Source organism: Ochlerotatus camptorhynchus, unplaced genomic scaffold (assembly GCF_037179485.1).
Source record: "Ochlerotatus camptorhynchus isolate MF236.1 unplaced genomic scaffold, CSIRO-AGI_Acam_v1.1 ptg000556l, whole genome shotgun sequence".
Taxonomy (NCBI): Eukaryota; Metazoa; Arthropoda; class Insecta; order Diptera; family Culicidae; genus Ochlerotatus; species Ochlerotatus camptorhynchus.
The window spans coordinates 1,826,433-1,898,521 of NW_027041039.1; the positions used below are offsets into that span (position 1 = coordinate 1,826,433).

At 39.6% G+C, this 72,089-nt stretch overlaps 3 protein-coding genes across 3 annotated transcripts; 1 reads left to right on the forward strand and 2 right to left on the reverse strand.

The window, feature by feature from the left end:
• Positions 1-16,858: 16,858 nt before the first annotated feature.
• LOC135713453 (uncharacterized) lies at positions 16,859-17,380 on the reverse strand. The gene has a single exon (XM_065236567.1). The coding sequence runs from the start codon at positions 17,378-17,380 to the stop codon at positions 16,859-16,861; it is 522 nt and encodes a 173-aa protein (XP_065092639.1).
• A 3,318-nt stretch (positions 17,381-20,698) lies between these two features.
• LOC135713455 (uncharacterized) lies at positions 20,699-47,193 on the reverse strand. Its single transcript, XM_065236569.1, has 4 exons — positions 46,853-47,193; positions 46,705-46,775; positions 21,214-21,367; positions 20,699-21,157 (listed from the first exon to the last, which is right to left on the reverse strand). Exons 1-4 carry the CDS (start codon positions 46,992-46,994, stop codon positions 21,063-21,065), a joined length of 462 nt encoding a protein of 153 aa, XP_065092641.1. The 5' UTR covers positions 46,995-47,193; the 3' UTR covers positions 20,699-21,062.
• An 8,403-nt stretch (positions 47,194-55,596) lies between these two features.
• LOC135713422 (uncharacterized) lies at positions 55,597-56,557 on the forward strand. The gene is made up of 2 exons (XM_065236534.1): positions 55,597-56,244; positions 56,310-56,557. Exons 1-2 carry the CDS (start codon positions 55,597-55,599, stop codon positions 56,487-56,489), a joined length of 828 nt encoding a protein of 275 aa, XP_065092606.1. The 3' UTR covers positions 56,490-56,557.
• The last annotated feature ends 15,532 nt before the right edge of the window (positions 56,558-72,089 follow it).

Sequence of the window (72,089 nt, forward strand, 5' to 3'; positions counted from 1 at the left end):
GACACTTTTAGAATAGTGGCATGATGCCAAATCTGGCCAAAATAGCGGAGCTTCGTCGTGCTGCTGCAAGAACGGCAAAAGGCGCTTCTCGAGGCACTCAGACTGGTAGATCTCGCCATTTACTGTGCCCTTTGTCACGAAAGGCTCACTCCTCAGTCCGCAAGAGCAGATGGCCTGCCAAATGAGATATTTGGAGGCGAACTTCGACATTTTCTTCTTCTTAAATTTGTCGTCCACATCGAACTTGCTCTTGCCGGTGAAAAACTCCTACCCCGGAATTTGCTTAAAATCGGCTTTTATATACGTTTCGTCGTCCATCACACAGCAGCCATATTTTGTCAGCATCTTCTCGTAGAGCTTCCGTGCCCGAGTTTTAGCCGTCGATTGTTGCCGCTCATCGCGGTTTGGGAAGTTCTGTACCTTGTATGTATGTAGTCCAGCTCTCTTCTTTGCATTCTGGACGTAGCTCTGCGACATGCCGATCTTTTTAGCCAAATCACGGCTTGAGACGTTGGGATTTGCTTTAATCATCCGCTTCACCTTTCCCTCCGTCTTTTTGTTCTCCGGTCCCGGTTTTCTTCCAGCTCCTTTGCCGTGGTCCAACGTCAACCGCTCCTGGAACCGCTTCAACACTCTGGAGACGGTTGAATGGTGAAAGTTCAACATTTTTCCCAACTGCCGGTGCGACAGGTCAGGAAATTCCAGGTGTTTGGAAAGAATTTGTTCTCTCAACTCGCGTTGGTTCACCTCCATTTTCGTTGAATCGAAAAACACGACTTCGAGTTTGACAGCATGTACACAATACACATCAATGAGAAAGTGTGCAAAATTTGGTTGATTTTTACCCAATGGTAAAAAAGTTATGCCCTGTTGAATGTGTCGCAATAATTTCGTGTTCGCCCTTTATGGCGAACAAAGTAGTGTTTTTGTTGAGTTGTGCTGTGAAAATAAATTCATAATTTCGTGTGAAATAGTGCCGTGTACCGCGAAAGGACTATATCAACGCGTGCCCGTTGTGTGTGTGTTTTTTAACAGGATAAGTACCTAGAGGAAATGTTGCCTAGCAACTCGTTTTTGTTTAATTTTGTATTTCCCCCCCGGCCAGCTATTGCTTCTGTATAGTGAGCTGTGGCGGTAAAATTTTATTTTGTGTTCTCCTCCCCTGTATATGTCTGCTGCTAACAGTGTTAGCGTTTAATTTGTTAAAATGGATGCGTGTAAAGCGCCCATTACACATATCAATATATTGACAATAAATTGACATACTGACAATATTATTGAAAAGGTGATATTGAAGACGATGATTGATGACAAGTATTGACGAAAAGCTGATTTTATTTTCACTTTATCAATACTCAGAATGTATTGACAAAAAACCGTCAATTTCGCCATCATATCATCGATATACAAATATCGACAACATTAATGGCAATACGTTAGAAGTCTTTTTTACCTCAATGTATTGAAGTCAATATTACTTGTCTCAATTTCCCCACACAAGAAACATGGATCAGCGAAAGAAAGTGTGTTTAGAGTTCATGTTTGCATTTGGGTCCAAACAGAAACGATTGCTCAACCTGTATGTATTGAAAATCCTAGCTATACACTGAAGTCGGTAAATTTTGCCGGGTTTTTGAACAGCTGAAAAAATTGAAATTTTTTCAAATGACCGTTACTCGAAGGAAATCAATAAAATCGACAAATTGGTTTTGTATCGTTCAAAAGGGGTTAACTAGGTCCGAAGATTTCGGTTTAAATTTCCATTTTTTTAAATTTTTCACTGATTTGTAAACTTTTACCGAACAGTTCCGTAGTTCAAAAATTACCAAACAGTGGAGTCCTAGTTTATTTTTTTTTTTTTTTTATTAATTACTTTATTTGTACAGGCTCAATCGAATAAACTTTACAGAGCCGAGTTATCATTTTTGTTATACATTATCGATTTCTTATACTTAAAGTTAAAGGAGCTGGACCGGATACTCGCGGTTGTCTCGAGGTTAGTGGGGATTTACAATTTTTTTTGGATGGGAAAGGGAGAGGGAGGTTTGAAATGTGGTTTACGATACAAATATTTAATTAATCCTAAAACATGAACGAATTTCTATTCATCTTGAAAACAAACATAAAAAAAACCCACACGTACAAAGAGTCCTAGTTTAGTGGATATACATTAGACTGTTTCAAAATAGGTCAAATCTGGGATTTCAAACGCTACCCTCTGGAATGGTAGTTTTGGGGGTCAGAAACACCCTGCCAAAATTTGAAGTCATTTGGTTCACGGGAACCCCTCGCTCAAACGGCTTGAAGTTTGTATGGGGAAAATCGACAAAATGTATGGGGGAGCGAGCCACTTTCACATTCGCGGCTCAGGGTGGCGCTGTAGTGGGTCGATTTTCTTCGTGTAGCACCTTTGAAGTATTGGGAACATCTTGGATGAAGACCGGATGTGAATCCGAGTTACCTCCGAAAAGTTATTAGCGTTTCAAACGAACACCACCTGCTTCACTTCTGGGGAGGGCCTAACGCGCTTGTGCAGTTTTTATTTTTACGAACAGGTATACGAATAGCAATGTTTGCATAGGTATAACTTTTTTGTTTAACCATGAAATTGGTTGAAATTTTCACAGTGAGTAGAAAAATGTTCGAAATTTTGGTCTACTAAAAATTGGAACAGATTGGCCAAGTGGTTCCGGTTTTATTCCGGGTTTCCGAGAGGCCATCGGGGGGAGAAAAGGTACCAGTCGTCTACAAGAAGGTGGTGCTGAAAATCCACAGCAACAGGCATCTATGGGTAGTGCTGATTAATATTTTAACAAAATCAACCCATAACCTGGTTCTAAATACTGAGCGTCCACCGGAAGGCCTTCCGATGACCTGGATCAACCTTAATCTGGATTATTATGTATTTTTGATCAAAGTAGGCCTTGATTATTCTCTGCAACTATTTGAAATGTAGTAAATTAATGATTTTAGATATATAAGCGTTTCAATGGCTCCAAATGGTCACCAGATGATCCGCCGGAAGATCCGAAACATCCGTAAAATTTAGTGCTACATAAATTCGATCAAAGTAGGCCTTGATTTTTCTCTGCAACAATGAGAAATGTTGTAAAATGGTGATTCTTCATATGTTAGCTGTTCAATGGCTCCGAGTTATCACCAGATGGTCCGCTGGTAGATACGGAACATCCGTAAAATTGATTGCTGTGTAAATTTGATCAAAGTAGGCCTTGATTTTCCTCCGCAATTATATGGAATACAGTAAAATGGTGATTTCTGAAATATTAGCTGGTCATTTGCTCCAAATGGTCACCAGATGACCCACCGAAAGATCTGGAACATCCGTAAAATTGTTTGCTAAGTAAATTTCATCAAAGTATGCCTTGATTTTTCATTGCAACTGTATATAATGTAGTAAAATTATGATTTTTTTATATATTAGCTGTTCACTGGCTCCAAGTGGCTCGCCGAAAGATCCGGAACATCCGTAAAATGTATTGCTGCGTAAATTTGATTAAAGTAGGCCTTGATTTTGCTCTGCAACTACGTGAAATGTAGTAAAATGGTGATTTTTGTTATATTAGCGGTTCAATTGTTCCGAGTGGTCACGACATAACCCGCTGGAAGATCCGGAAAATCTGATAAATTTATTGCTGTGTAAATTTGATCAAAGTAGGCCTTGATTTTACTCTGCAACTATGTGGAGTGTAGTTAAATGGTGATTTTAGATACATTAGCTGTTCAATGGCTTCTTCAATAGATGGTTTTGAATAGAAAAATGCCTTGGCAACAAGTCCTTCTTAAGTACCATTAAGTTTCGATGAGTTTATTTTATACCTGCATTATACAAAATATTGGTATTAGTATTATATAAAGAGCAATAGGCTGAAGTGTTTTTGCAAAACAAAGACTATTCCACGCAAATAAGGAAAAAGTATCCAAGTATTTTGTTGTTAAATGATGTTTAAATTTTGTTTGTTAAATTTTAAACAAAATATGCAAAGGACGGGTATACACTACTGCTGAAAAAACTCAGAGTACACTGGAAAAAATAAACTCATAATTTCATAAATATATTACTTTTGCTTTCCTTTTTGCTCGGGTATGCTCCTGGAGTTAAAAATTGTTTAAATTCGACTCCTAAAAAACAGCTATATTAAATTGCTTCTTGTAATCGTTACTTGTTTGTTGACTATTATATCTCCAATAAAACCTTTGAGGCCGTATTTCACTCAGCAACTCATTTTGCTTATTTCTTTCGGGGACTTTATTTTATGTATACTATCTGGTAGTGGGCAAATATTGTGGTTGAAGGGACTTTTATTTGGGGGATAACTTCGTGTCTCCGTCTCTAACCTGAAGCAGGCTAACGAGATTGCTGCCTCCCAGCTCTTCACGCTCGAGTACAGAGTTTACATCCCAGCTCGTGATGTGGAGATCGAAGGTGTGGTCACCGAAGCGAGTCTGACCCCCGAGATCTTGGAGAAGCAGGCGGTTGGCCGTTTCAAGAACCGTTTGCTTCCTCCGGTGAAAATACTGGATGTCCAAAAACTGGGCTCAGTATCTGTCAGCGAGGGTAAAAAGAGTTTTACCCCCACAGACTCGTTCCGTGTGACCTTTTCTGGTTCAGCCCTTCCTCACTACATCGAGCTGGGAAAACTTCGACTACCTGTGCGCTTGTTCGTTCCCCGGGTCATGAACTGCCAAAACTGTAAGCAGTTGGGACATACGGCCTCCCACTGTGGCAGCAAGGCACGCTGTTCCAAATGCGGAGAGAAGCATGGGGATGACACCTGTGCAGCTACCGCACCAAAATGCGTGTACTGTAAGGGAACTCCTCATGCTATCTCGTCATGCCCGGTGTACAAACTACGCGGGGAGAAATTACAACGCTCACTTAAGGAACGTTCCCGGCAGTCTTTTGCAGAAATGCTTAAGACGGCCACGCCATCGACCAACGACAAAAATCCCTTTTCTCTTTTGTCAGATGACGAGACTGACTCTGACTTGGCTGAGGAGGGAACTTCTTTCTGTTTTTCAGCACGGAAACGAAAACGCATCCGTTCGCGGAAAGTTGAGAATGAAGAACCCCAAATCAGCTTGCCCAAATCAAGGAGTGGTGGAAAAAAGGAAGTTTCTACTCCTCCTGGATTCAGAAGAACTGACTATACCCAGGATTTTCCACCTCTCCCGGGGACATCCAAAACCCCTGATGTCCCATTTTTAAGAACAGAAGCCCCTTCTTCATCTGGGTTGTTCTTATTTGATAAAATTGTGGACGATATTCTCAAGTACCTGAATATTTTTGATCCTCTCAAAAGCATTGTTCTGGCAATGCTTCCTACTGTGAAGACCCTCTTGAAGCAATTGACATTGAAGTGACCCCTCATTGCAGCAATCATTTCCTTCGATGGATAATTTTCCAAACGAGGTCGGGGATTTGATCACTATTCTACAGTGGAATTGTCGAAGTCTTATTCCTAAATTAGACTCTTTTAAGTTTTTAGTTCACAATAATGATTGTTATGCATTTGCTCTTTGTGAAACTTGGCTCTCTTCAAATATAGATCTTCCTTTTTATGATTTTAACATTATTCGACTGGATCGTGAGGATTCGCGTGGAGGAGGGGTACTTTTGGGGATCAAAAAGTGCCATTCTTTCTATAGAGTGAATCTTCCACAATTTACAGGTATTGAAGTTGTCGCATGTCAGGCTATTATTAAAGGTAAGAGCCTTTGTATTGCTTCTGTTTATATTCCTCCTAGAGCCGTTGTTAATCGAAAACAACTTTCAGATATATGTTCAGTACTTCCTGCTCCACGATTGATTATGGGAGATTTTAATTCCCACGGTACAGGCTGGGGGGAACTGTATGATGACAACCGTTCTACTTTTATATATGACCTCTGTGATAACTTCAATATGACAATTCTTAACAATGGAGAAGTAACACGTTTGGCTGGACCATCTTCGAATGGAAGTAAATTAGACTTCACACTTTGCTCTAACTCATTATCGTTGGATTGCACGTGGAATGTGATCCAGGATCCCCACGGTAGTGATCACTTGCCAATCAAAATTTCGATTGCCAGTGGGTTCAATCTGTCGGAATCCGTTAACGTCGCGTACGACCTCACCCGTAATATCGATTGGACAACGTTCAAGACCGCGATAGAGGAAGCCGTGTCGTCGGTAGAAGGGCTTCCACCGTTGGAGGAATATAACTTCCTCTCCAATCTGATCTTGGACAGCGCGCTTCGAGCTCAAACTCGGCCGGCTCCTGGAACGTCTTTGCGTAGGAAACCTCCTTCCCCTTGGTGGGACCACCAATGCACTGAGGTTTATCGTAAAAAGTCCGACGCGTTTAAGCTTTTCCGGAAACGTGGAACACCCGTGTATTTCGAAGCGTACTCGGCTCTTGAACGCGAACTCAAGAGCCACATCAAAGCCAAGAAACGCGGATACTGGTGGCAATTCGTGGACGGATTATCGCGCGAAACGTCGATGAATACGCTTTGGAACGCGGCGCGAAGGATGCGTAACCGGTCTTCGATCAACGAGGGCGAGGAGTACTCAGATCGTTGGATTCTCAAGTTCGCGCGAAAAGTATGTCCTGATTCCGTGCCGGCACAGATGATTCCTCGCGAAACGACGAATTCTGTAGACGAGATCAGCCAGCCTTTTTCAATGCTGGAGCTCTCACTCGCGCTCCTTTCGTGTGGCAATTCGGCTCCGGGGGCTGATAGAATCAAGTTCAACTTGTTGAAGAACCTCCCAGACGTCGCTAAGAGGCGCATGTTGAACTTGTTTTGTCAGTTCCTGGAGCTCAATATTGTTCCGGATGATTGGAGGCAAGTGAGAGTTATAGCCATTAAAAAGCCTGGAAAACCCGCTTCAGATCAAAACTCGTATCGTCCCATCGCGATGTTATCGTGCATTCGAAAATTGTTGGAGAAAATGATCCTTTTTCGCTTGGACAAATGGGTTGAGACGAACCACCTACTCTCAGATACTCAATTTGGATTCCGTAGGGGCAAGGGAACGAACGACTGTCTCGCGTTGCTTTCCACAGAAATTCAGTTGGCTTTTGCTAAAAAAGAGCAAATGGCTTCTGTATTCTTGGATATCAAGGGGGCTTTTGATTCAGTATCCGTTGAAGTCCTTTCAGACAAACTCCACGCTTGTGGCCTTTCTCCATTAATAAATAACTTTTTGTACAATTTGCTGTCAGAGAAACATATGAGCTTTTCTCATGGAAACTCTACAGCTTCTCGATTTAGTTACATGGGTCTCCCCAGGGCTCATGTTTAAGCCCCCTTTTGTATAATTTCTACGTCAGAGAAATTGACAATTGTCTAAGTGACAACTGCACGTTGAGACAACTTGCAGATGACGGCGTAGTGTCTATGACAGGGCCCAAAGGGGTCGACCTGCAAGGACCCTTACAGGATACCTTAGACAATTTGTCTACTTGGGCTATTCAGCTAGGTATCGAATTCTCCACGGAGAAAACTGAGTTGGTCGTTTTTTCTAGAGAGCATAGCCCAGCACAACCAAAGCTTCAACTTTTGGGTAAACCGATCACGCATTCTATGTCTTTTAAATATCTTGGGGTCTGGTTCGATTCAAAATGCATCTGGAGATCCCACATTGAGTATCTGAGACGAAAATGCCAACAAAGGATCAATTTTCTCCGAACAATTACCGGAACGTGGTGGGGAGCCCATCCGCAAGATCTTCTAACGTTGTACCGGACAACGATTTTATCGGTTTTAGAATACGGTAGTTTTTGTTTCCAGTCGGCGGCTAAAACTCACATCATCAAACTGGAACGTATCCAGTATCGTTGTCTTTGTATTGCGTTAGGATGCATGCACTCGACTCATACGATGAGTCTAGAAGTGTTGGCGGGCATGTTGCCACTATCGGATCGGTTCTCGGAATTGTCCCTCAGGCTCCTCACCCGTTGCGAAGTTATGAACCCACTGGTAATCGAAAACTTTGAAAAGCTTCTTGAGCTGAACCCTCAAACTCGTTTTATGTCATTGTACTACGTGTACATAACACAGGATGTCAGCCCTTCACAGCATAATCCTCATCGTGTATGCTTCTCCGACTTCGGCAATTCAGTTAGTTTTGATTTATCTATGACGCGGGAGATTCGTGGGATCCCAGAAAATCATCGTTCCATGATTGTTCCGTCAATTTACGCTGCAAAGTTTGGCCAAGTTGATTCCGCAAGATCGTTCTTCACAGATGGATCATTAATAGAGTCGTCCGCTGGTTTTGGTATTTTTAACGAATTTCATAGCGCCTCTCGAATGCTTCAAGCTCCTTGTTCCGTATATGTTGCTGAGCTGGTGGCAATACATTGTACGCTAGAAACGATCGCCTCACTTGCACCAGATCATTATTTTATTTTTACGGATAGTCTCAGTTCTGTCGAGGCTATTCGCTCTATGAGGCCGGTAAAGCACTCCTCGTATTTTTTCATGAAAATACGAGAGCTTTTAAGTGCTTTATCTTTAAGATCTTTTGTCATCACCTTTGCATGGGTCCCATCTCATTGCTCGATTCCGGGCAATGAGAAGGCTGACTCACTTGCTAAGGTGGGCGCTATGGAAGGCGATATTTACGATCGACAAATCGCCTACGATGAATTTTTCTTCATTTATCGTCAACAGTCACTCGTCAGCTGGCAGAATAAGTGGAGTGAAGGGAGTTTGGGACGATGGCTATATTCGATCATCCCTAAGGTGTCGAAGAGTTATTGGTTCAAGGGGTTGGATGTGGGTCGAGACTTCATTCGTATGATGTCTCGCCTCATGTCCAATCACTATTCGTTAAACGCTCACTTGTTCCGTGTTGGGCTGAAGGACAGCAATCTCTGTGAATGTGGACAAGGTTACCAGGACGCAGATCACATTATTTGGTCTTGTGCTGAGCATCGCGGAGTCAGATCTGAACTGTACGATTCCCTTCGGGCTCGAGGTAGACAACCTAATGTTCCAGTTCGGGATATTTTGGCTAGACGCGATCTGGAGTTTATGAAACTCATATATGTTTACTTTAAGAATATTAACATTAGATTGTAAGTTTTATTAACCTTGTGTTTAGTTTGTATTTTGTACGTGTGGGTTTTTTTTATGTTTGTTTTCAAGATGAATAGAAATTAGTTCATGTTTTAGGATTAATTAAATATTTGTATCGTCAACCACATTTCAAACCTCCCTCTCCCTTTTCCCATCCAAAAAAAATTGTAAATCCCCACTAACCTCGAGACAACCGCGAGTATCCGGTCCAGCTCCTTTAACTTTAAATATAAGAAATCAATAATGTAAAACAAAAATGATAACTCGGCTCTGTAAAGTTTATTCGATTGAGCCTGTACAAATAAAGTAATTAATAAAAAAAAAAAACACTGCATGCCTCGCTGCATGCGCGAAGGTGCTTTTGTGAGTCAGTCGATCTAAATGACGTACGTTCTCCCTCCTCTTGGGTAGGGGAAGAATATTGACAAAGTGAAATGAAAATCAGTTGTTCACCAATACTCGTCATCAATCCATCGTCATCAATATTACCTTTTCAATAATATTGTCAGTATGTCAATTTACTGTCAATATATTGACCCGTGTAACGAGCACTTTAGCGTATTGTCATTAATGTTGTCAAAATTAATGTATTGATAATATTGTAAGGAAAATTGACAATATGATGTTTGTCAATATATTGACATGTGTAATGGGCGCTTAATGTATACGAGCAGTCTATTGCTATGAGTGGGCTCCCAGTTACATGTGTAGGTCCGTGCAATGGAACGTTCCAGTTCGCTTGTGCGGCACTCACTAAGACTGCGGTGAGGCTTATAGCAGATAATGCAAATGTTCTGTTCAAGTGTGCTATTTGTCTATCAGATCAGAGTTGTGACGAGCAGAATGATCTGACCTCGCGCGTCAAAAGGATAGAGGAAGAGATGAAAAAGGTTTTTCAACTGTCGGACTCGATCACTGGCATGCGAGATCGATGTCAATCTTACAAGGTCTGGAACAACAGACAGCTTGCTGGTGTTAGAAGCAAAAATGTTGTAAACATTGCTGAGCAAGCGAATGAAGGCGTCACGGCAGCACAACATTCCATGCTGCGAACGGCAGACGTGTCATCACAGAAAACAGTTGTTTCGGGTAAAAAGATAAACATTGCGATGAAATACGAACACAACTAAACATTTCCACATTTTACTAATACTAATAAGCCGGTTGGGTCAGACCTTGTATAATTGACATCGATGCGAGATTACATTGCTGCTCAGGTTGACATCGCGGTTTACCGTGTACAAATCAATAATACGTTTGTTCCGATCCGTAGTGCATAAGCCACAACATATAGCCTATTACAACACATTGTATGAATATTTACACTCATTGTTTTTAAAACAAAAGAAGCGCTCCTAGCGAATCCACTTTCTCTACCATCATCCGTAGGACGAAGAAAATCTAATGGCGTTTCAATGCGTTAGGACGGAATTGAAACTCGTAGGACGACTTTAGAATTAAGAAGCAGTGTTAGATTTCTAATAACATCTCAAAAATGTTTGACTATTTATCAAATCCAACGGTACGTATGGAAAGGTGAATAAATTTAGAAGTTATCTTTGAGGGAAACATTCCATGTTTATTTTCAAACCCGTTCAAAAAAGAGAGGTAAAGTGCAGGATGTGCTTAGTAGGACGGAAATAAGAACAAACCCCCTATAAAATTTTTACACTGCCGTACTCTAACGGAACTATCAACTCTACTCAACTCTATACTCCTCATCTATCGTATAAAATGACCACTTTAAGTCTGTTATTTGAAACTAGACATCTTCAACTAAATATAAACTTATTTTATGTTAACAACCAAAGGACAAACTATGCCAAAAACGTACCATTAAATAAATGATGTCTTGCTATAATGCATGTTGCGAATCAATTGATTTAACAATCAGTAAAAGCTCTTTGAAGTGAGACTTTCTCTTCGAGGCTAGCCAGTCAATAACATTATTTTCTCATAATATACTTTATATATACGGATATATATATTTGAAAACTTAGTAAAATTATAAAATAGCACTTAAGGCAACTATTGTTAAACGGTCTACACTGATTGACTACAAATAATCAAACAAATAAACAAACAATCCCATATAAGTCAATGTGAACATTACAGTTGATTTTGATTTGAGATAAGCATAAACTGCAAAGTTATGATAAACTAACATTAAAATTTAATTTCATTAGTGGATGATCCACTTCCCATAATATGATTTTATCAGCTGTAGTCTCAATCGACATTTGTTTCCATGCAGCAGTCAAGTCACTGTGAAAATGTTCTTTCGAGTGGTCATTTCGGTTTCATTGGTTGCTCTCAGGTGCACTCCTTCGTGCTCGTTTGGTGGAAAACTTTCTAATCAAATAGAATGGCATATTCTGTCGGATACCTTCATCGATGAAACGACCCAGTTCATTGGATCAGTTTTGAAACCTGCCTGCAACTCGTTCGATATATACCAACTGAACTTTATCCAACTATTTTACGACCCCTACAGCAACGTTGTGATGAATGGTGTCCTGAAGTATATCTCCAGAGCAGCCTGCAGCCATAAGGTAATCACCAAGTACTCCAGGAGTCGAATGGGAACCACTAGCGGAGCTCAGTACTATGTTGTTTTCTGCAATACATTGCCTCAGGTAGGTGAATGCAGGTGTATGCAGAGATTTGAGGTTTGAACCAATCTAATGTGTGCTTTTAGAATATGCTATCCCTTCAGCAGTTTGTCTATGAGCGGCAGTACTACCACGGAGATGCCCGGTACCTTTTTGTAACGCTGCTGAACAATGGTTCGCGCTATGATTCCAGATTATTTGTACGCGGCAACGATCGATACCGTCTTCACAACCTGTTCATAATCAAATACGACGCATTTGGTTGGTATGCAGCGTCTTTCATTCATCCATTCACTCTGAAAGAGCACCAATATCAACCCGGTCAGGACATAGAGCGAACATTCCAAGCAAATCTTAGGAATACACATGGCTATCGTTTTATATTCTATTACTCAAGACTGTTGTCTCTAAACTCAAAGGATTACAGAAAGTACGGATATTTCTTCCAAACCATCGCAAGAGCTTGGGGCGGAAGGGCAACTATTTTATCTTACATGTCGAAAGAAGAGCTGATGCCCGATTTTATGCTTATCGAAGACCTTTATTATAACATGAAGAACATGACGCTCCAGAAACTGCTCCCTATGAATCAGTTCCGGTATTTGTGTGCAGTGACTCCAGCCCAAGAAAAAGAGGTTCCTTGGCTACGTATTTTCATCGATCCTTTCCACTGGACTGTTTGGACCACTTTCCTGATCGTAGTTGAGCTTTTCGCTGTATTCATCTATCTATTCGGTTACCGAGGTAGCATTCGGAGAGGTCTATTGACCATTCACTTCGATCTGTTCCAGATATTCATTGATGGACCGTCCGATCGACAACGGAGCCGCTCGGAGGACTTTGTTGTTGGAATGTTTGTACTGCTGAGTATGATTCTAATGGCAGTGTATGAATCGGCATTGGTTTCTTCGATGTCTGTAAAACGGTTCTATCCGGAAATCGACACCGTCGAAGAAGTGAACAACTCCAAATACCCAGTGGTGGTGTTCAAAAATGCTGTGGAGCAGTTTAATCTTAGCTTCAAAAATATGCTTTACTTCTTGGACGATGAGCGGTTCACCGATTATCGGGGGTTTAAATTTACCGATTATCAATTTGTGATTGCATGTGATACTGAAGTCTTGTATAATCAAAGACCTGAGGAGGGACGGATGCATACCGTTGAGGAGAAATTTGCCACTCAGACTGATACTTTTGCAGTCAGCAGTTTTTCGCCTTATGGAGAAATGGTCTACAATTACTGGAATGCCTTCATGGAGGCTGATCTGTTCAAGTACTGGTATCTGAGGGTATATGTTCCGAAATATTTCGAACAGAGAACTGAGCACAACATACGACCCTTCACTCTGCAGGACATGAACATTGCGTGGTTTGTAATTATGGTTGGTCTATCGGTGGGTGGTTCGGTTTTTGTGGCTGAGCTAACTGCTATATTTTGTACTCGAAACCAAGTGCTTAAGGTATTGCGTGCTTAGAAACTGCATCAGAACGTTATCTTTCAAACGAAAAGGGTACCGGTTAGTATTAAGTTGTCCAAAATGGTCCCACACTGGCCTTGAAGCGTTGTGTAAACTGCACCATTTGTGTATTCTTCGGTGCACGGATCAATAATATTTACCTTATTTGACAAATAACAGGTAATCATCAGTGTTGCCACATTTTTTTCGGTAATCGGTATTTTCTACCGTACAAAATCTGTTTAATCTGTATCTGCCAGATACAGAGGCTGACAAAAATCTGAAAAATAATCTGTACAATTTCTTAATTATGATAGTGCGGATTTTCGTATACCTCCTTTTCAAATTTCCGAAAGAGTTTTCCAAAGTTTAGAATCTTGCAAAATGATTTTAGTTTGTTAAGTTAATCTACTTAAATATCTCTGAATCCTAAATCATGATATTTTTTTTTAGGATTAGTATCTTTTCTACAAGTATAAAAATACAAAAAAAAAACCAAGTCCCAGTAGTGAGAACAATTCTCATACTTGTTTTTAATGAAGTAGCAATCACATTTCCCTAGAATTTGAATGTTTATGTCCGAGATTAAGAACATCTTTATCTAATCATTTATATTTTTCAGCTCAACAATTTAGCGGCGCCGGTGGTGTAGTGATAAGCGTGATTCCTCTCACTCCAGCAGGCGTGGGTTAAATCCCAGTCGGCACCGCCGGGATGTTCTGAAGTCATAACATCTCTGATCACACCTTCCTTCGGAAGGGAAGTAAAGCCGTTGGTCCCCGGTTCATGAGTTGATGGGTCGATAGGTAGGGTCCAGGAATAAGAGCTGCCTCCCTGGCGTCGGTAGCATTGGAGCTCAGCACGGAAAACAAGATCAATGGAAAAACAAATCAAGGGAAAAAAAACTCAACAATTTGAGAAAATGAAAAATTTGAACATTAAAAGTTTATGATTTATGTATTACTTATTAAATTTTAATGGAATGCAGTGTTGGGAAAATATCAAAAAATCAAATCTCACCAACGCTCAAGATCACGCTTGATTTTCGTAGACAAAAAACAACAAGCAAACTACTTCGGTTGATTTTGCAAGCTGTGATATCGCAGCTCGGAATATCAAGCTAACAAAACTCACCAACTGCAAATCTCACCAAACTGTGGTGAGATTGAGCTTAATGATTTTTGCTTCACACCCGAATGCAACCGAAACTTCCATAACGGCTTGCAGCAGTGCCTTCGCGTCTGCCATCGATGAAGATTAAAAAGAGATAGCAAACTATGCTTTCTCTTTCTAAAAAAAAAACGATGTGCAATGGAATCATTTTTGTGTCGAGTCAACTCTCCTCAGCTTGATTTTTGCACATTGTGAATAGTCTCGCAATATCAAAGGAGTTTGTAAAATCAATATCAAGTATGATATTTTGTTCCAATATCACGCGTGATATTGCGAGCGCATGAGAGCATAAAAATATCAATTGATTTCGGATATTGCCTACACTGTGCATAAATATAATCAAGAGTTATACTCCATTCTACATTTTATTCGGTTGATTTCAATAACAAATTTCTGAATTATTTCGTTTTTTGGATTGATTCGATTCGCAATGAATAATCGTAATCACATCCACTATTCATCGATAATGTTGAATGTGTTAGAATTATCGAGCATTGTGCTGATACAATTTTTAGTATGTATATGTTAACTCTCAATTTTTTGAGCATGTGAATCTGAACCGAGCATGGTTTGTGAATGTTTCATGTTTCAGTTATGGAAATAATATCTGAGCCACTGGGCAAATCTGTTGAGTAGGTGATTGAAGTGCTCAGTTATGTCCTGGAGATTTCCAAGAATTTAGACTGGCTAAAGAAGATTGGTTGCTCTTGGTTGCAAATTGTATCAAACAGATGGCATTAAGTGCAAATAATGTTTGCACAATGTTTTCCGAGAAGACTTTGCCATGTTCCTATCGTTCCTACACACTTAATCACGGTTTCCTTGTTCGGTAATTTTTTTACAGTTCTGTACTGTAAATCACAAAAAACTACCGAACATTTAGCTGTTCTCAATAACATTACTGACGTTCATCAGTTTTTGCAAGAAACTACTGAATGCGGTAATAGCAATTACTGAATTGACCGTAAAATAACAGTTTTACGGGAAATGACTAAAGCTCAGTGAAATTGAACACCGAGTTTTTAGTACCAATTATGTTTTACTGAAACAGTCATCAAACGAAATTCCAAAATTACTGGAGACTCTCTTACGTCATTCTCCTTCGTTCCACCTCGCGCACTTGACTTCAGAAATTTGTGTGTGAAAATAGCAACATGTTTGTGAAAATTAGTTAAATGACTGGAAGTCAACGCAAGAGTGCAGAATCATTCACGAAATCGGGCAGTTACTGCACTCCTACATCGACTTCCAGGTGTTCCATTGTATTTGCGGCAAAGAATTTCAATTGTATGTAGCAGTGCTCCAGACTTAGGCACGCAATCTGGCACTCCAAGAAAGCAACCAGCCGGCTGAACCACGAGGAAGTATTGAGCGCTTAAGCTGGACTATAGCTCAAGATAAGTTTAAACAGCATCATTGCTATTATGCCTCTAAACAAAATAAACCTGAGTCCCATAATAAAAATCTTAAAAAATCCGAAATAATTTATTTAATACTCATTGATATTTACCCAAGTAACATTGCAGGTTTTATCGCGGTTTTATATCATTCTACAAGTCTAAATCATGGCCTTCAAAACCCTCATAAAACTTAAAAATTTACTTGGGTTTTCATCAAAATACTGAAAAACTCAGCAAAAATAATGTTAACAAATAAATTACTGGCAAAGTCAGCAATTCTTTTACATAATTTTGACATTTCAGGGATTTTTCCACTCACCGAGTTTTCAGTTAAACCAACAACTACTGAGTTGATTGCAGAAAACTCAGCTGTTTAAAAACTCAGTAAAATTTTACCGACTTCAGTTATCTAAACTCTGTGTGTAGGGTTTTTGATCTAATTTCCGTCCTACTAAGCACATCCCGCGCTTTACCTCTCCTTTGTGAACGAGTTTAAACAAACAATGGACTATTTCTGTCAAAGATGGCTTCTAAATTTATTCACCTTTCCATAGGAACCGTTGGATTTGATAAAAAGTCACAAATTGTTGAGATATTGTTTAAAATCTAACACTGCTTCTTGATTCTAATTTCGTTCTACGAGTTTCAATTCCGTCCTTACGCATTGAAAGGCCATTAGATTTTCTTCGTCCTATGGAAAAACGTAGAAAAAGAGGATTCGCTAGGAGCGCTTCTTTTGTTTTGGGAACAATGAGCGTAAATATTCATATAATGCGCTCTAACTGGATTTATGATTCTGCTAATGAACTAACGCATCGGAACAAGCCTATTATTTATTTGTGCATGGTGAAATCATTGATATTATTGATCTTTTCTGATAGATAGATATGATAGATATCGAAAAAATCAGTCAAATTCTCCCAACACCACGCTTGGACGATATTCGCCGTGTGGGCCGGTGCGCCGTCCTATTGAAAGACGTAATGATCCTTCCCCTAGAGGTCCCGAAGTGCCGTGGCCACAACCTTCTCCAGAACCTCGGTCTTATAGTAAGTGGCTTTAATTTTTTCACGTTTTTCTCGATAAACACCAATAGGAGCTTCCCACGCCTGGATACGGCCCCTCAAGCCATTACCGACGCGGCGCTCTGGAATCGCGGGATGCTTATTTTCGACGGGGGGATGCTGGCCAACGTCGACGCCCACAGCCGATCATTTTGGACATTGTGCGGCTGTTGCAAGACAAAGAGCTTCTCATCAGAAAACACGAACTCCTGACCTGCGTGCCGCGAAAGTATCAGTTTGGTTCTGTCCAGCCTCTTCTTCGTTGTAGCCTCCGTTACCCCGTGAACCATGCGTTTCTTGTACGGCTTGTATCGCAGGTCCTTCGTCATGATGGTGTGGGCAGTCTCGATTGACACATCCAGGTCAGCAGCGGTCTTCCGGATTGAGCGGTTCATTTTTCGACGAACCCGCTCCCTCACCACCTTGAGGGCTGCTGGCGTCCTTGCCGAACGTGAGCGCCCAGATCTCGCACGGTCCTTGGCCGAACCCGTCTCCTGGTACCAACGGATGGTGGTATAGATGAAATTCCGCTTCACCCCTCTCGCAAACAACTTTACTACGACGTCGCGGTACTCCTTCATCGTGCGCGGTAAGCAAAAACCAAATGACAGCAAGTCGACACCGTGCGCCTCGGTTACCCTATATATGAGGCTAAATCGGACACCAATACCAATACACAAACTGCACATGGTGCGTACCTACACAACGATGAAAAGTTGTATTCCAACTTATTGAACACCCAGTAGGGTAGAGCGCTACTTCGTCGTAATCGCCCATTTCCGTTCTATCGATCAGAAAAGATCAATAATATCAATGATCTCACCGTGCAAAAATCAATAATAGGTTAGTTCATTAGCTACAACATAAATTCCATTAGAGCGCATTGTATGAATATTTACGCTCATTGTTCTCAAAACAAAAGAAGCACTCCAAGCGAATCTCCTTTTTCTACGTTTATCCGTAGGACGAAGAAAATCTAATGGCGTTCCAATGCGTTTGGACGGAATTGAAACTCGTAGGACGAATTTAGAATCAAGAAGCAGTAATAGATTTTAAACAATATCTCAACAATTTGCGGCTCTGTATCAAATCCAATGGTACGTATGAAAAGGTGAATAAATTTAGAAGTCATATTTGACAGAATTATTCCCCTTTTTTTTGTTTAAGCTCGTTCAGAAAAGAGAGATAAAGCGTGGGTTGTGCTTAGTACGACGGAAATTAGATCAAAAACCCTATAAGCCATTTTGAGAAAACACATGGAACAGCTTCTGGAGGCCCCAGAGGAAAAGGCCTTTTTCTAGATTCAGCAGAAACTAGTTATGCGAATATTCAAATTTTCAGAATTTTCTGGTCATGTCATTGTAGACCATGCCAGTTGACAAGAGTGACAATGACCCAATGTCCCTGGAACAGGTTCCGGATGCTCCGGAGGATGTGGCCAATCTATGATTTCAACAAAACCAGGCGTGCGGACCATGGAAATAAACTGGTTTTGTAATGACCACCCAATATCCCTGGAACAGGTTCCGGAAGCCCAGCAGGTTGTGGTCAACCTCTAAATTCAACAAAAACTAGTCATTCGACATATAAAAATATCTAGAAATTCATGGATAATTCATTAGAGACCATGATAATTTACTAGAGTAACAATGGGGGTCAATCATGGGCTTCTGGAACCTGTTCCGGGGTCATCGCTATGCCATTGTATTCTGCTTAGTTAGTATGGTCTTTAATGAATTGTCTACGAAATTATGAAAATTTTGATATGTCGCACGACTGTTTTGTTTTACAATATGAGACTGGCCTCTTCTCTGAGGCTTCCAGGATCTGTTCCAGGGCCATCGGATGGTTTTTGTCACTCTTGTCAGATGGCACACGGCGAATGAGAACGACCCAAATTTGAGTTTAGATCACTCATAATCGCCAAAAGTGCAGGAACTCAGCGATGAGTAAAATTTGTCTCACGTTTTCCCATGTTTTTCCTGGATTTTCCAGGGAAAAATTCCCGAATTTAAGAAAAGTAAAGATTGGATTCACTCAGTCTATTGGTACTACTCCGAGACTGAATATAATTTTCGTCAATTTCCTCATTTTCCGGCAGATTTTTTAGGTTTTCCACAGGAAACCATGAGACAAATTCACTCATCGCTGAGTTTCTGCACTTTTGGAGATTATGAGTGAACTAAACTCAAATTTGGGTCGTTCTCATTCGCCGTGCATGGTCTCTTATGACATGTCCATGAAATTATATAAATTTTGATATGTCGTACGACAGTTTTCTGTTGCAATGAGATACTGGTCACTTCCCCGGGGCTTCCGGAAACTTTTCCAGGGTCATCGGGTAGTCTTTGTCACTTTTGTCAGTTCACAAGGTCACTTTTGTCATTTGACAGGGTCTCTAATGACATGCCAATGAAATTCTAAAAAATTATACATACATGCCACATGACTAGTTTTTGATAAAATCAGAGTTTGACCACCCCCCAGGGCTTCCGAAACCTGTTCTGAGGACAATAAGCGGTCCATTCCAAAATTTAGTTAGTTTTAGAGCTTTCTTTACATTTTTTCCCTTGATTTGTTTTCCGTCGATCTTGTTTTCCGTGCTGAGAACCAATGCTGCCGACGCTAGGGAAGCATCTCCCACACCTGGACCCTACCTATCGACCCATCAACTCATGGACCGGGGACCAACGGCTTTACTTCCTTTCCGAAGAAAGGCGTGATCGGAGATGTTATGTCTCAAAAAATCCCGGCAGCGCCGACTGGGATTGAACCCAGGCCTGCTGGGATGAGAGGTAATCACGCTTACCACTACACCACCGGTGACGCTAAGGGCATCTAAGTTCATGACAACAGTCATTGATGCCCTATAAACGTTTGTTTGAATGATGATACTGTTAAGCTATGGAACATCACTAAAATTAAATTGAAATTTATGCACTTAAATATACCTTCTTGTTGTAAAGAACTTATCAGATCAATCATTAGAGTTCCTTGATGAAATCCTATCAAGATTTCTATTGAAATCTATGACCGGAGATTGTATACGAGACAGCTGAAAGACGATTAGACTGACTCAAAAATGAGTCGAGTTGCCTCAATTCCGTCAAAAATGGATTTACTTAAAAGTTAAGTGAATTTGAATATGATGAAAATCAGTGACAATTTTATTTATTCAAGGAGTATACTAATAGACCGAGTGAGACCTCTATCGGTTTTGCTCATATTAGAGAATTTTTTCCTGGAAAATCCCGGAATATTCAACTCACTTTTGACGAAATTGATTCGACTTGACTCAATTTTGAGACGGTCTGATCGACCATGTGGTACCGGTACCTACACGGAGAAAAAATACTACCCAAAATTTGAGTTCTTTTTACTTAATATTGAGTTCAGCCTCTCACTTGCACTCTTTATTGTTGTCAAAAAAGGAACGAGAGATTCGACCCAACGATATCGTTCAGCCCAATAAGTTACTTTTTGGTAAATTGCATATTCTCAAATTTACAAGAATTAAACTTAATTTTGGGTAGAAATACTTAAGATTAAGTTTTTTTGCTGGTGTTAAATGGAAACTACTATATGCGATTTACTCAAATTTATGTTATTGGGCTGAACCCCGGAAATGAGAGAAAAGTACTTAGATTTGGGTAGTTTTTCATCTCCGTGTATATTCTACGGAGTTTGAAGCTTTTTGAAAACTGGAACATGGATGTTAATCACTACTTTTATAAGCATTTGGTTGTTATGTTTGCTTAACTCTTTTAGAATGGGTGGCGAGCGTTGATGGTATTTCAGATGTTTAATCAAGGGAATAATCTTGGTTGGTTCCGCTTTGCCGGGCTTGTCATCAGTCTGTGATTGATCAACATACGCATAGCAATGTGTTTAATCGAATTCAAGCGTTCATTTCATCGAATTGGCAAAAAATGGTTGAGCTGTTACATCTACTATATAGGTATCACTCGCCTACGATACAATGTTTACAAATCCTAAATTGACTGGAAAGCGTTCTAATTTTGTTTGCGCGTATAACGGGGAAAAGGTGGTGAAACTCTTGTCGTGTAAATGCTTATGTAAATATCTGTATATATTGTCTGGACGAAAAAGGTTGATTATTTCAGGGAGTTCACTTCATTCAAGCCCCACCACTACGCTGCTGCCTAGCCGTCACGGATATCGTACAGGACTTTGACACAAACTGGATCACATCGAACCGATTTCCACCATGTAGGAAAACATACTGATAACGGCTGTATTCATTCAGACAACATCGACGTAGTACTGCGGTTCCTGTTGTTCACGACGGATTTTCCTACAGGCTCCGGCCACTACCAACGCTTCCAAGGTGAAGATTACTGAAAAGAAGGGAACATTTTTAGGAACCGTTTTCATTGCACACGTGTGGACTTACAAGTAAACATTATGATGATCTTCATCTCTGTAACTGTCTTTTCCATGTAATCTTCATTGTACTCTGTAGCCGACAGGACAACTCGTCGCACGATGGCGGATGCCTTCAAGGTTATGGTGCAGGTCTGGTAAATTTGTAGAAGTTTCTCCATCCGCTGAAATCGAAAAAGTGTTGAACTTATTTAAGTTTCAATTCCCAATCAAAATACGGACCAGTATTGGCAAAATAACCAATCAAATGATATTTTTCCGCTCCCATGCGCTCTCAACCAAAGAACACGCACTTTTTTAGTAATTTTAATACTTTGAAAATAGTAATAACTTTAATCTGAGTACTTTGAGAGATATTGAAAGTTATCAACAAATAATTCACGATACTTAAAATGATGAAAGGATTTTTAGATATATTTAAAATAATTCAAATATTAGTTTTTGTTAGTTATTAAAGTATTTAATGAATTGAAGAGTGTATTTGAAGTGATAAAAACAGTAACGATAAGTTTTAAAATATTTTTCCAGCACGCTGCGATGCATTGGAAGACTTTTGCGTGCCCCTCGCTCTCAATGTTACGCGTGATATTGGATCAAAATATCATGCTTGATATAGATTTAGCAAGCTACTTTCATATTGTGAGATTATTTACATGTAAAAATTAAGCTGAGGGTTGACTCGACGCAAACATGATTTCGTTGCACATCGTTTTCTTAGAAAGAGAAGGTATATAGTTTGCTATCTCTTCACCGAAGCTACTGCTGCCTGCAGTGACGGTAGTTTCGGGTCGCGTTTGGATGTAAAGCAAAAATTGTGAAACTCAAACTGACCATGCTCACAATTTTCCAATCACATTTTTTCATTTAGTTTTTAAAATTATTCCAAAAATTGTTGATCCGACATTGTTGAACACTCATTGTAGCACGTAAATCATACCATATGACCCGTAGTTCGTGTGACTCGGTGGAAGTATCATCATGAGATTGTTACGAAGCGGTTGGGGTTGAACATTTAGATCGCTTTGACCCAGGATAACAGACACGAAAGTCTATCACCTTGCCGTAACCCCATTCGAGATTCAAAAGGACTCGACTGTGTCCCCGATACTCTAACAACGCACACCACTCGATTCATTGTCGCCTTGACCAATCGCGTCAGTTTATCCGGAAATCCGTACTCGTGCATAATCTGCCATGGCAGATATCGATTGATTGTGTCGTATGTGGATTTGAAATCGATGAACAAATGATGTGTGGACACGTTGTATTCGCGGCAATTCTGGATACCTACCGAATTTGGTCCGTGGTAGCATGGGCACCCATGAATCCCACCTGGTATTTCCCCACGAACTCTCTTGCAAATGGTAAAAGACGGCGGCATATAATTTGGAAGAGTACCTTGTAGGTGGTGTTCAGCAGTGTGATTGCACGGTAGTTGCAGCAATCCAACTTGTCGCCCTTTTTGTAGATTGGGCATACGACACCTTCCATCCACTCCTCCGGCAATATATCCTCCTCCCAAATCTTGGCAATTACCCAGTGCAGCGCTCTTGCCAGTGCTTCACCACCGTATTTTAATAGCTCACTAGGTAGTTGATCTACACCAGTTGCTTTGTTGTTCTTCAGTCGACCGATCTCCTCCTCAACTTTTCGAAGATCAGGGGCCGGTAGCCTGTCGTCTTCTACGCGTAGTCTAAGGTCTGTTGCCGTGCCACCTTCGCTTTCTGCTGCATCACCGTTGAGGTGCTCGTCATAGTACTGCTCCCACATCTCAATCACCTCAAGTCCGTCCAAGTCTATGCACATATCGGCTTGCGGCACAAAGGCTACGCGAATTTTTAGCTTCTGGTAGAGCTTCCGTGTGTCATTTACGCGGTACAGATTTTCCATCACCGAGTCTTGTATGTTCCGCGCTTGTCTGTATCGCTCCACATTCAATCTCGTGCGGTGTTGCAGCATTCTTGCCCGTGCTGCATTCTTCTCCTCTACTAACAGTTTGCATTCGCCGTCAAACCAGTCATTTCTTCGGTTGGGGATCGCAGTGGCTAGTGCCACTGCAGCAGTACTACCTATGGCGGAACGGCCATCTTCAAGAGTAGCTGCGCCAAGCTGCTCTTCGTGGGTAGTGCAACTTCCAGGACCATCATGCACCGCTTTGGAACTAGGACGGTGATCAGCCGCTCCTAACATGGATAACAGACGCCGTTTTGAGCCGCACCTCCATGGTGAACAGACGGCCGGGTTTGGCGAAGCATTTCCTCTATCACCGTACTATGGTTACCGTGCCAGTGTTCGTGTCGCACCTCTTCACTTTGCTATTGCCGGACTGGCAACATTGCCCAGGCTACGCTTCCCAGCTGTGTCCATGTATTAGCAGGTAGTCTTTTGTTATCATATGACTGGGGGAGGCGTTAGGTAGGAACTTGTGAAGACCAGAGCTAGGTATTCCGCTCCTTCCAGGTTGTCAACTCACCATTTTGTAGTGCAAAATGGTAACAATAAGATAATAAATGCTCTCCAATCTATTTTGCAGCTAAGATCTTGAAGTTCTACAGGCTCAATATAGTCTTGAACAATGCCCTGACAATCTTTATGAATCCATGCAGCTCAAGAGAGCCTTTTGACAACATGCGCATCATAGAATGGTAGCAATAAGATATTCAAAGCTCTCCATACTATTCTGGAACTAAGATTTTGAAAGACGGAAAGTCGGAAGAAATTTTTGGGGGAATTTTTGAATTCGCTTCTTAAGCAAGCCAAAACATCTTCCAGAAAAAGAAACTCTTTTGGAGTAAGTTTAAAGAAAGTTCTATGAAAACTCGGAAAAACATCCGGAAAGCTTCCATCTTCTGGGTAACATTTCAAAAAACTTTTGGAAAAAATTGTAACATCCAGAGGAAGTCAGAAAGGTTTTGGATGAAAATTGGAAAAATCCACCGAATGAAGCTCATGGAGAAACATCTAAAGGATTCGATAGATACTTCCGGTAAAAGTTTGAAGGAACTTACTGGAGAAGATGGAAGAAATTTCCTTTCCTTCTGAAGAACATCAATAGCATCTTCTGGCGGAAGCCAGAGCCCTTTCGTGACAGGCGTAAGAAGCTTCTTGGTGAAGTTTGGGGAAAAATCTGGAAGAAAGAGTTGACTGCTGAATGTCGAAAGAAATTTCCGGTAGAAATCGGTAGAATCTTCTAGGAAAAGGGAGCACAATATTCCGGGGAAAGTTGAGAAAAACTGGCGGAAGAAGACGGAAGAACCCTTCGAGTGAAGCCAGAAGGAGCCTCCGGGAGGGATCGGAAAATAACTTACGGAAAATCATCTGTTTCTCGATTCCTGGGTAGCCGAAAACGGCGAGGAAATAGATACACTAGTTGAAAGAGTATCAAGCGTAATACGTTTTCAAATATGAATATTTGAGCATTTGAGCAAAACATTTTTCATATTCAAAAAGACTTACAATAGTTTTATTCTGATATTTGAGCGCAGGTTGGCAATAATCATTTTGATCATTTAAAAAAAAGGTATAAATCAGTATAGAATCTCTAAAATCGGTATTCTGAGGACCCTTATCTAAAAATCGGTACAAATACCGATGAATCGGTATATCTGGCAACGCTGGAGCCATCAAAATAAGAGGGGATTGATCATAGCTGAATACATTCGGTTGCTTTATTCGTGAGAATGTTATAGAAGACCCACAGGCGCAGCCTAGAGGGGGAGAGGGGGTAGGGTTCAATCATCTCCCCCAGAGCGTCGAGGAACATTTTAAATTGAAAACTCACCTTCGTTGCTCGATACCCTCCCTAGCTCGTTGTTTCATTATCAAGTTCGGGAGAGTTGACTATGCTGAAGACTGTATGACATTTGAGTCAATTTGAGCGTTTGTTGCTACTTGAAAAAACAAAATTCGATTTCATTTCGATTCTTCAGACTTCAGACAGATTTTTCCGAGAAGGCTCTTCCAATTTTTCCCCGGAAATTTTTCCATCTTTCGGTGTTTATTAGGGTATTTCTTACGACTTTAACCGGATGACTCTTCCCCGTTTTTCAGGAGACGGATTTCACGCCAACTCATCCAGTGGTTGGCAGCACCCTCTCAGAACCTTATGGAACTTTGTGGGTGTGGAGACTTAGCAATTTTAAGCAACTTTGCGTACTTATTTTTTTCAAAATTTATCTCGCCTAACATTTGATAAGGGTCAAAGTTTTTTGTCGATTTTTTTTCAAATCGATATAGCTTAAAAATGACAAGCCCTACAAAAAAGTGATGTATGGCGAACTTTTAGCAAATAATCTGAAATTTTATAAAAAAATTTAAATAAAATAAAAAATCGGTTTCTACACTCTAAAAAAATATATTTAAAAATTAAAAGTCATTTTCCCAAAAATGGTACCCCTCAGATTTGCTTGATATTTTTTCTCATGAAAGGCAATATAATTACCTAACTTTTCTTCATACATCGCAAAGTGGGCGCTTTTAAGGAAAAAAGTTGTTCGAACAACAACTTTTTCATGTTAATTTTTTTTTAGCGTGTTTGACTCAAAGTCGAATAGTAATACGCGCACAACTTTATTAAAATTCGATTAAACTTTATGGGTATACTTTTCGATAATCTGGGCGAAATCTAGCCTAACATTTGAAAAGGGTACAGAGAAGTTACCTGCAAAACGTCCAATAAGAGTTCAGAACAAAACGTTCTAATGAGGAACAGCCATCTCAGCATGGTTTGCACTTTCCTGTGATGGATTGTATTATAATATATGCATACACTCTATCCAACTTCTATAAAACCACCCTCAAATTGTTCCAAATCAACAGGTAAACTAAGTAAAAATCACTTAGTATGTTTTATTCATGAAAAGATTTCAATTCATGTATTTGTGATTAATTTAATTAGAAAAATAATCATTCATTTATTTTTATGTATTAGGTGTGTCCATTAGTAAGCAATATGCATATATGTTTATACCTCATCTCTCAAGTGAATACATATAATAGCGCAGGTAACTTAACGATTATTTAAGGCATGCCTAAAATAATCGTTAAGTTACCTGCTATATAGCAGTTATATAACAACGCAGGTAGTCACATGAGAGATATAAGGTATAAACTTAAAGCACCGCAGTCTGTTTCTACCGACATAATCTAATATTTAAGTTTGGTGATATCACAACAATGCTCATAGTTGCTGTAGTGCATAGTTGTTGAAACGAAAAAGTGTTTATATATACAACAATGGAAAAATCTGCTGAATTGATTATTAAAAGGGTGCAATGTAGTGCCAACATAAACAATCCCAATTGCAGCCGCAATAATTTACGTAATTTATCATCAAGTCTCATAGAGAAAATACATTCATGGGGCTTTGATCATCAATTGGATGTAACAATGCGTATTTGTGAATCGTGTCGTGGAATTTTAGTGCACAATAGGACACCTCTCCCGAAAAAGAGGCGATCGGATGGAAAAGAATCAAGCCATGCTCGGAAGTTTGAAGAGCCGCAACCATCAACAAGTCATCAGCAATCAGAACATCAGGAATTTGATGATACACTAGGTAAATAATAATAACTTTAACTGTTTCAACTGTGTGGTTTAAGGATTGTACATCGAAGATACAACTTCATTTTCAACATTTTTTTAGAGCACGAGCTGGATGAACCGCTTATCGTACAAATTTGATCGATTGGTAGGCCAACCTCGGTGAACAATCTATCAAATTTTCACGACTGTACGATATGCGGTTTATGCAGCTCGTGCTCCACAAACATGGGGAAAATTCAGATGCGGCTTCGATGTACCGTAAACGGGGATGTCTTTGATAATGGAGGTAACTTTGATAATGCAGCTAATCCAAAAAGTTATGACTTAATGCTCTTCGTATTCATTATTTTGGAAGGGAACATCGGTTTCCTATCCAAAATATTGCGTACGATGTGCCTTAAGTCATAAATTTTTGGCTTAGCTGCATTACCAAAGTTACCCCTATTATCAAAACCACCCCCGTTCATGGTACTATCACCTTAACAGCGTTATATATTAATGTGTGGTAATATTTTTTTTTCTTTTCTTTAATTTTACAGATACAGATCCATCGCTAGAATCAATCCCATCAGCGGATCAGATCCAAGGTCCATATAATGTGGAACAATTCAATTGTATAGCTTCAACCTTACAGTTATCACCAATTTCATCGAGAAGTATGAGAAGTATGAATTATCGTGTTCAAAAATCTGCAGAGATCACAAAGGCAGTGCGTAAAAATATATTTGGGATGGATTCAGACGATGTCAACAAATCAAATGATTTTGACGAAATGATCATGCAGTTAAAGGAGAAATTTAATTTGCCTTCTACGAGTACAAATGACAAATTAAAAGTGTTATCAGTGCTCCCTAAATCATGGTCAGTGAATCAAATAGTTAATGAGTTTAATGCACCCCATCAAACAGTGAAACAGATGAAAAGGCTAGTCAGAGAACAAGGTATTCTTTGTAGTAAGAAAGCAAGAAGTGGTCATGGATTTAATGATACTGAAAAACAAATTGTTTTAAATTTCTTTGACAGTGATGATATTAGTAGGCCTATGCCAGGAAGTAATGATTATGTTTCTGAATATCGAAATGGATATAAAGAGCATGTTCAGAAACGTTTATTGATGATGTCTCTTAAAGAGGCTTTTATGATTTTTGAAGAGAAATACAAAAGTGTTAAAATCGGATTTACTTCGTTCACTCAGCTCCGACCAAAGCATTGCATACTGTTGGATAGTACAGGTACACATAATGTATGTGTCTGTACTATACATGAAAATGTTAAATTGATTATTAATAGTGTAAAATTTGATTCATATAAAGAAATTACAGACAAAATACTTTGCAGTAGTCCAATTAGAACCATAGATTGTTTTTATCGTACATGTGAAGAATGCATTTCCACAGATAGTATCGTGAGGGAACTTACATCAGTATTAGAAGCAGATGATATGGAAGAAGTTTTATTTCAACAGTGGTTGACTACCGACCGTTGTAATTTGGAAACTATTATTAAACCTGCAGATGAGTTTGTTCAATATTTGACGGAAAAAGTTGAAAAGCTCATAACCCATGATTTTATTCATAAAGAGCAATCATCTTACCTAAGTAATAAAAAAAATTCTCTTCAAAACGGTGAAATTTTAGTGATTTGCGACTTTTCTGAAAATTATTCATTTATTATTCAAAACTCAGCACAGGGGTATCATTGGAACAATAATCAAGCTACGATACATCCTTTCGAAATTTACTACATAAAAGAAAACAAGTTGGAAAATTTAAGCTTTATTATTATTTCAGAAGTATGGACCCATGATACAATAGCAGTTCAATTATTTATATCAAAATTGTTAGATTTCATTAAACAATCTATTAGTTTCACAAAAATTACTTTCATGTCAGATGGAGCAGCGGCTCATTACAAAAATAAAAAGAATTTTGCCAGTTTGTGCAACTTCAAGTCCAAGTATGGATTGGAAGCAGAATGGCACTTCTTCGCAACGTCTCATGGGAAAGGCCCATGTGACGCAATTGGAGGAACTCCCAAACGAATGGCAAAGAGAGCAAGTCTTGCTCGAGATTATGGAAACACAATCACAACTCCACAAGAACTGTATGACTGGGCAGTTAAACAAACAGATACAAGCATAACAAAATTGAACTTCTGCTTCATATCAAATGATCAATACACAAAGATGTCCGATGAACTCAAGGAGCTGTTCAGTCATGTAAAAACTATACCTGGTACACAAAAATTTCATTGTTTTGTACCTATTTCTCAAAACATAATTTCTACTAAGCGATTTTCACATTCAAAAGAAACTCCGAAAAATTTCACTCTGTTTCCGATAGACTAATAATCAATGAAAAACTCAAATTATGTATGGAGAATTATAGGAAAATAAATTATGCACTAAACAAAAACACTAGAGTTTTCATTTATTAAAACACCATTCGAAATGCAGGAAAATCCTCTGTATTAGGCCCTTTCAAATGTTAGGCTAGATTTTTGTTTTAAGCACGCCCAGATTATCAAAAGGTCAAAATCTTTATGCTCATTAAGTTTCAACGGATTTTAATAAGGTTGTGCGCGTATTACTATTCGACTTTGAGTGAAACACGCTAAAAAAAAATTAACATGAAAAAGTTGTTGTTCGAACAACTTTTTTTCCTTAAAAGCGCCCACTTTGCGATGTATGAAGAAAAGTTAGGTAATTATATTGCCTTTCATGAGAAAAAATATCAAGCAAATCTGAGGGGTACCATTTTTGGGAAAATGACTTTTAATTTTTAAATATATTTTTTTAGAGTGTAGAAACCAATTTTTTAATTTATTTAATTTTTTTTATAAAATTTCAGATTATTTGCTAAAAGTTCGCCATACACCACTATTTTGTAGGGCTTGTCATTTTTAAGCTATATCGATTTGAAAAAAAAATCGACAAAAAACTTTGACCCTTATCAAATGTTAGGCGAGATAAATTTTGAAAAAAATAAGTACTCAAAGTTGCTTAAAATTGCTAAGTCTCCACACCCACAAAGTTTCATAAGGTTCTGAGAGGGTGCTGCCAACTCCGAAGACGAGTTGGCGTGAAATCCGTCAGGAGGTTTCTTTTGACTTCCTCCAGAAGCACTTCTGGTTTCCTCAAAACGCTTCTTCCGATTTGTGCGTATTTTCAAGACTTCATCCAGAAGTTTCACCAGACTGAATTTATTCTGGGAGTGCCTGCTGACTTCCCTCAGGAGTCCGATTATTTGCTCCGGAAGAGTCTTGCGCCTTCCTCCACAAGTTACTCTAAATTTTCATTGAAAGTTTCATCTGGCTTGTCCCAAAAGCACTTTTACTTATCCTGGATGTTGATCTGTCAGCTTCCTCATCATCGTCTTACTTTCTCCTAAAGTTTTTTTTTTCTGGAAGTTCTCTGAGAGTTCCTTAAACCGCTCAAAAAAGTTATCATCAGCATCCACTGGTCATAGGTGCCAATCTCATATGGTAACTACAACCAGCAAGATTCGAGCGGTACCAACTCAGAAGATTCCCGTTTACACCAAGCCTGTCGTGTTTAGCAATCGAAATGGCATGATTCAACTTGTCGAATGCCGTGGATTAATCGGTTATACCGTTTGCGTGATAATGTTTGCAACCATTGAGCAATGTCAAAATTTAAAAAAAATCTCAAAAATTTCGTTTTCGAGTTTTTTTTTTATTTATTCAAAGGGGGATGTTTCTCAGAGTCTTAAACTATGTTAATCATCGATCGAGTTTCCACTTGCTGCAATTACGGCCTCCACACGCTTCCGGAATGCTCTAATAATGTAGCCTGGATCCAATTCACTCCAGGTACGGGTCGATGTGTGTCCGAGGCTTGCTGTACTCGGGTGGCGTTTAGAACAGGCCTTGGCCTTCATGACGCGCCATATTGAGTAATCCAGCGGATTAAGATCGGGGCTGGATGGCGGCCACATATCCTTCGCCCAGAACGGAAGATGTTCCTGCAACCACTTCTGAGTGCGGTTCAAGGTGTGGCACGGAGCCCCATCTTGTTGAAATACAACATTTGGCTTCGGACCGTACTGTTCTTTGATCCACGGAAGAACATACTTACTTAAAATCCTTGTCGTCTTCTGGAATGAACACCGGGTCCATTTTTTCGCCATCCGAAGCCACCAATCTAAACACCATAACGCTAGCAGGATGCTTGGTCAGATACACGTTCTTGTGCTCGTCGGCCACGTCTTTTACCGGAAGAGAACTAATATACCGGTCGGTTCTGGAATTTGATACGGGATCGACGGTAAACATGCTCTCGTCGGTGAACAGGATTACCGGATTTTTTCGCTTAAGGAAGTTCAAGATTTTCTTGCATCGTTCGACTCGTAGCTCCCGGATGCGGTTGGTTATGAGGTGAGTTTTTTTTCCGTGCCCTCGACCTCGCCCCGCAATCTTCCTTTACGATTTTCCGTGCCGTAAAGTCACTGATCCCGTGTTCCTTTGCCATTTTCCTTATTGAACGCACTGGATTCACCCGAATCTTCCCTTTTGATAGCAGCGATAACCCTCGGAACCCGAGCTGACCTCGGACGACCTGTGGCCACCTTCGCGGATAGTTTTCCTTTCTTTTCTCGGTCTAAAACCCTTTTGACGGTCCACCGGGACACTCCCACGGCGATTGAAATGTCTTTTTACGACATTTGTGCGTGGGACAAATCACGAATACGCTGCCACTTCGTCATGGTGCAACTGTCAAACTAAGTAAATCATTTTCTTTTATACACAGCCTACTACGGTATGAGCTATAGGTTACGTGCATGCAAAGAAAACCAAGGCAAAGGTGAAACGGGAACCTTATTTGTACGATGGTGCAAACATTATCACGCATACGGTATATAACGTACAACGTCCGTCTTAACCCGTTCAGTGAAATCGGGTTTGGATGTTTAAGTCTTTTAAGATTTTATTTTAAAACAGAAATACTGACAATTCTGACGTAAACAAAAACATTGGAGATCTCCAATTTTTATCGAAGTCTGGCATCTTCGGAAAATGAAGGAAATTGCGAAATTCTATCTAGCATCAGAACTCATAAGGTTTTAAGCAATTCGCACTAAAAAAATTTTTTTATTCGAGAAATTAGTATTTGAAACAAAAAATGATACCTCGAGTTAAGCTAAAATTTAAAATCTCAGTAACTATCAGTGGCAAGTGCCTTTCTTGTATAATATTAAATAGCTAAATTTTAAATTCTAACGGCACCGGTGGTGTAGTGGTGAGCGTGATTACCTCTCACCCCAGCAGGCATGGGTTCATTCCCAGTCGGCGCCGCCGGGATGTTCTGAGGCATAACATCTTCATATTCGAAACAGGCTGTTTCGAATCTTGTTCAGAGGAGCGTGGATTTTCCATTCGTGGCCGTTAACTTAGACGAATCTACAGCTGTTCTGAATAACGCTTTGAAAACGTGTACCAACCAACTAGTTGAGCAAAAGTTTGTTTTTTTGAAAAACTCGAACAGCTGCTACAATTTGGATCTTTTGCGTCTTAAACGGAAAAGGGACAAATGGTACAAAAAGTTTTTTAGATCAAATAATGACAATCATTGGAATAGGTACACAATTACGCGGAATAAGTATTCACAATCGATAAAGAAAACTCGTTGTGAATACGTACAAAGGAAGATTGATCAGCATCAAAACAATAGCAAAGAGTTATGGAAAATTTTGAAATCTTTATTAAAACCTAGTAATTGCAAACCACGGTCCATAACTTTTAATGGCACATTAGAACAGTCAGAACAAGTAATTGCATCTAAATTTAATGATTATTTTGTAGACAGTGTTTCATTGATTAATCAATCAATTGAATTGGTCGATGAACCCGACGAAATAAAACAGCCAGTTAATAGTAGGTGTAGATTTGAAGGTTTTCACCCAATTACATTAGATGAACTAAGAGTTATTTGTTTTTCATTAGGAAAATCGATTGGAGTATATAATGTTAATGCTAGAGTTATTTAAGATTGCTTTCATGTCATTGGCCACATCTTTCTGGACCTTATTAATAAATCATTGCAGAATGGACCTGTACCACAAATTTGGAAGGAATCCTTAGTGGTTCCTATTCAAAAAGTTGCTGAAACGATTAAAGCCGAAGAGTTTCGTCCCATCAACACGTTGCACACATTAGAGAAAATCTTAGAACTTATTGTTAAAGGCCAGCTATTGGAGTATTTGAATAGCACCTATTTGTTGATACCAGAACAATCAGGATATCGGGAAGGTCATTCTTTTGAAACCGCGTTGAATTTGGTATTAGCTAAGTGGAAAAATAACTTGAAGTGTAAAGATACGATTGTGGCTGTTTTTTGGATCCTAAACGCGCTTTTGAAAAAATTTCTAGGCCCTTATTTTTAAGTACAATCCAGCGCTTTGGAATTACGAGCACTGCATATATGTGGTTTGAAAGCTATTTGTCTGACAGAACTCAACAGACTGTTTTTAATGACTGTTTGCAGTCCCGCGGGGAATAACCTTGGAGTGCCCCAGGGAAGTGTATTAGGGCCCCTGTTATTTATTATGTATATTAATATACACTTGCGACGTGTTTTACGATTTTGTGACATTAATCTTTTTGCAGATGATACTGTGTTATTCATTGCAGCTAAGGATTTAGATGATGCCGTTTTACACTTGAATGAAGATTTTCGTTCTCTTAGTAAATGGTTGAAGTATAAGCAGTTGAAATTGAATACAAGTAAAACTAAATTTATGGTAATTTCACGGAATATAGTAAATGAGAACGTCTCTGTTGTAACTGATGATGAGACTATTGATCGCGTTCGGGAGATTAAATATCTTGGCGTGATTATTGATGACAAACTTAAGTTCAACTCAATGTCATCAAGAATATTGCCAAGAAGTATGGAATTCTATGTCGATTGAAAAACGATTTAACTATTGCCAGTAAAATACACCTATACCAATCAATCATCTCTCCTCATCTAGACTTTTGCCCATCCATTTTATTTCTGTCCAATTCAACACAAATATTGAGATTACAGCGCTTGCAGAATAACATAATGCGTTTGATTTTGGTTGGTTGGTTGAGCCATAGCTGAGACATATGAGTGAGTTTTCCCTATTTTCGCAAATTTTTACTTTTTTTGTCTTATCTTTGAAACCAAATGCCCTATACTCAAATCAGTTCAGCCATCGTCAAGAAAAGTGAGTGAGAAACATTGTTTACATGGCAAAATTTAACTTTTTGGTCATAACTCCGGAACCAGACATTCTATCGGTACACATCCGATCTTGTCGAGCTGAGCTGATTGGTATATAGCACTCGACCATCCGGTCCTTAGATCGAAAATGTGCTCTTCAAGTGATATTATAACCTTTCGGTACACCTAGGTGTACAAGAAAGGCAAAACACATTAAACTTTCATTTCATTAGTGGATGTAAAATTTTCCATGGGTGATTTTATCAGCTGCAGTCTCAATCGGCCTGTGTTCCCACACAACAGTCGCCGTGAAAATGCTCATTCGTGTGGTTATTTTGTTTGCTGCGGTTGCACTCGGGTGTCCCGCCTTATGTTCGTTAGCTGGAAAAATATTTAATAAAATAGAATGGAGCATTCTATCGGATACCTACATCGAGGAAACGAGCCAGTTCATTGGATCAGTTTTGAAACCTGCCTGCAACTCGTTCGATATATACCAACTGAACTTTATCCAACTATCTTACGACCCCTACAGCAACGTTGTGATGAATGGTGTCCTGAAGTGTATTTCCGGAGCAGCCTGCAGTCATAAGGTAATCACCAAGTACTCCAACAATCGATTGGGAACCACTAGCGGAGCTCAGTACTATGTTGTTTTCTGCAATATATTGCCACAGGTGAGTGAATTTATATGCAGAGATTTGAGCTTTGTACCAATCCAAAGTATGTGTGCTTCTAGAATGTGGCATCGCTTCGAAGGTTCATTGGTGAGCGACAGTTCTACCACGGAGATGCCCGGTACCTTTTTGTAACGTTGCTGAATAGTGGTGCGCGCTATGATTCCTGATTTTTCATTGATATCAACGATCGATTCCGTCTTCACAACCTGTTCATAATCAAATACGACGCATTCGGGTGGTACTTAGCGTCTTTCATTCATCCATTCACGCTGAAAGAGCACCAATATCGACCCGGTCAGGACATAGAGCGAACATTCCAAGCAAATCTTAGGAATACACATGGCTATCGGTTTGTCTTCGATTACCTAAGAATGATAACTGCCAATGAAACGGAGCTCCTCAAATACGGATATTTCTTTCAAACCATCGCAAGAGCGCGAGGTGGAAACGTAACTATTTTATTTGAGTTGTCCACAAATGTTTTACCAGATTTTATGCTAATGGAAGAAATCTATTTTGATAACAAATGGAAAAGGCTCGTGAAACTGCTACCTATGAATAATTTCCGGTACTTGTGTGCATTGACTCCAGCGCAAGGAAAAGAGGTTCCTTGGCTACGGATTTTCATCGATCCTTTTCACTGGACTGTTTGGACCACGTTCCTGATCGTAATTGAGCTTTTCGCTATATTAATCTACCAATTCGGCTATAGAGGTAGCTTTCGGAGAGGCATGTTTACCATTCACTTCGATCTTTTCCAGACATTTATTGATGGACCATCGGATCGACGACGGAGCCGCCTGGAAGAGTTTATCATTGGAATGTTTGTTCTGCTGAGTTTGATTCTAATGACGGTGTATGAATCGGCATTGGTTTCATCGATGTCTGTAAAACGGTTCTATCCAGAAATCGATACCGTTGAGGAAGTAAACAACTCCAAATACCCAGTGGTGATATTAAAAACTACAGCGGAACAATTCAACCTTAGCTTCAAAAACAAGATCTACTTCGCGGGGAATAAGCAGTTCATGGATCCTAAGGGATATAATTTAACAGATTATCAATTTGTGAAGGCATGTGATACTGATATCTTGTATAATCGACGAATCGAAGACGACCGGATGCATACAATTGCGGAGAAATTCGGATCCCAGACTGATAATTTTGCAGTTAGCGCTTTTTCACCTTACGGAGAAATTGTCTACAATTACTGGAATGCTTTTAAGGAGGCTGATCTGTTCAAGTACTGGCATCTGAGGGAATTTGTACCGAAATATTTCGAGCGTAAAACTGACCACACCGTAAGATCCTTCACTCTGCAGGACATGAACGTTGCGTGGTTTATGATTTTGGTTGGCCTATCGGTGAGTGGTTCGGCTTTTGTGGCTGAGCTCTGTAGTTTGATATGTTCTCGAAACAAAGGGCCTTGGGCTTTGCGAGCTCAAGGGAGTCAACCCATTGAAATAATGTAAATTTTTATCATACCAGTGTAGAGCAAATGATGGCTTAAGCAGGCAGTGACAGATTTCGGCAACTTAAATGAAAGCTACGGTTTTTATAAAATATGAATGATTTGTTTGAGAAAGTAATATTTTTTTCCAAAACCGACTTTTTTGCAGTTTTTGGGTCCGCTTAGATTCATGCATCTCTCATAGAAATATCAAACAAATGGAAAATTAACTTTATTTTAAGTTTCATAAGACGCACACAAAAGAAGCGGTCATATTATTGCAACTTTCCATAATAAACCTCACAATATTACTTCTTGAAAAAAAAAAAAAAAAAAAAAAATCGAACGAGCGCTGGTCCAGCGCAAGCGAAAACTTTACCGTCGCCGGTCGTGAGTGGTTCGTTAATGTGAACAGAAGTAAAAATCGGATGAAAAATTGTGTTAATGTGTCAAATATCTGAGGAACTTCGAGATTAGGGCGTAATTGCTTTTGTAAACAAACACGCCAATCACCGATTTTTCGCGAATAAAAGCACAATCTCGAAAACTAACAACACAAACAGGTAGAGGAATGATTCCTCTATGATTTGGTATAGTTTGTTTGCGAGATTGAGCCCAACAAACATTGGAAGCAAAATAAGAACTTATTCAGGTAAAATCAAGCTTCTTCAGCTGAAAAGTGCTTATTCAGCCTTTAATCAGCTCAAATTGTTTGTTGGGTATAACCATAGAGGTAACTCTAAGACTAGTAGGTCCCGAAGAAAATCATTATTATTTTTGGCTCACTCAGTACCAGAACAACGGTCCCAAGCAGTCCCAAGCTATTTCACTCACCCCTGCATGTTCTGCATAAATCCACACACCCCTGATGTAATCTGTCAAACTTTCATAGCGAATCAAAACAAACATAGTGTAGTAATAGAATTTCAACTAGAATAGGGTACGTTAATCGTTTGCTTGGGACCAATAGGCTACTAAAGTGGTGAGCCAATTTAAAATCGTTAGTTTCGTATTGATTGTTGGTATAACTGCTCAATAAACTGGTTTTACATGTGAAATTCAGCGGCTCTTAAATTCTGTAAGTGTAGTTGTATGCTTGATGTGTCTGGGCATCGAATTGAAAACGTTTATACCTTTGAAAAATAATGAATTTTGTGAAACAGTATTCAAAAGATGTGGTCTTCTTACTTCGTCCGCGTTTCTAGTGTTATATCTATGAAAATCACTTCCTCTTTCAATCCGATCACACAAATATCGAGGCAGCAAACCGTTAACTACTTTATAAATGAACACCATAGTTAAATACACAATTCTCGCGTCACTTTTCAAATGGTCCTAACTAACAAATGTAAACAAATCGAGTTAAGCGATACAAACTATTGCTCTTCTATCCAAATTTACTTCAATTTATTTAAGATAATCATAGGTCAAAAATTGTCCAATGTACATTCTAAATGATGGGTACATGATTGTTACTTCAGTCATTTGGACTGCCTAACATAATTGGTGCTCATTTTCCAAAGGCGGGGCCAATCTAAAGTTAGGTACTCTACTCTGAAATCTGTGAAAGGGAATCTAGTATCATGTAGAACAAAACGTCCAATGTAACAGTCATTGATTATGTCATTGAGAAAAATCGTCCAATGCAACACGTCCGATGTACAACTTGACTAGTCAAAATGTCCTATGTGGTTTTTTTTCTATATTGTAGCATGAAATTCAAAGTAAAATTGTGATTTTACCGTTTCTACTAAATTTTCAACGTTATTATTCACTGACTACATAAAAAATAGTATTGCAAAATGTATTGTTAACAGTTAAAATAATAATCGGTCTTCAACTTCAATTTTCTCAAAATGGTGAATATGTTACATTGGTCTATTAGAAAGGTGACGCGAGAAATATCTTATGGACTTGCGCTGGAGCTCCTCTGGATAGGCTTAAGTATAGCTCTAGAGTTTTCCGAAGACACTCTGTACTTACCATGGACTTGCTAAAGACTTGTCCTGGGAACCCTGCACATACTGGAATGCTTATTCTGAAGTTTGTCTGAAATTTCCCGGAATTGGCAAAACAATCAGAAATTTTCGCTCCTTTCTTACAAATCTCACATTTTACCAAGAGAAACAATTTTAAGCATGTTGATATATTCATCAATGATATCTTTACGACTGTTATGGAAATCGTTGATTGAAATTGATAACGTATTTTACTAAAATTAAGTAAAAAAATATACCACCTTAAGGGGGGTGAAATTGGACCAAAACAAACATTTTTTTAAAATATTTTAAAATATGTTAATTGTAACGTTTCTATTAGGAGTTCACTAGGTTATGATCACAATGTACTTCGTATGTATGGCTATAGGTCGCGTGTAACTCTCTTCTATCAACAATACAGTGTGTTCAAACTTTTGTTTGCTTGAGCACATTTTTAAAAACGTGTCTTCGCTACTATTTATGACACTTAACTTTACAGGACTATTTTATTGAAACAACTGGATAATGTTATCTACACTTTACTCCGTGAGTTCGAAAAGCCTATTCTGGTCATAATTTTCTGTATATTAAAGATATTTGGATCAATAAATATTTTTAAAATTTTGGCAAAATGTCACCCCTTCATTCTCTATGATACTCACCCAAAAATTCGACAAATCAATTATAGGGCTTAGATCTTATTTTGGACCTACTGAGCACAATCCGCCTCTACTTTTCGAGCAGATTTATACACAACATGGAATGTTTGCACTGCAGATGCCATCTCAATTCATTTTCCTTTCCGTACTTACCATAAGATTTGATAACGAGTAACAAATTGTTGAAATATTGATGCTTATTTTGGGCGGCGCCTGACGTGCACCTCATGAGGTGACAATTCCGGAGCAAATTGTGATTAGGACCGAAACTACCAAAATATAAACAATTGGAGATTATACCGCAATCAGATGGAGCAGGGAAGATCAACAAAAAATATTCACAAACCATATATATTTTTTAAATATCCGCTATCGAAAAATGTGATTGCCTCTCACCCTAATGAGCCTGGGTTTAATCCCAGTCGGCGCCGTTGGGATTTTCTTAGGCATGAATCTATGATCACGCCTTTCTTCGGAAGGGAAGGAAAGCCGTTGAACCTCGGTCCATGAGTTGATGGGTCGGTAGCTAGGGTTCAGGGTGGGAGCTGTCGTCGGTAGCATTGGTACTCAGTACGGAAAACAAGATCGACGGAAAACACATCGAGAGATCGAACTATCATACATTTAATTCCATTGGAAAATGTATTGCTATACCTTTAATTAACAAATTAAATTAATACGAGCAAATTTGCTCGGCCTTTCTCCGTTTGTTCATATTTAGCTAGTTTCACCCTAATCACAATTTACTCCGGAATTCTCACCTCACTGTCACATGACTTCTCTCTCTCTTTCTCGATTCCGATAGTCGACTCGGGTGAATTGTTATTTCGACACCCGTTGTTACTAGAGACCGAGTATACCACTGCATCTCCATGGTTGTCACAGGAAGGATATTTTTGTTAGTGGGAAGGGTGAATTAGATCTGGATACACAGTGTAATGTGATGCGATCTTTTAAAGCCTGGTAAGCAAACGACTTATTTATGTAAAGGGGGTTGGACTCTAACCCACGATCTTCTGCTCAGTAAGCACTAACGGTCGCTCTTAGGCCACCGTGCCCCTTACATCACAACAAGCTACGACCGGTGATCGTTCATTATCGGTTACAAGGAGCTATTAAAATGAAATGATATTCCCGAAAGCAGTTAGCAATGTCTTCCGAACCGGATCAAGCGTACGTCACTTTTTTTTTTTATAAACATATGTTTTACTTTTCCGAAACGTTCCGCGAATTCTATCATTCACGATTTTCTACAATAAAGGCCTGCACGCAAACCAAAAATTTATGACAATGAATGTTAGTTCCATTTCCTATCATCCTCTGTTTATGAACATCGTAGCGAATGTTAGAAGTTGACCTTGCAGACGATGCAATGGTTTTTAATCTTTTCTTATCCGTGTTCTGTATATGCTTTCACCTACACAAGCAAGAATTTGCCTTGATTGTTATGTATAACATGGTAGAACGACGTACACACTTGCCTCGATTCTCTCCTTCTGAGCGCTTCTTGTTTGTTTTTAGCCTATCCATATTCCGAAGCATAGAGAGAGCAGTAGAGAAAGCACAGGTCTGATAATCGCAATGTTTGTGATTCGACTCCCCCAGTCGGCACTTTTTTTCGACATGATTCATTTTACTCACCTATACACTCCACATTTTTCTTTCTCCATTTTCTTACTGTAGCACGGTATATTGCATCCTCGGTTCACGCGGTCTCCACTAACATCCTCTGATGATGAATCCCACATAATTGTAAGCAAATTTTACATCCCACGGTTGGGTGTGGGATAGATCAACTCCATAATGTAACGAGGCTCAGGTTCTAACCCATTATATACTGCTCAATAAGCAAAAACGATTTTTCAACAGACAAACAGACATAACACATTTAGTATTTCTCACTGTAAAACATCGTCGCTAAAACATTAACGCCATCTGTTGAAAACACTGTGGTGGGAAGTATGCTGAACAGTGTGTAAACGTCGAACGCATGGGAATTGACTATGCGCGCCACAGGTGGTGCTACTGCCAACTACGATACTTTTAAATTGACCGTTAACCTTAGCGTGCCTAACGTCTAAATTTGCATTTATTTCACAATTCAATTAGCTCTAAAAACCTTTTTTCTTCACAACAAATTGCATTTTGTCGGCAATCTATTGAAGCTTTTGAATCCATCTGGAAACATTTGGATCAATACACGGTTCCGGAGTTATTCCGGTTCCCGGTGGGGTCACTTTTGGTCGGCGTTCGGCTTTACTGTTCTGTAATAAGTATGCACACGATGAACATCATATTTTTTCATATATATTCCGGTGCATCGGGGAAGTGGCCAATTCTCGACAAGAACCAAAAGAAATAATGCGACATATCAAACGGCATGGTTTTTCAGAACTCAGCCAGTAATGGCCTAATTGAGAGTTCACGGTCATATTCGCTATCTCAGGCATGTCCCAGTGCCCCAAGGAAATAATTAATTATCGACCTGAACCAAACCCCACCATACATCAAACTTCAAGCAGCTCTGTCAGTTTTGGCTTTATTGAGAGTCCACGATCAAATTTGGGCTCTCGCGCATTTTCAGGTGGACAGTGGACAATTCCCGATTAGAACCACAACCCGTCGTGTGATATATAACATTTTATTATGGTAATGGTCTTATAGAGAATTCACGATCACATTAGCCTTCCCGGGAATGTTCCGGTGTCCCCGGGTAAGTGGCCAATTATCCACAAGAACCAAAACACGTCATGCAACATACCAAACTTTATGATTTTGCTGAACTCGGCCAGTAATGGTCATTTTGAGAGCCCACGGTCCCATTGGCCCTCCCGGGCATGTTTCGGTGTCCCCGGGTATATTTTCAAATCTCGACTAGAACCAAAATCTTTCGTGCGACATATCAAACTTCATGATTTTGCACGGTTACACCCAACCGGGGGATGTAAGATTTGCTTACAATTATGTGGGAATCATCATCAGAGGATGTTAGTGGAGACCGCATGAACCGAGGATGCGATATAGCAAGCTGCGGTCCAATGCAAGAAAATTGGAGACCGAAAAATGTTGAGTGTATTAGTGAGGTAAATTAGTTATGTTGAAAAAAATAGGAAACAGATTTCCGACTGGACTCGAACCACGAACGTTGTGATTATCAGACGTGTGCTTTTTCCACTGCTCTCTCCATGCTTCTGAATATGGATAGCCTAAAAGCAAACAAGAAGCGCTCATTTCCTCTCACACTTGACTTCGTATGCTTTTTCTGCTGGAGAGATTCGAGGCAAGTGTGTGCGTCGTTCTGCCATGTTATACATAAAAATCAAGGCAAATGCTTGCTTGTGTAGATGAAAGCACAGACAGAACACGAAATAAAAAAGGCAAAAAACCATTACACCGCCTGCAAGGTCAACTTCTAACATTCGCTGCGATGTTCATGAACAGAGGATGATTGGAAATGGAACTAACATTCATTGTAATAAATTTTTAGTTTGCGTGTAGTAATGGACTTAGACAGTCCACAGTCCCATTAAATTGACCCTCCCAGTCATGTTCCACTGCCTCCAGAAATGTCCTCCTGGTCGCTTACGATTATGCTTGGTTTATGTCGCCCATCAAAACGTTATTTAGATATAATATTCTAGGTCTAATGTGTGATTCACGCAAATTTTACGCGTCAACTCTTAATCAATTGAATTACATTTTATTTACCTTTGCGGACTAATAAGAGTGCTTTTGAGGACATTTATTGTGCGTCATCTGGCCGCTTTCATGTTGCAAGAATGTGATGTAAATTATTCAAGGTCTGAACTAGCATCAACTCAAATTAAGTTCAGTGGTTTTCGAGATATGTGGACTCTAAATAAGGCCAATACTGACCAAGTTTGGCAAAATCAAGAAATGTGATATGTCGCACGACGGGTTTTGGTTCTTGTTGAGAATTGGTAACTTTCCGGGGGGACCGTAATATTTCTGAGGGCGCCAGAACAAGCCCGGGAGAGCTTGTATGTCCGTGGCCTATCAATAAGGCCATTATCGGCCGATTTTTGTTAAATGATGAAGTTTGATGTGCTGCACGATGGTTTTTAATTCTTGTTGAGAATTGGCCACTTCCCCGGGGCACCGGAACATGCCTGGGAGGACTAGTGTGGCAGTGGACTCTCAATAAGGCCATTACTGGCCAAGATTTGTAAAATCGTGAAGTTTGAGGTGTCGCACGATAGGTTTTGGTTCTTGTCTAGAATTGGTCACTTCTCCGGGGGCACCAGGACATGCCCGGGAGGGCTAGTGTGACCGTGAACTCTCAATAAGGCCAGTACCGGCCAAGATTTGTAAAATCATGAAGTTTGATATGTCGCACGAAAGGTTTTGTTCGTGTTGAGAATTGGCCACTTCCCCGCGGGCACCGAAACATTTCCATCAACCAAAAGTGACCCCAACGGGAACCGGGATAACTACGGAACCTTGTATTGATCCAAATGTTTTCAGATGGATTCAAAAACTTCAATAGATTCCCGACAAAATTCAACTTGTTGTGAAGAAAACGGTTGAGAAATTGTATTTTTAGAGCTAATAAAATTTTGAAATCTATGCAAATTTAGAAAAAGTTAAATACTTGTTCGATGAACAACTTGCGAATGTTATGTATGTTTGGCTGTGGTTGTTCTATAACCACTTATCAAAAAGCTATTCAAATGAAGTGACGTCCCCGAAAGCAGTTAAGGCTCTACAAAGGGTCAATAATTGTTTTTTTTTATCCTGCTGGGAATGTATACATCCTCCCAGTAGTTTTGGGCTTACGGTTTACTCGTTCTTCTCACGATTGTGGAGCAAGAACCGCAATTATCCAAGAGTGCCCATTTTTCCGTTTGATCAGCTACTAGAAGCTCAGCTATTCCCGTGGGAATACCCGGGAAGGAAAGTTCCCCATTTCAATTACCTTTACAAAGATAATACCTGATAAGTTTTCCTTGCTATATTTTCCATAGGTAGGCTTATGTTCCGCTGTGATAGTTACGAAATTAACCATTGCTGAATTTAATTTGACAATGAACTAGTATGCCATAAAAGCGTGAAGGACATGATCATAGTTTTGATATAGATGCAGGGGAAGGTGGAATAATGAGGAGCAAGAAAAAGATTCCAAAAATAATAGTAAAATAAATGTTTCGAATGTGTCCAATCCCCAGATTTGATTGTTTATTCAGGGTACGGAATATTCACAATACTAATTTAATAACATCGAAACGAAACAACCGACTTAGTAACCCCGGTTCAGTTGAAGATCTTATTGGGATGAAAGTCTTAAAATTAAGTTTAAGGTGCTGTAATTGGGACGCAGTCCGCAGGAACTTATACTCGTCTGATCTAACATAGCAATCAACGTACAATTAGATGAGTTAATTTCCTACAGATTCAGTATGAGTCAGGTAAGCTGTGATTCTTTAGAGCAGTCATGCTATGTATTTTTGTTAAGAAGCTAGAAACCCCTTATAAGAAAATGACTACAAGTATGACCTCAGGGAGATTTGGTTAGCTCCAGAAAAATTCTGTTAATTTTCATGGAAATTCTGCGAACCTCAGGGTAGTTCTGAGTACTTCATGAAAATTATGCGAATTCCATGGAAGTTTTGTGAACTTCAGGGAAGTTCTGTGAACTTTAGGGAAATCCTGAGAATTTTAGGAAAGTTCTACGAATTTGAGAGAAAATTCTGTGAATTTAAGGAAAATCTGTGAATTTCAGGCAATTTATGCAATCTTTAGAGAAACTCTGCGAACTTTTTTCAATGGTTATAAACCTGGCAGACAAAACGTTAATTGCACTTACCACACATTTGATAGGCTATTGATTCAATTTTCTTTCTATTTTCATCAGAGCCGTCACTTCCAAACGTATCGACTAGAGTCACCTGAAAATTTCACTTCAATACGACTCTTGTCACCGAAAAACGACTGTGAAAATGCGGTGAGAGTTCATCGGTGTTTATCAGAGGTGACTTTGCTAACCACATTCGCTAGCCTCGAGTCACCTCACTGCACGCACTGCGCAGAATAAGCCTCATTGATAAAAATATAATATTGCTTATTAACCCTAAGCTCGATCTACGGATTCAGCCCAACGCATTGAAACGCCATTGAATTCACTTCGACCTATCGGATGAAGATAAAAATTGATTCGGTTGGAGCGCTTCTTTTGTTTTTGGGAATAATGCGTGCAAACATTTATATCACGTGTTCGTCTTGACTTCGTTCGGTAGCTTTTGAACTAAAGTATCATAACAAACGCATAATTGACTTGTTAACTCTGAAATCATGGATTTATTTGATGTTTTCTGCTCGATAGGCCTGAAATGGGCTACCCTATTTCATTTCCATATCTTTTCTTTTTTTTGATTGGCACTTCCATCCCCATCATTCACTGCGATCAGCCAAAGACCAAGCTCAAACTTAGGCATTATATTCTTTTTCTATTACGAATCACCCTGTGCAATGCTTGCAATGCTCATCGCAAAAACCGAACAATAGATCAGCGCGGTTGAGTCACACTGGCAACAAAGAGAAGCGAGAGCACACCAAGCACCTATGCAAACACAGGGGAAAAACATTTGCACAAACCATTCCAAATCAAATTATAGTGCCCGGGACACAAAACTAATAAAGCACAAAAATAGACCGAGCTCAAAAAATTAAATTAGAACGCAGCGGAGTCAAAACACAACCGTTTTCGACCGAAACTCCCAGTGAAATCTTATTCACTGAGTTTTTTTTTATGTTTTGAAAACTAATCTGAGGTTCGTTGTTTTATAAAGTTCTATGAAAATTTTTCTTCATTTTTATTAGGTTGCCGGAAATTCCTCCAAGTGCACTTAAGTGGCTTGAACTTCTAAAATCCCATGAAATCCTATGGATTGTGAATTTAATTTATGGTTTTGTAAGCTTCATCAAACATCCCTTAGCTTATGTGAAGTTTACTGAACCTGAATGAATTGTTGAATTTCTGGTCCCCCTTAATTTCTCAAAAGTTCACTTGTGGTTCTGTTAGTTCTCATTTATCGTCTCTGAGTCTAAAGAGCTTATACGATAAAAAAAAAAAAAAAAAAAAAACTACGTGTTTCGAAAACCAGACCCTCACTTTTCAATCGGTATCTGAATTTGTTCAAATTCTGTTTAGTATTTACCTAGGTGGGGGAATTTACCTATTCTCGTCAATCCAAGCAGCGTCCGCATTTCTATAAGTATTTTCGCAGCGTCAAGCACACAAATTACGTATTTTTTTTGTTTAAATTTATCTGCTGCTATAAGCATTACAATCCACAAAATTGTTCAAAACTGTTTGAAATCGTTTCTACAACGCTCACGTGAGTGTGACCATTGTCGGCAGCCTCTTTTTCTTGGACAATCTTTCCATTTGAACTCCGTGTTAACCAGCTGATCCTTTATCGGAAACTCTAAATCAGCCGCATGTAGTGCGTATATTGTATTTAAGGAAAAATCTGACATAACAGGATTGATCAGTCGTACAAATGTAATCAGGTTGAAGCTGAAATACTAATAAATCGTTTTAATACATTCAGCGAAGAGTTTTGATGGGAAATCAGAGTGAAATCAACGTTTAAACTTTGGTTGCCGAAACCGACATTTACCCTAATAAAATTAATAGAGAAACATAAAATAAACTCGTCCTACGTCAAAAATGTGTTCGTGTATCTGGCACACATTTGATTTAAATGTTCTTGGAAAGGGATGTTAGCAAAGCTTTAATATATAAAAGAACAATTTTATCAAGATTGATGTCTTTGGAGTGAGTAATATTTCCAAAATAATTCCGATGTTCGATGAAATGACCCACATTCAATGCCTGCAATAATGGCAACAGTTTTCAAATGTCCATTTATCATGCCTAGCAAACACGGTCAGGGGAACAAATGTTTTCCCAATCGATCATCTGTTTATTAAAATATATCTTTTGTCTGCTTTGGTCCTACCTTGAACACTCCAATGATGAGGGTGAGCGACAGAAAGTTGTACAGAACCAGCATCACAAACACCGGTTCAACTGAAATGAAAGTGATTCACGATTAGATTTATTCTTATTGTTTTCTCTCTGCAATCACCCACCACCCCCTTACTCACCGTCATAGCATGCAATATCGCGATCCAGCTCATTGACACGGGAACATGCCAGCAGAGCCGAGGCCACTTTGAACGAAACGAAAATTTCCGCAAAAGCGATAAAATAGCTCCAGGTGAAATAATTGCACACCGCACAACGCATCTTTGTTCTTTGGTTTTCGACTAATTACAAGTACGATGGACGTGTTCTATGTAGATCTATATAAGGCTGATTGCTGCACAAGTTACTGCCGATTGAGATTGCTTATGGTAGTAGAAAAGGCAAATTATTGAACCAAACCAAAACAACTGAATTTCCCGTCTACGTCTTGGAAGAAGAATCTGCATCGGATACAGCACTCCACAAACTCCCACTGACGACGGACAACCTGACGGTGAAAACAAACGACACGGCGGCAGTTTGACAACATCTCGCGGCTGCGCACATGCTGCTCGGCACCCGCCATCCTTGAAGCGGAGATCCTGGTACCAACCGTGACAAACAGGGTGCACTATTCGTCCGGCAGCATCCATGGCATACATCGGTTATCTTCGCAGCGTAATCAAGAAATCCGGGCGGAAGTGGGAATTTATGGCGTCGTAGATGCCACTTTGCAGATAACCCGGCAAACCGCGACCGGCGATCGATGGTATCTCGACGCCGATGCCGCTTGGTTTCGGTGTACCTATATAGGATTTAAGTTATGGCGATTTGGTAATTGGAATTTATATCTTCGGGATCAGGTTCCATTGCAACCGACGTGCTGCAGCAGCTCTTCAGGTGCTGGTAGCGATTATCATCAATGGGCAAGGTTAATCGAAAGAAATATGTTGGTACCATAATTCGAAGAGATGGGTAATTTATGACGAGATTTGATCGAGACGATGAAGTGCAAGGTTTGCGCAAAATTATGTTATTAAAAGTATTAAAAGGCGAGAGTTCAAAAGACCCTGGACAATTGATACGATCTTGCAAGATTTCGGATGATGACATATACCATTAAGCATCAAAATCCGGACACTTTTAAACAGGGTTACTTCCACTCACTTGCTATAAAAAAATGTTTTTCGGTATTAAGAAATCATGATATAGTATAATGCTTATTAGTACTTGTAAGTTACAAGAAGAGATCATGAAGTATATGTTTGACACATCAAATCTGTCAATATTGCATTCAGTGTGTCACAATCAGAGATTTTACGACTCGTGAGCGCTCACTCTGAGTGAGCGCTCCCTCGTCTTGTTACTAATAAGTACAACATTGCATTATTGCATCTAATGATTGCATAATTATAATAATAGGGCTACAAATGGTGAGTCGACAAACTGGAAGGAGTGTTGTCCCAACAGCTCTGGTCCTCACAAGTTCCTACCTCACGCTTCCACGGGTCAGCCGATGACAAAGACCGCCAGCAAAAGATGCTGGTAGCGTAGCCTGGGCAATGTCACCACGATAAAAACATGGATCCGGATCGTGGTGATAGAAAAGTGAGGAGGTGCGACCCTCGAGCGTCTGTTCACCATGGAGGTGCGGCTCAAACAGCGTCTGTCTCGGAGCGAGCGGCTGAATAAGAAATGCTGTATCACGTCAGCTACACCTAAGGTGGCAGCCCCACCAACATGATGTAGGTATCGCGACCCCGGTAAGGTAGCATACTGAAACCCCCAACATTACTCAGAAAAACGAAGAAAGAGAAAACAACGAACGGAATTTTCGGCAACCGACCCGGCAACGAAATAAGGACAATGAATGGAAACTCGGTACTTGGAATGTCAGAACCTTAAATGAACCTGGACGAGCGGGCCTTTTGGCTCGTGAACTGCAAAAAGTGAATGTGAGCGTAGCTGCTATTCAGGAAGTACGGTGGCCTAGATCCGGAGAACGTGAATTCCGGGCGGTGGACCCCATCGCCAACACTTCCTTCAAGTATCATATCTATCACAGCGGTGGCGATAGGGCAGAACATGGAGTAGGGTTCATAGTGATCGGGAAGCAGATGAAGCGTGTTATGCGGTGGAGACCGGTAAGCGACCGCATCTGTGTATTAAGGATTCGGGGCAAATTCTTCAGCTACAGCCTGATCAACATCTATGCGCCAACCAACGATAAATCCGATGACGTGAAGGACGCGATTTATGACAGTCTCGATAAAACTTATGATGAGTGCCCAAAACACGACGTGAAGATTGTAATCGGAGATGCAAATGCGCAGGTCGGGAGGGAAGATTTCTTTCGTCCAATCATTGGTACAGAGAGCCTACATACAGTAACCAATGATAACGGCCTGAAACTGATAAACTTCGCCGCTGCTAGAGGTATGGCCATCAGTAGCACCTACTTTGCACGCAAGAATATCCGAAAGCACACCTGGAGACACCCAAATGGCGAAACTTGCACCCAGATCGATCACATGTTGGTGGATGGCCGGCACTTCTCAGATGTCATTGATGTAAGGACTTTTAGGGGGCTTGTTGTCTGCAAAATTCTGGCGCGTCTATCGACCGTTACGAATTCAACAAACCGGAGATCGATGCGTTTCAATATCCATCGCTTGTCAGTAGAAGGTGTTGCTGCAAAGTACCGCCAGAAGCTTGATGAGCGGATTAGCGAAATCAACGTGAACGAGGATCTCAACAATCTGTGGAACACAATCCACGGAGCGGTGAACACAACAGCACAAGAAGTGATAGGTACAGCTCAAAGACGACCACGTAATGGCTGGTTTGATGAGGAGTGCCAGAGGTTGACGGATGAGAAGAACGTTGCCAGAAGCCGGATGTTAGTGTCTGGTACCCGGCTGAACAGAGAGCGGTACAAGGTAGCAAGGGCAGCTGAGAAACGAACCCACCGCAGAAAGAAAAGGCAATACGAAGAACGCGTGATTGCTGAGGCGCAAGAAAGTATGGAACAGATATGCGAAGGTTCTACGCGACTGTCAATGGTGTGCGGAGTAAAACAGCGCCATCTCCCGCCATGTGCAATGACCTTGAGGGGAATTTGCTGACAGATAAAACAATGGTGGCTGCCAGGTGGAAAGAACATTTTGAGACATTGTTGAATGGAGAGAGTGAGGGAGTATCGAGGAACAGGGTAAACATCGCAGACGACGATCAAGCTGTGGAGCCTCCAACGCTAGACGAGGTTAAAAAGGCAATACGTGAGCTGAAAAACAATAAGGCTGCTGGGAAGGACGAGCTCCCGGCCGAACTTTTCAAACACGGAAGTGAGCAGCTGCATCAAGCAATCCACCGTATTCAAACGAAGATATGGGAGGACGAAGAACTGCCTGCTAGCTGGTTGGATGGCCTCATTTGCCCATTATTCAAAAAAGGGCACAGACTCGAGTGCGCCAATTATCGAGGAATAACTCTTCTGAATTCGGCGTACAAAATACTGTCACGCGTTCTGTTTAACAGATTGAGACCGCTTGAGGAGTCCTTCGTCGGTGAATACCAGGCTGGTTTTCGTGAGGGCCGATCAACGACGGATCAAATGTTTACCCTGCGTCAAATCCTTGATCAATTCCGGGAGTACAACTTGCAGACTCACCATCTGTTTATTGATTTCAAAGCAGCATACGATTCAGTGAAGAGAAATGAGCTTTGGCAGATTATGCTAGAACATGGTTTTCCGGCGAAACTAATTAGACTGATTCGCGCAACGCTAGATGGATCGAAATCAAGTGTAAGGGTTGCAGATGAGATTTCGACCTCGTTCGTGACCTTAGATGGATTGAAGCAGGGTGATGCACTTTCAAACTTACTGTTCAACATTGCTCTTGAAGGAGCGATTAGGAGAGCTGGTGTGCAGAGGAACGGTACCATCATCACACGATCGTACATGCTCCTTGCCTTTGCGGACGACATCGATATCATCGGAATTGACCGTAGAGCAGTGGAAGAGGCGTTTGTGCCTTTTAAGAGGGAGACGGCGAGGATTGGGCTCACGATAAGTTCTACCAAAACGAAGTACATGGTAGCCGGTAGACAGCGTGGGAGCAATAGTGGTGTTGGTAGTGTAGTGTTGTTAGATGGTGAACAATTTGAGGTAGTGGAAGAATTTGTGTATCTTGGAACACTAGTGACATGCGATAATCATGTTACCCGCGAGGTGAAGAGACGTATTGCAGCTGCAAACAGGGCCTTTTACGGATTACGTAGCCAGCTGAAGTCCCGTAGCCTGCAAACGAAAACGAAATTCGCTATGTATAAGACGCTGATACTTCCGGTAGCCCTCTACGGCCACGAATCGTGGACGATAAAAGAGTCTGACTGGAGAGCATTTGGTGTCTTCGAGCGTAAGGTGCTGCGAACAATACTCGGCGGTAAACAGGAGAATGGCATCTGGCGGCGTCGCATGAATCACGAGTTGTACCAAGTGTATAACGGTACGGATATAGTGAAGCTTATAAAACACGGCAGACTACGGTGGGCTGGGCATGTAGTGCGGATGCCGGAAGAACGACAAGCAAATATTATATTCAGCAGAGAACCCGGTAGAGGTCGTCGACTCCGGGGTAGACCTCGGACACGTTGGCTATTTGCAGTTGAGGAGGACATCAGGTCGCTAAACGTTCATGGCGACTGGAAGCGATTGGCTCAGGACCGAGTCCAATGGAGAAGAGTACTTCGTTCGGCGTTGAATCAACCTGGCGATTCGTAGCCCATCAAGTATCAAGTATCAAGTAAGATTGCATAATTCCGAATAATATTTTTTTTTATAGCAAGTGAGTGGAAGCAACCCTGCTTTTATAGCTAATTATCAATGCATACTATGCTTAAAACAGATCGTAAATATTAACATGACATTATAGCATCGTCCATAATCATCACTGATGTTTTGTTATGTTGCAAAGTAGAAGTAATAATTAATTAAAAATAAAATGTCTGGATTAAAGAGTCGTCCGGTATTCGGAGCATCGCGGTAAAACAGATTGAATGAGATTCGATCTCCCATGAAGTGCACTGGTTCATTTTCTGTTTGTTGGGTTTTATCCTTTTTCCCCTTGTTTTTGCTTAAGGGGAGGTTTACTTGGATTTGGCTGAAAAACAGTTGAACTTTGGAATTTTTTTTCAGGAGAATGAAAAGACATACGAACTTCCGGTTTCGATAATTATATTTGTTCACTATTCCTGAATACTTGGAAATTTTTTGAAGGTAAAAAACAAAATGGCGGCTCGCGTGGAGGAGTGTCAGTCAGGTTTTGCTGCAGAACTTCGAGTGCACACCCTCTGGTGGTGAACTGAAATGAAATTTTTTTATTGTGGTTAAATTTGATAATATTCCCTATGGCTTATACCTAACTAGAACGAAATCCGACAAAAATTGACCAAATTATGGACATTTGAAAATTTAGTGCTTTTTTTACCTCTTTTTTTCTCACTTTGACCTTGCTTAAAAAATAGTAACTTTTCAATTTAGGTATAAGCCATACAAAAAATTGTATCCTTCAAAGCGCAATTTTCCGATTGTAAATCGGATCATTTGTTCAAGCCCTATGCTCTAAGTTGTTATAAAAAATATGGTTTCGAGAAAAAACGCGTTTAAAGTTTTTGTTGCGTCCCTCAGCGCGCATGACAAAGGTTCACTCAAAGCGCCATAACTCGCTAAATATGTTTCGGATCGTAAAATCCTTTTGGCCACATATTCTACACACTTGTAGCTTTCATTTTATGCAAAAAAATCAATTTTTTTGAAAAAATCCAAGTAAACCTCCCCTTAAGAGAAATAACTTGTAAACTCACATGTAGAATGTTATTCGGAAGCGTTCCTGCGATGTAAACAGCAAAGGGAAGATATTGAACTTGAGCTTGACACAGATTAAGATACTGCCTTGAATAGACACCGATTCAAGAGCTCTTCCGAGCAGGGCCCCCACAAAGTCACTTTCAATCGAAAATCGTCAAGCGACGATGAAGCTGTCAACCATCACTTTCAATTGAAAGTCATTCTGTCTTCTTTTCGAGCAGATCCCCCTCAACATCAACAGAATCACTTTCGATCAGTTTTCATGCTGTTTGTTTTAGCTTGACTCGTGCTCGTTTCTTCTTTCATTGTCAAATAAATTTACTTTTGCATGCATTGATGCAAAGCTGTTCGATCCAAATTCGTGCGGTTTTTATGACTTTTGTTGTTTGGGTATTTGTTTAATCGGGGTGATATCTAGATATCGAAAATTGAAAAGCGACGCCATTTTGACATCCAAGATGGTGGCTTCCAGTTTAAGAAAAAGTGGGAAATGCTATCAAATACTTATCAATAAAGGTATTTTGGGAATCGAGATGATGTCTAGAGGATGAAAATCGATATCCGACACCATTTCGAAATTGAAGATGGCGCCTTCCAATTTACGAAAAAGTGGAAATACAGTTAAATACACATCAATATTAGTATTTTTGTAATCGGTATGAAGTCTACAGATCGAAAATTGATATTCGAAATCCATGATGGCGGCTTCCGATTTTAGATTAAGTGGGAACTACTGTCAAATACCCATCAATATTAGTATTTTTGGAATCGGGATGGCGTCGAAAATCGATATCCGACGCAGTGATGGAAAAGTTCGCGAAAACTCACTATGACTCGTGAACTTTTCCCTTGGTAAACTTCGTGAAATATCGCGAACTTTTCCAACACTGATCCGACGCCATTTTAAAATCCATGATGGTGGCTTCAGGGTTGAGAGAAAGTTTTAAATTCTATCAAATACCCATACAAACGGTTTTTTTTAGCATCAGGGTGACATCTAGAAGCCAGAAATCGATGTCCGACGCCATCTTGAAATTCAAGATGGTGGCTTCCGATTTCAGAAGACAAATAGTCTACAAATAGCAACGAATATCGATTTTCAGCATCTACGCGTCGTCCTCGTTCCGAAAATACCCAGATCTTAGGGTATTTGACACTTTTTGTGAAACCCGATGGCCACCATATTGGATTCCAAAATGGCATCTGATATCGATTTTCGACTTTCACACGTTGTCCTCATTCCGAAAATAAGCATATTATAATTTGACACTCTCTGAACCCTGATGGCCGCCATATTGGATTCCAAAGTGGTATCTGATATTGATTTTCGGCATCTACGCGTTGTCCCTGTTCCAAAAATTTACCATATTGTAGGCTATTTGACACTTTTGCTGGAGTTAAACATATCATCGGATATCGATTTTCGGCAGCCACGCGTCGTCCCCGTTCCGAAAATACCTATGTTGTAGGATAGTTGACACTTTCTGAATCCTGATGGCTGCCATATTGGCTCCGAAAATACCCATATCTTAGGGTATTTGATACTTCATAAAACCAATGGCCACTATCTTGAATTCCAAAATGGCGTCGGATCCCCGTTCCGAAAATATTCTATTGTAGGGTATTTGAAACTTTTTCTGAAACCCGATGGCCGCCGTTTTGGATTCCAAAATAACGTCGAATATCGATTTTCGGCACTTTCGCGTCGTCGATATTGTGTGGATACTATCCGGATACTATATTTTGATGCCTGCGTCGTCAGGTCGTGGGAAATCGAATGAGCCCCGAATTGAAGCGAAAGCGGAAAAAAACGAAGGAAGCAGTTTTCGAGTCATTCATTGCGTCATGTTTGATAAGAGGAATGTTCATCGTGACTCGATAACAAGAAACGCGATGACACGAAAATGATATTGCTCGAAATGAAGCGATTCTGCGGAGAGTTCATTTTCTTTTCTTTGTTTCGAAAATGCAGAACCCTGCTTCCAAGTATTAGAAAGCACAGCACTAACATCAGTTAGACTGGATGAAATAGGTTAAACGAATTCCTTTCCATTTTATGGCTAGGTTGTAGGAAACAGAAACGAAGCTAGTAACTTCCGTCCAATTTCTCCAATGAGTTGTGTGGTCAAAACCATGGAATAAATGGTGAATCATCGCGCGCTTAGAGGAAAACGGTTATTGGATGACATGATTACAAAGGCTTCCAAAAAAGAGAACACCGTCAGACCGATATTAAGAAATTAAGAAATTTATTAAGAATTAAGAAAGCATACGACAGAGTCTGGCATCGAAACATTATGGACCCAGTAGTGAAAAATCATTTTTAAATTAAGATGAACAACTTCATTTCCAACTTCTAGATTTGCTGGGCACATGTCCAATAGAACTAATCAAGAAAATGGAGTTCCTCAAAGATCGGATCATTCAGTACCTCTTTTTCTCCTTGCTTTAAACTCCATATACAAGTTCATACTAAAAAAATGTTCAGGTTTTCCTATACGCATAATTATCATCACTACCGGTGAACGAGTCCCAAGGAACACAAATTCAAAGAATTATGTTGAGTATACTGCTATACAACCAAAACAAGACATACCAAGGTGATATAAACTGTTGTAGCACATTTGTGTTGATTGGGGTAGGATTCGTTCACATTTCATAACATTTATGCAAAGTTTCATACAGATGGTCGAGTTTTTCCAATTCGTCATTTGGCGTGGAAGTGCTCTTTGTGCTCGTACAGCTGATTTTTCTATGATACAAGACAGGGAAATTTCTGGATACTCTGTACATGTAGGTCATTTCCTTTGGCAAACATTGAGGTAAGAGAAATTATGAATTCATATATACATAAATGAATATTTTTTTTTAATCACGTAACATCCGCTTCTCGTGAGCTGTGCTCACCATTGTTGACGGCTTGAAACAGATGTGTAAACAGTAATTTGATGTAAGCTGGCTATATAAAAGATAAGAATGTCTCGTTCCGAATTCAGTGAACGAATAACTATCACAATGGAGAAATTGCATCTGGTAGCACTACTCGCATTTGCTTCGGTTTACACAACCCTTGCGCTGGACTGGTACGCTCTATCGCAGGCCAACTATGCAGCCATCCAAACTGGGTTGGCACAGCTCAACGATGCTGCAACGCAGATGAATCAATCAATTATCGAGCAGCGAAACCGTGTCCTGGCAGGTCTAGACAATATAGATGATTCTATTCGGCAGTCCCTGTTCGTATTGTGGGTCAAATACCCGAATTTGAATCTCACTATGGACCAGTTGAAGAACACTGCGAATCAGATTTTTAAGGCAGCCAACTATAAACCGTATGTTGCGTACATCGCAGACGACTACAAGCAAAGTGTGACCAATAATGTAATGATTCCGGCTCAAACCATCGTGCAGAATATTCTGACTGCCATGACGACCTTCTACGCTCAGCAATGGCAAAGTTGCGCTCAGAAGTACGCTCCGCAATTGGTTCAGCCACAGATGTCAGTCGGACGATTGCAACAATGTATCAGTCTAGCGGTTCCTTATTTTAAAGCGGTGTCTGACTCCGCCCTAGCAATGTTTGACAGTGGCAAGAACGGAATAACGACTATTATTAGCCTTTTGAACACGTGTTCGCCGACTTCTTCCGATTGCGTAACGAAGGTAAGTTCTCTAGATAAGTGTGTTGTATGGTTCTGAACGATCATCACTTGTTTTATATGTTCCAGTTTTTCAATGACCTGCCGAACCTGCTGAATAACATAGTCAACGCCGTTTCGAGTCTGAGTGGAATTCCTGCGTCGATAATTCAACCGGGGAAGCCAGCTGTTAAGGAATGCGTTGATTTGATAACGGCAGATGTCCAGGATGCACTTCAAGGTCTTGTCAATAAAACGAATTCTTGTTGATGTATGGATATTCGTGAACAATAAAGTTGAATTTCATTGGGATTGGAAATTATTTTTCTTCAGAATGAATCAATTTTTTTTTTTTTTTTTTTTTTTTTTTTTTTTAACTCTTTATTTGTTCCAAATTCAAAATAAATTACATTTCATTTTTAACCTAGGTGCTCCAGTTACTGCAGTAACGTACCAGCCTTAATTGTTATGATATATATCTAAGTGTTTTTACATTGTTCATGTCTTGGCAATTAAGTATTTTAAACAGGTTTTTTAAACCTGCATGTCAGTATAACAATTGAAATCTTAAAACTAAAAACTAAAACTAAATCTTATCTAAGTATAAAGGGAATTAATCGTTGCAATTGAGGATTGCAACGATTTTTGCCTGAAATTATTAATTATTTTGTTGGACATTTGTTCTAAAGTCTCAACATTCGAAATTCTATGTACCTCAGTAGTACTGTACCAGGGAGGCAACTTCAAAATCATTTTCAGAACTTTGTTCTGAATCCTTTGAAGTGCTTTTTTCCTGGTAGTGCAACAACTAGACCATATTGGCACAGCGTAAAGCATGGCCGGTCTAAAAACTTGTTTAAATATTAGAAGTTTATTCGTCAGGCAAAGTTTGGATTTCCTGTTTATAAGAGGATACAAACATTTAATATATTTGTTACATTTGGCTTGAATGCCCTCAATGTGATCTTTAAAAGTTAATTTTTGGTCAAGTATTAATCCAAGATATTTCACTTGGTTTGACCAGGAAATTGGAACTCCGTTCATAGTGACTATGTGACTACTACTAGGTTTCAAAAACGAAGCTCTAGGCTTGTGTGGAAATATTATAAGTTGAGTTTTGGAAGCGTTGGGAGAAATCTTCCATTTTTGTAAATAAGAAGAGAAAATATCTAAACTTTTCTGCAGTCTGCTGCAAATAACACGAAGACTTTTTCCTTTAGCGGAAATGCCTGTGTCATCAGCGAACAAAGATTTGTGGCAACCCTGAGGCAAATCAGGGAGGTCCGAAGTGAAAATGTTATACAATATAGGCCCAAGAATGCTACCCTGAGGAACACCTGCTCTAACAGGTAGTCGATTAGATTTGGAATTTTGATAATTTACCTGCAGAGTTCTTTCAGTTAAATAATTTTGAACTAATTTCATAATATAAAGTGGAAAATTAAACTTTTTCAATTTAGCAATCAAACCTTCATGCCAAACACTGTCGAATGCTTTTTCTATGTCTAGAAGAGCAACTGCAGTTGAGTGGCCTTCCGATTTGTTTGAACGAATTAAATTGGTAACTCTTAAGAGTTGATGAGTAGTTGAATGCCCATGGCGAAATCCAAACTGCTCATCTGCAAAAATTGAGTTCGTATTGATGTGAAGCATCATTCTATTCAAAATTATCTTTTCAAAAAGTTTACTTATTGAAGAAAGCAAACTTATTGGGCGGTAGCTAGAAGCTTCAGATGGATTTTTATCCGGCTTCAAAATTGGAACAACTTTTGCATTTTTCCATTTATCAGGAAAGTATGCCAAATGGAAACATCTGTTAAATAATTTTACCAGGAAAGACAAGGTACTCTCTGGGAGTTTTTTGATGAGGATATAGAAAATTCCATCATCACCTGGAGCTTTCATATTTTGAAACTTTTTAGTTATAGACCTTACTTCGTCCAAATCAGTCCCCCAGGAATCATCAAAAATATTTTCCCGAGAGAAAATATTCAGAAAATCCCGAGCAACCTGATTCTCAATAGGACTAGTAAGACCCAAACTGAAATTATGGGAACTCTCGAATTGCTTAGCAAGTTTCTGAGCTTTTTCCAAATTTGTGATCAAAATTTTACCACCTTCTTTAAGCGCTGGAATAGGCTTTTGAGGTTTTTTCAAAATTTTTGTGAGTTTCCAAAAAGGTTTGGAACTCGGGTCTAATTTAGAAATATTATTTTCAAAAGTTTTGTTCCTCAGGGCAGAGAATCGCTTTTTAATTTGTTTTTGCAAATCCCGCCAGATAACCTTCATGGCAGGATCGCGTGTTCTTTGATATTGTCTCCTACGAACATTTTTAAGACGGATCAAGAGCTGAAGATCGTCGTCTATTATAATTGAATCGAATTTAACCTCGCATTTTGGTACTGAGGCAGCTCTTGCTGCAACTATAGAAGTAGTCAGAGATTCAAGAGCATAATTAATTTCATCTTTGGTTTGCAAAGGAATGTTTGGATCGAAGTTATATTCCATAAATGTTCGATATTGCTCCCAATTAGCTCTATGGTAATTGAAAGTAGAGCTGTTGGGATTACAAATTATTTCTTGGGATATTTCAAAAGTTACTGGAAGGTGATCAGAACCGAAGTCAGCATGGGTAACCAATTGGCTACAAAGTTGACATGAATCAGTTAAGACCAAATCAATAGTGGAGGGATTTCTTGCAGAAGAAAAGCATGTTGGGCTGTTTGGATATTGAATAGTGTAATAACCTGCAGAACAATCATCAAACAGAATATTACCATTAGAATTGCTTTGAGCATTATTCCATGAGCGGTGTTTTGCATTAAAATCACCAATAATAAAGAATTTAGACCTATGACGGGTAAGTTTCTGGAGGTCACCCTTGAGAAAATTCTTTTTCTGGCCTACGCATTGGAATGGCAAATAGGCAGCTATAAACGTAAGTTGTCCAAATTTTGTTTCAACAGAAACTCCCAAAGTTTCAAAAACTTTGGTTTCAAATGAAGAAAGAATTTTATGTTTGATTCGTCTATGAATAATGATGGCAACGCCACCACAGGGTCCATCAAGACGATCATTTCTATAAATCAAGTAATTTGCGTCCTTCTTAACCTTATGGTCAGGTTTAAGGAACGTTTCAGTTATAACGGCAATATGCACGTTATGAACTCGCAAAAAGTTAAATAGCTCGTCTTCATTATCTTTAAGAGATCGAGCATTCCAATTTACAATATTTAATGCTTTAAAATCCATTACTGAATTTTAAAGTCATGACAATATTATTTGCAAATTTTACTCCAGTTTGAATAGCATCAAACATGGAGTTAGATTTTAGCATATCAGAAATCATGTCAATTAATGATTTCTGTAAAAATTCCATTTTAGGGGCAGTAATGCTTCCTAAATCAAAATTGTCAAAATTTCCGTTAGAATTACTTTGGCTAGTATTTTGATTTCTACCCGCTGCAATAGCAGCATAGGTAGCTCCATTAACTTGCTGAACATTGTTAGCAGCGAGGGGAGTAGGTACAGATGAAACATTTGAAGCAGGGGTGATATTTGTACCTACGGGTACGAATGTAGAATTTGTTCCTCGCTGACCGTTGTTAACAGCAGAGGAATTTGTACCTGGTCGGAAACGTGGAGCGTTTCTTACCTGGCGGTTAGAACGAGATTGTAGGATCGCTTTGCGAGTCTTACATTCCCAAAAATTGGATTTGTGGTTTTCACCACAATTTGTACATTTAAATTTCTTAGGATCTTCCTTCACAGGACAGTCGTCCTTTGCGTGAGAGGAATCACCACAATTCATGCATTTAGCTGGCATGTAGCAATTTTTAGTTCCGTGACCCCATCCCTGGCATTTACGGCACTGGGTGAGGTTTTGGAAATTTCCTCCAGTCTTCCTGAAGTGTTCCCACTTCACTCGGACATGGAGCATAAGGCTAGCTTTTTCTAAGGCCTTAAGGTTGTTTAGTTCACTAGACTTGAAGTGAACTAAATAAAAATCATTAGAAATCCCGTTGCGCGAATCGCCAGGACGGGATTTCATTTTCATTTTGATTACTTGGAGTGGCACAACTCCAAGTAATTTTGCCAGTTCATCTTTGATCTGATCCAGGGATTCACCACTGGGCAGTCCTTTCATGACAACCTTGAACACACGTTCAGTTTTGGTGTCGTAAGTAAAAAATTTGTGCTTCTTCTCAGTAAGATACTTGAGAAGACATTTAAATCCGTCCAAGGTTTCAGCCAATACACGGCATTCACCCCGACGTCCAATTTGTAGTGAAAACTCAACTTTCACGAAATTCAAAAGTTCCATGCGAAGAGCATGGAAATCGGAAGTGGTTATCACAATAGGGGGAATCTTTTCTTTCTTGGCATTAAGCCGGGAAAGTTTACTAGAATTTTTCTTGGATGATGGATCATTCTCATCATCCGTGAGCAAATCAAATTGATTACTCAAATTAATTTCTTCAGAAGGGGGGTCAAGAGTTTGCCCCTTTCTTTTGCGTTTAGGCGCCATGGCGGCAGTAAATTTTTATCCAAATCGACTTCCAAGCAGATTACTATAAGAATCTGAAGGATCGAAGAGGAATTTTCCAAATCGATATCCAAGAAGGATTACCTCGGGTAGGGTCCAAACAAGGATCGAAGAGGAATAAGAGGAGTTGAACAAGGTAGAAAAATTTTACAGGTTGAGCACTGAAAAGTGCGATTATGCGATTATCCAAATCGACTTCCAAGCAGATTACTATAAGAATCTGAAGGATCGAAGAGGAATTTTCCAAATCGATATCCAAGAAGGATTACCTCGGGTAGGGTCCAAACAAGGATCGAAGAGGAATAAAGTTGAACAAGGTAGAAATTTTACAGGTTGAGCACTGAAAAGTGCTGTTTAAATTTGTTGTAGCTTTAGGTAGTAGTAACACTTCCTTCAGCAAAAAGCAAATAGATCCGCACGGCAAGAGAGCACGATGCGGACTGTCAGAATGAATCAATGATATTCTGGGTGGAGGGGCAGGTATAATAATTTTTAACGATACTTATTGAAATAGAAAAACTTTCAAATAATATACAGGAATCCCCCGACTAGCGTGGTAGGTGGTGTATAATCCAGGAAGTACCTAAAAGCTTTGCTCAAGGAAGTATGGTGCTAGAATGTATCTTAATAAATTATAACTGTTCAAATATTTACGGTTTGAATTACATGCTAAAAATTACTTTTTCTGTCAACACTGCCGGTGTATCATTGGAAGTCAGATTCCAAACTGAAATAATTTCGGAGTTTCTTATCTTATCGATTTGGTACGTTGAGATGAATTATTCAAAAACAATTGTTCTATCTCATTTGCATAGTTGAAGAAAGGGAGGGTACACAACAAATTCCCCCCACCCCCTCACTCATATCAATGCACACTGGGCCAGAAATGCAATCTAGCGGAGCAAAATTAACAACTCTGAAACGAAGCATTTCCGCGCCTTGATGTCTTCGGTAAAGTTTCTCATCATAATAAGGACCATCTATTGACATAAATAAATAGTTCAAAACTCTTCTGCAAGGATGACAACACAATCTAACTTCTTTCGCTGACGTTTTGGAGACTTGATGTCTTGGCTTGACTCTTTTGAAGACGTAATATTTCCACAGCCTACTGGTTCCGAGTTATATGGATTGTTGTTGTTGTTGTTGTTGTTTATTACCGACACTTTACATCTGCTGATGCATTCGTGTCTTAAGAGTTATATGGAGTTAAAGAAAAAAATGTCGAAAATATGGTTTTTTCTTTCTGTTTCGGTTTTTTTTTTTTTTCACAGCCATATAATGTTATACTTTTCACTTATGCAAACCCGATCAGAAGGAAATAACTAAACAGTAGCAAAGTCATATATTTTTTTGTTATGAATAACTGGTTATTATATAATTATGTTCATGAAAATAAGTTGATTTGACATATAGAAATTAATATATCAAAAATAAAACAAATTTTGAAATTAGTAATATTTTTAAAGTTTCATCATTTATTTTTGAACAGAATTCTAGTCTACACATACACAGCCAGTACTTGAAAGAATCCTGGAAAATGATACATCTATCATTTTTCTTGTCATTATTAATGCTTGCTGCACATCAAGGATGTGAAACAAACAATAAAGCGGCCAGGCCTACTGTGTAGCGTTAAGTTAATTTTTGTGGAAGTGAATGTTTACCATGTCTACTTAATAAGTATAGACAGTGGTTAACATTTAATCCACAGGTAATCAAAGAGCGGGGACATACCGTACCAACCGCTCCGTATGCAGGATTTGAAAATAGGCTATATAAATCGTTGGGAGTGACAGAGCTAAGAAAGTTAATGTACACTCCTTGATTGTCCGATCTCCTGGGATGGAACACAGGTATTTACCCCTTGTGTTCGAGCGTACAGTCCTCCCTCCGTACAAGCGTGGACGGCACCGCCAACCCACTGCCATCCCTCAATCGATCCAGCCGACTTCAGTCGAAGGACAACAGAGAGCGGTGTGCGGACGTAACCTATACGGAGGGAATGCTGTATTCGCCTAGGTTATAGCGCCCTTGCTCGCTACCATTTTCTTCTAGCGGTTGGGACCTGAGCACTAACTCTTGTCCTAGCCCTATATGGCATATGGTTATAGCGCCATTACTCGCTTTCTGAAAAGAGAAGAAGGGAAGGGAAGGAGAGGAAAAGGACTTGGGAAAAGGAAATGCGGAATTCCTTTCCTCATTAGTATTTGTATCGTCAACTTTTATGAAAACTATATAAATCATTCTTCCTTGGTCAGAGGTATTATTACGACATTTGAATAAGATTGTCTTATCATTTCCCTAATAAAAATAACCATAAAAGAGAGCTTAACGACGTGTTCGGGGTATCATCCAAACCCTATGTGGGATGGTTTACCTATCCGAGATACAGTTCGTTTATGGTATTTGTTTATTAGGGTTGTTATTCAAAATTTAATGTTATAATGATCAACATAGCTTTGGATTATCCAATATAAATCGCTAACACTGTCCTGCAACCGATGTAGGAAGCACCAAAGAATATATATAGACAAATCTCAAAAACACAGTTTTAACTGATAGTACTTTATAAACATCAAACTGTCCAATATTGGATCCTGCCAATTATAAGCACCAGAATAAATTGCAACGGACTCACCAAATTGATCCATGAACGATGTCCTGTTACAGTGATATCCATACTCAAGGGTTGGTTGACTGGGCTCGAAAATAGGTTTTCCTATTCTTAGTATCGGACAAGCGAACCAAAAATCCTGTATGGCCAATCAGTTGATTAGTCAGATGATGAAAGCACAATTGTGGCTGAATGGATTCAGGCTGCTAAACGGAGAATCTGACCCACTTGTAAGGAACACAAAGAGCCACAAAGAACAACCAATGGTGCTAGGTTCCGAGATGATCAGTGGTTTAAGAACTCTGGGGTGGCAAATAGTTGAAGGAACACTAATTACAACTTCACAAAAGTCTAGAAAAAACGGAGCAAAAATTGACGGCTGAAAATTTTCTAAGTCTCATCATTTATTTTTGAACAGAATTAAAACAATACCAAATATAAATGAATAAAACACATTTCATACACTGGAAATCGATTTTTTAAAAAAATAAATAGTCTTTTTACGATATAATTGTTAAAGAGATAGTGCAAAATGAGTTAATCAGTCATTCAATTTGAACACTTACACATAATCGGAGTGAATCATTAATGCGACATAGCTTTTGATTTCCTGAAAGTTCATTAATGTACATGTTCTCGTAAAGTTTTCTTGTTGTCAAAATTTCTCCTATACCGTAAACTTTTTCGCTGGAATCAAGTAATAATCGAGTGATACATAAAAAATTACAATCTAAGAAAACAAAAGAATCGTCATATTTAAAATCCTTACATAAATCTTTCGTGCAAATTATAATTCCATTGTTGTAATACTTCGCTATCTCGCAAAACCTACCATTTCTAAGCTCATTATTTGAATCTACATTATTCGGTAGCTCATTTTTTTTCCGTGTTGGGTGTATTCATCACTGCGACCATTACTTTGATCTATTGTGATATTTCCCGTTTTTATATTGCTTTATCAGTTATGTCGTATCACTATTTTGCGAAGCGACCGACATATACTGACCAAAAGCATTTTCCCAGCCAGGTATTACATTTCGAATGAAATGTACTACTTTACTGGGACCTGCATTCCAAATATCAAAGGGTTCTGCCAGCCCCTTATCCAGAAAAATACGCCTTTTATTGAAGATTGCTGCACAAGAGCATAGCAGGTGTTCAGAGTCTTCCTTTTCTATACCACAGAATCGACACATATCCTCTTGAAGTTTTCCTATTAGCTTCAAATGATATTTACATGGACAATGTCCTGTTATCAAACCAGTATAGACACTGAGATCTTTCTTTGATAATTCAAGAATTTTGCTAGTCATTGAAATGTTCGGAATTATGAACCGTTTCGACTGCCTAGCAATGGAAGTGTTGTTCCAATTGGTCTCCACTTTCATTTTTTTTCCATTTCTTGAACTCCATTTTAAGAGAACAAGTAGAAACTCCACAGAATGGTTCTGGTCCTTTGAATTGCTGTGATGATCCTAGCCTGGCTAACGTATAGGCTATTTCATTCCCTTCAATTCCACAGTGGCCAGGAACCCAATATAAGTTTACTTGGTTTTGACAGGCCAATTTCTGAAGTGACATTGCACATTCCCATACGAGTTTGGAATTGCATGTTGCTGATTTTAAAGCATTTAATGCTGCTTGACTATCAGACATAATGCAGATATTCGAATGTTTATAATTCCTGCGCAAGCATATTACAGAGCATTCAAGAATTGCTTGAATTTCTGCTTGGAACACGGTTGGCCAGTAACCCATGGATATTGAGATATCAATCCCTGGACCAGTTACCCCTGCTCCCACACGGTTGTTCAATCTTGAACCGTCTGTATAAAAAACAGTTGAACCTGGACGGATGTTTGGTCCCCCACTTTCCCAAACATTACGATCAAATTCTGCTGCATTGTATAAACGATCGAAATTATATTTTTTCTCCATCCAGTCTTCATTTTTTAATACAAGAGAATCAATATCAAACATTTTTAAAATGCTAAGGTGTCCTGTAAGATCACCTTCAAGGAAGTACTTTGTTCGTTGAATCCTTAAAGCGCTCCTTTCAGCTTCTAATTGGATAAATTGATGCAACGGAATCAGATAAAGTAGAGCATCTAGTGAAATACTCGGTGTGCTGTTCATTGCACCAGTTATTGAGAGAGTAGCTAGTCTTTGCAGTCTCCCCAGCTTCTTCTGAGCCGATTTTTCATTAGTTTTCGGCCACCAAACTAATGATGCGTAGGATATTCTGGGTCTTACAATCGTCAAATAAATCCAGTGGATCATTTTTGGTTTTAGGCCCCATTTCCTACCAAATGTTTTTTTACTTATCCAAAGAGCATTTATTGCCTTATTAACAACCTGCTCTATATGTGAATTCCAGTTAAGTTTACTGTCAAGAATGACTCCCAGATACTTGACTGTTCGTGAAAGTTCTAAAGAGGTTTCTTTCAATTTTAAGTTATTTATATAAAATTTCCTTTTCCGTGTGAACGGTACAATAGTGGTCTTAGAAGGGTTTATATTCAACCCTTCTTTAGCGCACCACGACGAAACATAATTTAAAGCAATTTTGCATTCTATTTGAAATGATATTATCCAATTTTCCTCATACTATTATAACTATGTCATCAGCAAAGCCAATTATCTCGAAGCCCTTTGCTTCTATGTTTTTGAGAAGTTCGTCAACAATTAAAGACCATAAAAGAGGTGAAAGCACACCTCCTTGAGGACACCCTTTTACAGCTCTAACTGTTATGGATGAGCTTCCAAGATTTGCTGAGATTTCTCTTTTAGAAAGCATCTCATTAATCCACTTAACGATGCTTTTGTCGAATCCACGCTTCAACATATTGTTTTTCATGGAGTTTTAAGATGCATTATCAAATGCTCCTTCAATATCAATGAATGCTGCTAGTGACTTTTCTTTTGATTCAAAAGATTTTTCTAGTTTTGTAACAAGCGTGTGAAGAGCTGTTACTGTTGATTTACCAGCTTGATATGCAAACTGATATTTACTCAAAGGAATTGTAATCAAGTACGTTGATTTTATATGCTGATCTATTATTTTCTCCATTATTTTTAGCATAATGGATGATAAACTGATCGGCCTGAAGGATTTAGAAGAAGTTTTATCCTTTTTATTAGCCTTCGGAATAAATATAACCTTTACTTGACGCCAAGTTATCGGATTATAACTTAATCTTAAGCTTGCTCTAAACAAGCCTGTTAGAATGGGTGTCAAAGTTTCTTTTCCTTTCTGAAGTAGTACTGGAAAAATTCCGTCCCTACCTGGTGATTTGAAAGGAGCAAAAGAATCAATCGCCCATTCGACTCGTTTTTCTGTAAAAATTCTATTGGCCAGATTACGAGCGTCTTTCCTGGCAATCTCTAACCCAGTCGATTCATTCATTGGTGTCTGAACTTCCGTCCTGATTTTTCCAGAGCCAGTTTGTGCTGCACGTCTATTTTGGTCTTCATTTATGTTGGTAATTGAACATGGAAAGTGTGTTTTCATCATTGTTTCTAATGTTTCTTCCACAGACTTAGTAAAAGTGCCGTCTTCATTTTTAAGAGCTCCTAAGCCATTTGAATGATCTTTTGAAACGACTTTTTGCAATCTGGCAGCAACTGGAGTATTTTCAATGTTTTCACATGTATGCCTCCAGTCCTTCCTTTTAGATCTTCGGATTTCCTTATTATAACATGTGAGGGCTTCCCTGTATTGATCCCATTGTCTTGTTATTTTCGCCCGGTTAAATAGCTTCCGGGTTTTCTTCCGAAGTTTCTCTAAGGTTTTATTCCACCAAGGTACATCCCTATTCGTAGAGCGTTCCTTTGCAGGACAGCTGTCGTAATAAACTTGTTGGATTAAGCTTGAAAGCTCATAAGAATTTTTCTCAAGTTCATTGCATGTTTTTGAACATCCTATCAAGTTATTAACTCCAACTATAAGCTTTGAGTTGTATTGCTCCCAGTTAGTTTTCCTGGGATCTCTTATAGTTTCAATGATTTGTTGATTAACTTCATAATCAAATATAATTTGCTTATGATCGGACAAAGATACTTCATCCGATACGTGCCAATTCTTGATTTTGTCAGAAATCGGTGGACTACATAGTGTTAAGTCAAGAACTTCTTGCCTAATTGTGTTTATAAAAGTTGGATCAACCCCCTTATTACATATATCTATTTCATGTTTTGAGATAAAGTCTAAAGGGCACTCACCTCTGCTGTTGATGTCTGAACTGAACCACACTGTATGATGGGCATTTGCGTCACATCCAACTATGAATGTTTTATTTTGTTTCTTGCAGTAAGACACAAAACGTGCAACCTCTGGTGGCGGTACATCTCCCACGTCTCCAGGAAAGTATGCTGAAGCAACGTAAATTTCCGTTTTGCCGTGGGTTGTTGGCACCTCCATCATGATTGCTACGATGTCTCTTTTAATAAATTCTGTAATCGGAATTTTTTTTAACTTTTTCATTTACTATAATGGCAGCTCTTGGAGATAGCTGCCCTTCATCATAAATTAACTTACATGATTTTGTAGGAATTCCTAGAATCCTACTTTTGTTTGCCCATGGCTCCTGGATTAGCGCTACGTCCAGTTTACTTTCTGTGAATCGTTTGTAAAGTACAGCGGTTGCTCCCTTTGCATGGTGCAGATTCACTTGAATACATTTTATTTGATTACTTTTCATGTTATGGAGGCGAACCAGCCCAAGGCTGAAAGCCTCATTAATAAAGTTAAATAAATAATAATACTTTTCATGTTGTTGATTGGATTTGCTGCGCTTATTGGGTCGAACTTTCTCCCCAACATTGATCCTGCGGTTACCCATAGGTGGATTTATATTCGCCTGGAGATTTATTTCTCTGTATCCCAGCGCTGATCCTGTATTTGTCACTCGATCATCGTTTGTGCTCTCGTTAACTGTATTTGTAGTATGACCAGAATCTAGTTTTTCTTCCATGTCCTTGACACCACTGGATCCTGGGATTTTATCTGAATGATCTACGACCATTCTGTTATCACCAGTTTTCTCGTGGGTCTTATCGAAGTCATGGTCACTCCTGTGTTCTGGTCTCCCACGATCATTTGATTCATTTCTTTGAGCCAGATTTCTCTTCTGGAATTTCTTCCTAATTTGGGCGTTACCAAATTTAAAATCTAGCACAAAGTCGCAATCTTTGATAGAGTTCATAGAAACTCCATCCACGGTGAAGATTAATTCAACGTGTTGTTGGTTTATAATGTTGCGCTGGAGTATTCTCCATGCATCCACTATTAACCCATCGTTTTGGCTCTCTAAGAGTGCTAGAATCCCTTCGTTTCTGTCTTCAGCACTCCATGGAAAGAACCCAATTAGTATTTCTGGACGAGGGATGTCTTTTTCCTCCACCACAGTAAGTTCCGCCCCAGTGCAGGTTTAAAAACCTGGAATTATGCTACAATTATGCTACACAACCATTCTGCTGTTTCCTGGTTTTTACAAACAATCACTAAGTAGCCCGACTTGAAGGCACAATGTCCAAATTTTGGTTAAGTGCTTCTTTCCTTTGTCCAGCAACTTTGGTAATGATTGCTATTTGTGTGGCCATCAATTGTTCTGTAGTATGTTCCACATTGGGATAGCCTTTTGGAAGGATGCCCAGCTTCACACCACAAACTACTTCCTTGTATGAGGGGTTGATCTTACCCTCAGTCCCTTTATGTTGTCCTGAGTGTTCGGATCTATGCGCATCAATTCGATGCTGTACAGAGCTTCTTGATTTAGAAGGCTTGTTATTGCCACAGCTCTGTCGAGGAATTTTTGGTGGACGTGGATTACCACTGCTGTTGGAACCGTTTAGGTCTGAGTTCCACGAGCGTTTTGATAAATCCGCCGGTTGTTGTGGTGTTTGAGCCAAGCGGAAAGCTTCTTCTCGACTATGCCCACTCTCCACAAGACGCTTGAAAAGTTTTTGACCCGCTCCACTTAACTTTTTCCCCTTTTTCCCCTTCTCTTCCTTTGATGGGGTTTTTGGTTGTTCCAGTAATCTTCCTTGGAACTGTTTCGGTGGTAGTAGTGTTGGTGGTGATGATGATATCAACGTTACATTAATGCCGTCTTCGTAATCGTCGTCATCATCGTAGTCGTCATCATTACCGTCACCATTCCTTTCTGGAGTGTTTAAGATGGATGAAGAACAGGAAGGTACATCATCGACGGATTTGCTTTGCAGCTGCAACTCCTCTTCCTCCCTTTCTCTATCAATTTCCATCTTCGATCCACTCATGATACCGGTAGCTCATAGTTACTTTTATTATCAAATGTTGCATTTTGATGTGATGAACTCCAAACTTTCTTTATCCACTCTTTAATTGGTGCTTCATTTGATACATTTGTAAAATGACATATTCTATGTAACAAAAACTTATTTGATACCTGAAGGACAGCACAATTTTTTGATGTCTGAGACCCTATCAGCATCCCATTTCCGTTTTCATACGGGTAAAGGGATGAATTCCAGAGGGCTCCAAGATTCCTAACACTTTGAGTTAGATGACCGATTAAATGAACGTTGTACACCATAATTTCAGTTCCAAAATGAGTCGCACATTCTCTAACAAATCTTTCTGACTGTTTTTTACAAGATGAAATTGTTGTTGCCGTACAAGCTGGCAACGCTGGTTAGTATCATAGTACCAACTCTGCAGAATTAATTCCAAACGGTGATGACGGGCGAACATCAGAAACTCAGGAAAGACAGAACAAAGCCCTATTAAATGCGTGATAGATAGTGCGTGGAAGGCAGATGAAATTAAATAATACAGTGAATTTATTAATATTCCTAACACTATATACGTAATCGTATTACTACAGTAAGCTGAGGCTATTTCCGTACGTCAAAGTGATTTCAGCTGGATAACGTAAGAACGTGCGAACTAATCGCGCTAGAAATCGCAGTACCAAATACCTAAAATTTGATTAATTAAATTGACGTATAATTTTATGTACTTACAGCCCATAGTACGATATTGAATTCTATTGTTAGCGAGCCTAACCTAAAATACGAAGCCTACACTGAATTCTTAAGCTCATTTGCTAAAAGACCGTGTTTCGTGTTTAGTTTATTCGTTGGAATAAACTTAAGAATTCAAGGCACGATGGCCAATAACAACAACACTGCCTCGAACAATTATGATAGTGCCTGCATGGCCTGTGATCATCCGGACTGGGTTGACGACATGGTACAATGCGAAGAATGCGAAGGTTGGTACCATTTTAGATGCGTCAGTGTAACCCGGTCTGTCGAACTCCGCCACTGGGTGTGTAGCAATTGTTTACCAATCAGTGTCAGCAGCCAGTCATCCCGAGCAATCAACAGTAAGTCGCTGGCGCAGCAGCGATTGGAGGACGAACAGCAAATCCACCGTAATCGATTCCAGAAAGAAATGGATCTTGAGAAGGAGCTGATTGACCGAGAGAAAAGGCGGATAGTGGAAGAAGAAGAGATGGAGATGACCTTCCTTCTTGAGAAGTACGCTTTGTTGGCGGAACAAGATGCAGACGATGAAAAGAGCGTTGCAAGTAATAGGAGTCGCTGTCGTGTTAGCCGGGAGAAAATTATCGACTGGATGAGGAATGACGGATCAAAGGAGGCTAAAGCCAGTACACCAAATGAAACCGGGACGGCACCAAATCCGGAAATCACTCTTCTGGGCGAACACTCTCGCAACAGAAATTTAGTTTCACCACGTTCAGCAGTCAACCAATCTATGACACTACAACAGCATATTGCTTCGAGTAGCCGTATGTATTCTCAAAATCCTGCATCCGCTCCGGTAAACCAGAAACTCGTACCGTACAAATCATCAGCGACACTTCTTCGTCGACAATCACGTGTAAGGTTAACTACCCCAGCAGTGCCTCCAGTTCCCCCCAGCAACGCTACGGATGAGGACGCCAGTATCATTATTCCGCCAATGTCTTTCGAGTACGTTCCTTCTGACGTGGAAGCTGACCTTCCCCCTCGTATTAACCGCAGAGTTAGATGTGCACAGCCATCAGTACGAAATTCCCAGACTCTGGATATTGTTGGCCAAAGAACCTCTGCGTCGCAAATGCCGCCACGGGCGAACGTGAGAAACACAAATCCCCAAGCTAGTCCAGCACCCAATACCGAAGATGAAATCATAGCGCCGGGACAGGGACCCTCTTCAGTGCAAATTGCAGCTCGTCGGGTGATGTCACGGGATCTCCCAGAATTTGATGGGAAACCTGAAGACTGGCCCATATTTATTAGTCAGTACAACATCACAACGCAATGTTGTGGGTTCAGTGATGCAGAAAACCTTGTCAGACTACAACGATGCCTGAAAGGACATGCTCGAGAATCGGTTCGCAGCCGGTTACTTCTTCCCGCATCCGTTCCTCAAGTTATAGAGACGCTCAAGATGCTCTACGGGCGACCCGGGTTACTTATCACTGCTCTGTTGAACAGATTGCGCTCAGCACCCGCACCGAAGATGGAACGCCTCGAGACGCTAATCGAGTTCGGGATGGAACTTCAAGGGCTATGCGATCACCTAGTAGCTGCGGGAGAAATCGCTCATTTAAACAATCCCTCGTTGTTGCAGGAACTAGAAGACAAACTGCCTTCACAACTGAAGCTTCAATGGGCGATGCACAAACAAACCGTGACAGGTGTTACATTGCAGACA

Excerpts from the sequence above, each read along its gene's own strand:
- LOC135713453 (XM_065236567.1), bottom strand. The coding sequence starts at position 17,380 with ATGAAGGAGTACCGCGACGTCGTAGTAAAGTTGTTTGCGAGAGGGGTG.
- LOC135713422 (XM_065236534.1), top strand. The coding sequence starts at position 55,597 with ATGGAGAAATTGCATCTGGTAGCACTACTCGCATTTGCTTCGGTTTAC. Across the intron at positions 56,245-56,309 it reads CTTCCGATTGCGTAACGAAG|TTTTTCAATGACCTGCCGAA; the intron begins GTAAGTTCTCTA and ends TATATGTTCCAG.
- LOC135713455 (XM_065236569.1), bottom strand. The coding sequence starts at position 46,994 with ATGCGTTGTGCGGTGTGCAATTATTTCACCTGGAGCTATTTTATCGCT. Across the intron at positions 46,776-46,852 it reads CGATATTGCATGCTATGACG|TTGAACCGGTGTTTGTGATG; the intron begins GTGAGTAAGGGG and ends CTTTCATTTCAG. Across the intron at positions 21,158-21,213 it reads GATCATCATAATGTTTACTT|TAATCTTCACCTTGGAAGCG; the intron begins GTAAGTCCACAC and ends CCTTCTTTTCAG.